This window comes from Python bivittatus, unplaced genomic scaffold (assembly GCF_059951505.1).
Source record: "Python bivittatus isolate LINGU-HERP-01145 unplaced genomic scaffold, Pbiv_v1 ctg000980_np1212, whole genome shotgun sequence".
NCBI classification, from domain to species: domain Eukaryota; kingdom Metazoa; phylum Chordata; class Lepidosauria; order Squamata; family Pythonidae; genus Python; species Python bivittatus.
In genome coordinates, this window is record NW_028277125.1 from 15,277,372 (window position 1) to 15,347,969 (window position 70,598).

At 39.9% G+C, this 70,598-nt stretch overlaps 5 protein-coding genes and 1 non-coding gene across 9 annotated transcripts; 3 read left to right on the forward strand and 3 right to left on the reverse strand.

Moving 5' to 3' along the window:
* Positions 1-6,822: 6,822 nt before the first annotated feature.
* LRRC31 (leucine rich repeat containing 31) lies at positions 6,823-23,058 on the forward strand. 2 transcript variants are annotated; one of them, XM_025175648.2, is made up of 9 exons: positions 6,823-7,237; positions 10,349-10,471; positions 11,837-12,004; positions 12,919-13,086; positions 14,717-14,884; positions 15,745-15,912; positions 16,498-16,665; positions 19,475-19,642; positions 22,400-23,058. In XM_025175648.2, exons 2-9 carry the CDS (start codon positions 10,357-10,359, stop codon positions 22,717-22,719), a joined length of 1,443 nt encoding a protein of 480 aa, XP_025031416.1. In that variant the 5' UTR covers positions 6,823-7,237; positions 10,349-10,356; the 3' UTR covers positions 22,720-23,058. The 2 variants fall into 2 exon arrangements, with proteins under 2 accessions (XP_025031416.1, XP_007442218.2); XM_007442156.4 differs by having other exon boundaries at positions 10,352-10,471.
* Positions 23,059-23,072: 14 nt separating this feature from the next.
* LRRIQ4 (leucine rich repeats and IQ motif containing 4) lies at positions 23,073-29,378 on the reverse strand. Its single transcript, XM_088132216.1, has 6 exons — positions 29,345-29,378; positions 27,443-28,509; positions 25,843-26,016; positions 24,581-24,719; positions 24,285-24,481; positions 23,073-23,221 (listed from the first exon to the last, which is right to left on the reverse strand). Exons 1-6 carry the CDS (start codon positions 29,376-29,378, stop codon positions 23,075-23,077), a joined length of 1,758 nt encoding a protein of 585 aa, XP_087988342.1. The 3' UTR covers positions 23,073-23,074.
* Positions 29,379-29,678: 300 nt separating this feature from the next.
* On the forward strand, positions 29,679-45,172 carry LRRC34 (leucine rich repeat containing 34). The gene is made up of 11 exons (XM_025175647.2): positions 29,679-29,717; positions 34,203-34,324; positions 35,393-35,514; positions 35,830-35,894; positions 36,619-36,702; positions 37,680-37,808; positions 37,991-38,086; positions 38,366-38,520; positions 40,701-40,856; positions 42,275-42,401; positions 44,906-45,172. Exons 1-11 carry the CDS (start codon positions 29,679-29,681, stop codon positions 45,107-45,109), a joined length of 1,299 nt encoding a protein of 432 aa, XP_025031415.2. The 3' UTR covers positions 45,110-45,172.
* Positions 45,173-46,565: 1,393 nt separating this feature from the next.
* MYNN (myoneurin) lies at positions 46,566-60,622 on the reverse strand. Of its 3 annotated transcripts, none has more exons than XM_007442152.3 (8): positions 60,566-60,622; positions 59,003-59,302; positions 57,078-57,880; positions 54,308-54,467; positions 54,003-54,181; positions 52,876-52,959; positions 52,629-52,715; positions 46,566-50,692 (listed from the first exon to the last, which is right to left on the reverse strand). In XM_007442152.3, the coding sequence occupies exons 2-8, from the start codon at positions 59,266-59,268 to the stop codon at positions 50,430-50,432; spliced, it is 1,842 nt and encodes a 613-aa protein (XP_007442214.1). In that variant the 5' UTR covers positions 59,269-59,302; positions 60,566-60,622; the 3' UTR covers positions 46,566-50,429. The 3 variants fall into 3 exon arrangements, with proteins under 3 accessions (XP_007442214.1, XP_007442215.1, XP_025031413.1); XM_007442153.4 differs by lacking the exon at positions 60,566-60,622 and adding an exon at positions 60,363-60,538; XM_025175645.2 differs by lacking the exon at positions 60,566-60,622 and adding an exon at positions 60,421-60,532.
* A 688-nt stretch (positions 60,623-61,310) lies between these two features.
* On the reverse strand, positions 61,311-61,383 carry TRNAV-AAC (transfer RNA valine (anticodon AAC)). The gene has a single exon. It is a non-coding gene; the product is annotated as a tRNA-Val (tRNA).
* A 2,420-nt stretch (positions 61,384-63,803) lies between these two features.
* Positions 63,804-67,251, forward strand: ACTRT3 (actin related protein T3). Its single transcript, XM_007429550.1, has 2 exons — positions 63,804-64,006; positions 66,333-67,251. The coding sequence occupies exons 1-2, from the start codon at positions 63,804-63,806 to the stop codon at positions 67,249-67,251; spliced, it is 1,122 nt and encodes a 373-aa protein (XP_007429612.1).
* The last annotated feature ends 3,347 nt before the right edge of the window (positions 67,252-70,598 follow it).

Here is a 70,598-nt window from a genome sequence, read left to right on the forward strand (position 1 = left end):
TTTTATTATTATTTAAAAAATCGTTTAAAAAATCATCTGAGACAGGGAGCCTATCGGGCACCAAGAGGCGGGTCTAGAGTGAATTTCTACTCATGAACATTATGTAGCCCATGAAATTCTGGTTGAACAGGATAAAATCAACTGGGTGGAACAATCATGCTTTGCCTGGTTCATACATTCTGTCACATGCCTTAGGATTAAATAGGCTTCCCCACATGAATGCAGAATGTAGATAGCACTGGTGGGTTCATCCAGAAGAGCAATGGGCATCACCCTTGGCACTAGACAGGTTATAGCCTGCATGGCAGTTCTAAATATACTTTACTCAGACCTGTCTCCCAGCATGCTTTTGCTTTCTCTTCCCTGCTTCCTCGTGTGCTATTCTTTACCTCTTGTCTTTCTCCCCTTTCTGGGGAACAGTAGGAAGGAAGAAATGACTATAGGCTTGAAGAGACATGTCCACATGTAACAGGTCTTGGATGTTGTGGAAGGCTGGACCTTTAGCTGGTAGTTGGGCTATAGCAGTGCTGCAAGCCAAAGTAGGGGAGCTGCAGTCACGTTCCCTCCTTTTCATTCCGTTGCAGGAAGAACTCTACCAGACACATAATAAGACTTCACTGAAAGAAATATGTCAGGTTTTTTCCCCTCCAGCAAAGGCAGAGGCTGAATGGATTTGTTGAGCAGAGCAAAGCAAAAGAAGTTGTACAAAGAGTGCTGAAATAATGGCTGTATTGCAGTTTAGTTTTGAGTTAGCATAGCTTATAGCTTATCATTATGTGTAAACCCAGACATTTGACATTTATTCTTTAAACCTAATAAGTTGTAGTAATGTGTTGGGTAGATTTATGTCTTGCCTTTACCTCCAGGAGATCAAGGGGCTACATTCCTTCCTCCTATTTTTTTCTTAAAACTACAACCCAGCATAGTTGTTTGGCTGAGAGAGCGAGGGTGGATTTGAACCTGGATGTCTCCAGTCCTAGCTCAACACCTTAACTTCAACATACTAAGCCATACTTATGATGTATGGTCCTTGTTCATAGGTTTTCCATAGAGCTTACTTATATCCACTTATCCCAGATTTGTATCCTTAGTGAAGAGCAGAACTCAAAGTGTGCCCACAAAATCTTCTTTTTCATTCTTTTGTTTTCCATTGATAATGTGAGTTCAACAAAATATAGAGATATTGGATTAGGTCAACATTTCCTTTAACCTGAACTCAATTAAATCACAGAATGATTGTCATCATTTCTAAATCTATTGATTTCTAAAGGCTTATTCTGTATGATTATGTCTGACCAAAGTGTTCTGCTTTGAGGAGAAGATACTTTCTCCATAGAACACTACGTATGGCTGATTCAACTGCTGAACCAGCCTCGATTTTATTCATCAAGATGACCTAACTCACAGTTGGTTAATTGGCTTGTTTATACATCAACCTGAATCATAAGCAAACAACACTATGGTAACGGTGATGTGTGGGAATCAAGTCTACATCCTTGATGCATACATATCAGATAATACACAAAGTTATTTGGCTTTCAGTTGTAATTTATGACAGTGAAGAATCATAGAAGCATAAAACAGAGACCAGAACTGAACCATTATATACCATTTGGGATGGACCAGAATATTAATAAATTGGAAGTAAAATTCTCAGAATAATTTTTGTGATTAAATGCAGCAATACAGGATTTCAATGTTTGCAAATCTTTTTTGTCAAATCAACTTGTGGCATTAATCCTCTAATGGCATTATTCCCTTAGAATATTTTCCTTTAGGATTATAGAGTCATGATGAGGCAAAGTACAAATATCCACTTTAATCTTTGAATTGTAGATGTGTGGGAAGGAGCTAAAGAGATTGTCCCCAAAAAAGGTTGGTCTGTCTTCTATTAACTTAATCCCTTCCCTCTCTGGCGTATTATGGAGACTAAGAATATATTTAGTATGGCTGATATGCACACAGTTGTGCTCTTTTCTGGATCAGCAAATTCTTCTCATAGTATTGTAGTCACCTTCTGTTTGGACCACTGCAATTTGCTGAACATGGGACTATCCTTGCAGACCAATCAGAAACTATAGCTGGTCCAGACTGTAGAGGTATAAATTGTTACATATATGTGACACCTCTACTTTATGAGTTCCACTGGTTATCAGTTGGTTTCTAGGCACAATTAAAAGTGCCAGTTTTCACCTATAAAGCCCTTCATGGCTTGGGGCCTGATATTTATGGGACCACCCATCCCCAATTGTTTTTGTCTGCCCTATAAGATCAGGCATGATTGTCATGCTCCAGGTCTCATCAGGAAAATAATGCCATCTTACAGGACCCCAAAAAGATGCTTTCTCTGTTGCAACCTACTTCTGCCCTTTGGAACAGCATTCTCTCCTTGCCTCCCAGGTCCATTTGGACCTGAAATTATTGGCATTTAGGAAGGTTTTGAAAACTTGGCTCTTCCACCAGACCCAGGCCAGGTCATTTTATGAACTTTATGAATGTCTGATATTTTAATGCTTGCATTCCCTAAAGTGTTCTCTCAGGGATTCTGATGGATGGCAAGTGATTGAACCTACAGTATATTGGGCATTTGCAAACCAAATAAAGCATTTAACAGTGTTTATCCAACCTGTCAGTATACAACTATGCAATTCTAAAGATATGCTTTTCTTGCATTTAGCGCTCACACCCTTGATATATTTGCAGAATGCTGTATTTACCCAACATCACCTGTCTTTCTGGCAGACTGTAATATGCTAACTCCTATACTCACATATTGCAGAATTAGCCATGTTTGAGGCAACAACAACAACAAAAAGACCCTTCAGGAAATGTAAAATACTAACACTTATTGTGGCATAAACTTTTCCTTACTACCTTAACAAGTAGATTTTTCTGGAATTAAACTCTCCAGTAATTTGTTGTGTTGCTCTTTGACACCTGTTCTGTTTTATGGCTGAATAATATTATACTGTGTACCTAAATCATTCATCTAATATTCAGTCTCTGTTCAGTAATACTTTCTACAGGATTATTTTCTTCTTGCTTCCAAAATCAAAGTTGCAGTTTGGGATTGAGCGTAGTCCAATAAATTGGCTACAGCCAGGTGGCATCCAAACTGAATAAAATGAATAAATAAAATAATCAATCAATCAGTACATTTAGCCAGGGTTATCTTTACTTTTCCCTTCATGGATCACTGCCTTGTCGTGGCGAAGGGGCTTGCGTAACTCAGTGAAGCCATGAGCTATACCGTGCAGGGCCACCCAAGACAGACAGGTCATGACAGAGAGTTCTGACAAAATGTGGTCCACTGGAGAAGGAAATGGCAACCCACTCCAGTATCCTTGCCAAGAAAACCCCATGGACAATGTTAAAAAGCTAAAAGATATGACGCCGGAAGATGAGCCCCTCAGGTCGGAAGGTGTCCAATATGCTACTGTGGAAGAGCGGAGGGCATTTCCAAGTAGCTCCAGAAAGAGTGAAGCGGCTGGGCCAAAGCCGAAAGGACGTTCAGCTGTGGATGTATCTGGAAGCGAAAAGAAGGTCCGATGCTGTAAAGAACAATATTGTATAGGTACCTGGAATGTAAGATCTATGAACCAAGGCAAGCTGGATGTGGTCAAACATGAGATGACAAGATTGAACATCGACATCTTGGGAATCAGCGAACTGAAATGGACGGGAATGGGTGAATTTAATTCGGGTGACCATTATATCTACTACTGTGGGCAAGAAACCCTTAGAAGAAATGGAGTTGCACTCATAGTCAATAAGAGAGTGAGAAAGGCAGTAATGGGGTACAACCTCAAAAACGACAGATTGATCTCAGTGCGTATCCAAGGCAAACCATTCAATATCACAGTCATCCAAGTCTATGCCCCAACCACTGATGCTGAAGAAGCTGAAGTTGACCGCTTCTATGAAGACCTACAACACCTTCTAGAACTAGCACCAAAAAGATATCCTTTTCATCATAGGGGATTGGAATGCTAAAGTAGGAAGTCAAGGAGTAATCGGAATAACAGGCAAGTTTGGCCTTGGAGTACAAAATGACGCAGGGCAAAGGCTAATAGAGTTCTGTCAAGAGAACAAGCTAGTCATAGCAAACACTCTTTTCCAACAACACAAGAGACGACTTTACACATGGACATCACCAGATGGTCAATACCGAAACCAGATTGATTATATACTTTGCAGCCAAAGATGGAGAAGCTCTATACAGACAGCAAAAACAAGACCAGGAGCTGACTGTGGCTCAGATCATGAGCTTCTTACTGCAAAATTTAGGCTTAAATTGAAGAATGTAGGGAAAACCACTAGACCACTCAGGTATGACTTAGATCATATTCCTTGTGAGTACACAGTGAAGGTGATGAATAGATTTAGAGGATTAGATTTGGTAGACAGAGTGCCTGAAGAACTATGGACGGAGGTCCGTAATATTGTACAGGAGGCAGCAACTAAAACCATCCCAAAGAAAAAGAAATGCAAGAAAGCAAAATGGCTGTCTGATGAGGCTTTACAAATAGCTGTGGAAAGAAGGAATGCGAAAAGCAAGGGTGAAAGGGAAAGATATAAGCAACTGAATGCAGATTTCCAGAGAATAGCAAGGAGAGATAAGAAGGCTTTCTTAAATGAACAATGCAAAGAAATCGAGGAAAATAATAGAATGGGGAAGACTAGAGATCTCTATAAGAAAATTGGAGATATGAAAGGAACATTTAGTGCAAAGATGGGCATGATAAAGGACAAAAAAGGCAGGGACCTAACAGAAGCAGAAGAGATTAAGAAGAGGTGGCAAGAATACACAGAAGAACTATACAAGAAAGATGTTAATGTCCCCGATGTCCATGCTGGTGTGATCACTGACCTTGAGCCAGACATCCTAGAGAGTGAAGTCAAGTGGGCCTTAGGAAGCATTGCTAACAACAAAGCTAGTGGAGATGACAGTATTCCAGCTGAGTTATTTAAAATACTAAAAGACGATGGTGTTAAAGTGCTGCACTCAATATGCCAGCAAGTTTGGAAAACGCAACAGTGGCCATGGGATTGGAAAAGGTCAGTTTATGTTCCAATTCCAAAGAAGGGCAATGCCAAAGAATGCTCAAACTATCGCACAATTGCACTCATTTCACATGCTAGCAAGGTTATGCTCCAAATCCTACAAGCTAGGCTTCAGCAATACATGAACCGAGAACTACCAGATGTACAAGCTGGGTTTCGAAGAGGCAGAGGAACTAGAGATCAAATCGCCAACATTCACTGGATCATGGAGAAAGCACGAGAGTTCCAGAAAATATCTACTTCTGCTTCATTGACTATGCAAAAGCCTTTGATTGTGTGGATCACAACAAACTGTGGCAAATTCTTAAAGAGATGGGAGTACCAGACCACCTTACCTGTCTCCTGAGAAATCTGTATGCGGGCCAAGAAGCAACAGTTAGAACTGGTCATGGAACAACCGATTGGTTCAAAATAGGGAAAGGTGTACGACAAGGCTGTATACTGTCACCCTGCTTATTTAACCTATATGCAGAGTACATCATGAGAAATGCCAGGCTGGAAGAATCACAAGCCGTAATTAAGATTGCAGGGAGAATCATCAACAACCTCAGATATGCAGACGATACCACCCTAATGGCAGAAAGTGAAGGAGAACTAAAGAGCCTCTTGATGAGGGTGAAAGAGGAGAGTGCGAAAGCTGGCTTGAAACTCAACATTAAAAAAACTAAGATCATGGCATCTGGCCCCATCAATTCCTGGCAAACAGAAGGGGTAGAAATGGAAGCAGTAACAGACTTCATTTATTTGGGCTCCAAGATCACCGCAGACGGAGACTGCAGCCATGAAATTAAAAGACGCTTGCTCCTTGGAAGGAAAGCTATGGCAAGCCTAGATAGCATATTAAAAAGCAGAGACATCACCTTGTCAACAAAGATCCGCAGAGTTAAAGCTATGGTTTTTCCAGTAGTAATGTATGGCTGTGAGAGCTGGACCATAAAGAAGGCTGAGCGCCGAAGAATTGATGCCTTTGAACTGTGGTGCTGGAGAAGACTCTTGAGAGTCCCCTGGACTGCTAGGAGGTCAAACCAGTCAATCTTAAAGGAAATCAACCCTGATTGCTCATTGGAAGGATCGATAATGAAGCTTAAGCTCAGATATTTTGGTCACATAATGCGAAGAGAGATCTCTTTGGAGAAGACCCTGATGCTGGGAAAGATTGAAGGCAAAAGAAGAAGAGGACGGCAGAGGATGAGATGGTTAGATAGCATCACTGAAGCAATAAGCATGAAACTGAGGAAACTCAGGGAGGCAGTGAAGGACAGGAAGGCCTGGCGCAATATGGTTCATGGGGTCATGAAGAGTCGGACACGACTTAACGACTGAACAACAACAACAACAAATCTTTACTTTTGGGCAAGCCACTAATTTCTTAACATTGTTTTTGAATCTATAAAATGGGATTTGCTCAATAGAATAGTTGTAAACGCAGGCACAGTGAAAAGTGCTAGATCAATAGCAGGAATTATTTCTGAGTTCACTTCCTTTCACTTATGATGTTAATAAATTTCTTTAGCTATTTGGTTCCACAATTTTCTCAGAGAGTATCAGTTTATCCTTAAAACTAGAGGGAGTGAAAGATTAGAGAACACACTGAACTTGTTCTTGAAGTATTGTAACTTGAGCTATAAATTGACTCAACCCTTGGAAAACAAACGTAATATCAGCAAACTGTCACATGTAGGAGGCTGTGGTATCAAAGTCTGCAAAATCACTTCCTTTTAATTTTGGAACTGTGGAAAAGGAAGGAAGGAAGGAAGGAAGGAAGGAAGGAAGGAAGGAAGGAAGGAAGGAAGGAAGGAAGGAAGGAAGGAAGGAAGGAAGGAAGGAAGAGACAGCAGAGTATTTAAATGAACTATTCAAGGAAAACTCTTTGCTAAACCTTTGGCAAAAATTGGGTGAACAAAACAAAATCAATCAAGAAAAAGTTTCCTTGGAGTAGCATCTTTCTGAGTTTTTGAACTCTGCCACAGATCTTTAGAATAGCAGTAGTTTGGCATCATTCTCCCAAATTTCCCCATTTTTAATGGAAAGTTACGTTAGCAGCAGAAATTGTCCAAGAAGAACTGAAGCAGACTGAAGCAGTTAGAATGATCAAGAGCGCATATTGAAAATCCCATTGCCAAGGCTGATTTGTTTCACAAGCCAGAAAACAATTTTACAGTGGATGACGAAGGTAAGTTGCTTTACTTAAAATGTATTATGTAAAGTTGTTCAATCTTTTAAAAAACCTTTAAAATATTGCTTGTTTTTATGTATATTTATGCACATGAACCCTGTTTCTGATGAGAGATGAGAAGATTGCAAGTTCCAGTGATTGCACAATGTTCACTCTGTCTGAGAGATCACAGAAAGCTGATAGCGTTTCTGGGCTAGAGCTATCATATCTAGAGTTAGAGTTAGAAAAACTATATGGTAGCTTTGTTTTGGCCAATAAAGTATACACACAGAAACATATACACACACACTGGCTGAGCATAACATGTTTTCATTAATGTTCTCATTAAAGATGTCTACTGGAACTCTTCCTGCCATCCAGCTGACTACACAGAACAAAATGTATTTGCTCCTTTTCAAATTCTGTTCAAGCATAGACTAAACTGTGATGATTTATTTATTTGTTTATTTATTTATTTATTCAATTTATATAGCTGCCCATCTCAGACCAGTGACTCATGATGCCAAATGATGATGTGTGCAATGACATCATCATATAAATCATACAAATATACCATAAGGTGAAACATTTGCAAGATGACATCACTGTGTATACTTCCCCTGTCCCACGGACACTCATGTTTGCATGGTGGCAAGTAAGAGATGAGCCATCTTGACCCATCACTTACATCTTTATTCCAGTTCCCACTAAAGGCATTGCCAGTATGTGACTGGCGCTCAACTGCATTTCTTATGCCTTAAGAGGTATGTTTTAGGGTTAGGGTAGAGAGGTCACAAAAATAAATCAAGAGTCAAGAATTCCAGTGGGTTCCTGTGGGGATATTTTGCTCAAGCCCAAAGCTCATGACAGTACTCAAGAGTTTTAGCTGTGGTGGTAACTTAAGGACTCATGTTTTAAACAGACATGATATAGCCTGTGTGTCACCACTCAATTCTTCAAAAGCTGGCTCTATTTTTGGAACCAACCAAAATAGTCACAGAAAATGATGAAGATGGCATTTTTCAGACATCCCCATTTAATTTGCCAAACCAGTAATAAAAGCAGAAAAGAAAATGGAGCTAAACTGAGTACTTCCGGTGCAGAGATTCAAAGTATGCCTCCAAACTATTCCTATAGTAGATACTTTGATACTGTTAAAGTCCGGGCAATTCTGCTCTTCTACCACCATGAAATTCAAAGGTAGCATAGAAGGAATTTTCATGGGGTTTCCAATCCAGGCCCAAATTTACATTACTTCAGCAAAGGGATTGTATCATCCACCAGAAGTATACGCTTCCAGAAATAGTGTTTTGAAGGTAAAGAGAAATATAATTTGAAAGGATGCTCACAGTAAATTCTTTACCCATCAGTCTATTCCAGCATTTGAATGCATGTTCCTCACACACCAGATGAATTGTCTCATATATGCATGTTTGTACAATCAACTTTAGCCTCATTAAAAAACAACAACAACAACACATTACTGACACAAACTTTTATGAGTGTAGGTAACGATATAGACACTGGCCAATGATGTCCTTCACTCCCAGCTTTTACTGGAACCCTACAATAGAAGCATATGAGAGTTTGTCCTGTAAGAACAGAAGATATATTTTATGAAATGAGATGTACTGTATATCTCTATAACTTTCATCTAAAAAAATGTTTGTGTTAATTCTGAAAATAATTCTCTAGTGATTGCTATTGGGCTAAGCTTTTTGGTTCCTCTACTCTGAAGATTAGTTGACTGAAAGGACATTTACACCAATAAAAATAAACATATCTAATTGTTCCAGCTCAAATGAACTCGGTTATAACTCAGATATATTGCTATGCTTGGATGTAAGAACTACACATTCAAATTGCCATGCCACTATGAGGTTCACACATATAGCCTTTAGTCATACTATCACTCAACTGAACTGTGCAGTTGAAATTAAGTCCTACTGAATATGTTAGAAAATCTTTCTTAGTGCACCAAAAAAGCATTTAGTTCAGTATTAGTAGATTGAGAAGAACAACTTAAAATGGATGGCAATTTTATCAAAAACCATTTAGATCTCAAATGATATATTTGCAAATTGCATTTTAGAAAAGAGCATGATATTCAAAGAAATCAAACTAATGACCGATGGCCATGATGTACTAATGAGTATAGCTATCTGGTCCGTGTTATGCTGATGTGGTGCCATCTCTTCCTTATCTAGGAGAGCTATGGACCATTCACAAGAAATAGCCAGAGGTCAAACGAAGATGAGAACAAAGCAGATCACAACAGATTCCCTCTTTATCAGTCAACTATTAACCAACACCCAAATAAGCAAGAGATAGCATCGCATCAGCAAACAAGGACCAGATAATAACACCCAATAGCTTAGTCAACAGTAAGACAAGCAACTGTATATTCCACTGTATATTCCAATATTCCAAGATCATAGCACAGAGTCCTGGATAATGAAACATCTGCAAATAAAAAACAAGCTCAGAGAACTCCCACAACCCAACATTTAAGCTTCTGTTTCAAGGAGAAAAATGTGGGTTTTGTAATTATTCACATATGGCATGCACAAGTAACCTGACCAAATAGGTCTTTGAAAACACATCTTTCCAAAGGCACAAAAAAGAGCCGCAACAGGTTAAGGCAGAATTGTGTCAACATTTACACTCAACAAATGTATCTGAGTATTTGTATGTTAACTAAGGTAACTAATGTTATCCCTTTATGTCAGTCTTGATTCCTGGTGACCGCCTGGATGAGTTCCTGCAGTTTCCTTGGCAACATTTTCAGAAGTGGTTTCTCATTGCCTGCTTCTTCCTAGGGTCACAGAGAGAGAGTGACTGGCTCAGAGTCATCCACCTGGCTTCATCCACCTGAAAGGCAGGACTAGAGCTCATGGTCTCCCAGCTCCTGGCCCGATGCCTTTAATATTCATACTTGGCGAAGTCAGGTCATCTTCACCAACTACATTCAACAAGAATATCTTTGTATTTCCAAAACTAAGTCAATTTGAGGCCTCACAAAGAGGGTCAGTTGGTTCATACTGCCTGGCTTGGCTTTGTTGGTAGGTGCTCAAATGGTTCATTCCCAGTTTTTTTATTGACCAGATAACTTGCTATCTTCTTCTCAAGCAGATACAATGTCCTGTCATAGGAGAGTTCAGCAGTTCTGGAAAAAAATGGGCAGATGGTCCTCTGACAAGAATTTGGACTTAAACAATTGTGCATTGAATGCTGTGGACATAATGGAGCTGAGTGAGTATACTTTCTGTGATATTAAAGTTCAGTGTCCTTCTTCCCTTATACACACACATCAATGATAGTTTTCTAATTTTTCTTATCTGCAGCCCTTCAAGAATCAACTATGTAAATAAATATTTGCATTTGTAAAACTTGGGACACCCACCCATACTTCATCTCATTCTGCTGTTCTTATTGTGGAATCTTCCTTTTCTTTAACCTTCCAGCCAATTCCCCTTCTTATTTCAAGCCCTTTCCTAAAAACCATTTTTTAAAAATATAATTTAGAGCAGTGTTTCTCAACCTCAGCAACTTTAAGATCTGCGGACTTCAACTCCCAGAATTCCCCAGCCAGCAGGCTGTATCTCCTGCATTGTATGGACTTTTGTTCTGTATTTTTCATTCCCTCCCTTCCACCAACCGGGAATCCATTTAATGAATTTCATTCACATAAATTTATTCCACAAAATATCTGTTCGTGTTCAAGGTGTCTCAAGACAATATTTGTTTTGCTGCAACAGATTTGTTATGGAATTACTATTAATTCAACCGCTGCATTTCTACAGAACAATAAACAGTAATTTACCATTATGGGAATGAATTTGTGTGAGCCTATTCACTCTTCTCCCTCTCTGCTTCTTTTTTAATGTTGTTCAGAGGAGTAAATCAGAAGCAAGATGATCTATTTATTATGTATTATGACTGTCGAATAATAAGTAATTTGTGACTATTATTTACTTTTAAATAATTTATTAGAATAAATCTTTAATCTACCATTTACAAAGCAGGCTTGTTTGAGCAAGCTATAGTTAAGGCTATTAACCATTTGTAACACTAAATAGCTGTTAAATAGAAATGCACTGTAAAGCTTTCCATCTCCTTGTGGCTATATGAGAGGAGAAACAGGCAAGAAAGCATATATGGCCAAGGCTTCAACAGACTTGTTTTCTTAGTGCTACATCATGGCTTAACATTGTGTGAAAGTATAGCCAAGGGCTGTTCACACAACTTGCATCACCCTGGTTAATTGTGACACAGCTCTCTCAACCCAATTTTATGGATCTGCATTACAAGCTTAATCATAAATTAACTACATGATCTGAGTTTGCAGAATACACAAAGATGTGGTTGGTTGAGTTTAGTGTGAACACAGCCATTATTTCACAGCCATGCTTTTATCTTTGTGACTCCATTTCTACTGCCATCTGCCAAGTATATACAGTACAAGAGACATAGATTGCACTGATGCAGCTTAGTGTTAGCCTTGAAATAATACAACTCAGATGTAGGAGTTGAGTTTAATAGAAAACAATAACATGCATTCATGTTCTAGCTTCGCCGTGTCACCAATCTTTCGCTGTTGCTTGGCTTTTCTTTTAGCTACTGTGATATCACTGCTGCCAGACTTGGAGGAGATTGATCTTTCCTGGAATGATTCCATAGGAGGAGCCCTAGAACCTCTGGCCCTTCAGTTTAAACATCTGCAAGAGCTGAAAGTCCTCCAGCTGAACAGCTGCAGACTCACAACCAAGGATGTTGCATGTTTAGGTACTATCTGGTAGTAGTAGAACTTCATCAAAAAGTCATCCCAATTGACTATGTTATTAAAGAGACTGATGGATTCTACCAAAGACATATCTCTAAGCCAAAATTGGGAAATTTAGTCCTGCTGATTCCTTGAATTGTCTCTAGCATATACCTGGCCCCTTCCTGGTGCTAAAGCAGGAGAAGAACCTGAATCTGAAGACTAAATTCAGCTCCTCCTGTATCTCCATGAGCCAAACACTAATGGGATGGTCAGGCCCTGGAGGGAAGGGCAAGGCTTGCCTTCTAGGCAGAAGCTCCATCATCTGTTTTCTCCAGATAGGATCCGGTTTTCTGGCATGGTAGAAAGTGACCATTAAAAGCTGCAACAGTGATTACCGATGGCAGAGAAATTTACTTTGTTCATATTTGATTGCAAATTTATCTAATTTTGCATTTTTGAGCCAATACACAAAAAAAGAAACTCAATTATTCTTCAAAATTAAGATTGTCTCAATATTGAAATGCATTTTCCCATTATGTCATCAATATAGTATTCTACATTTTACAGTGAAACCTATGTAAAAAAAAAAAATTGAAGACAAAAATGCATATATTCTTGAACATAATGCACAGAAATGCATATATTCAGGAAAATAGGATTCAAAATTGCATTTTATTAGGTGAAACAGTTTGCAATGTGCATATTTGAAGAAATATGCAAAAAATACATATTAGTATAAATTAGTTCAAATAAATTCTCAAGCTACTACGGAAATAAAGAACGACAAAACGATTGAGGGAAATTGAAATCTACAAATTTACTCATCCCTAGCAGTGACTGAAATCTTGAATAGTTTTGCACATGTGGGATACTTTTCACATATTCAAATCAATATCTGAAATGGTACAATTAGTTCCAACTGCTTTTTTTGCAGGAGAAGCCCTTGAAGGAATTCCTCACCTTGAAATACTGGATTTATCATGGAATACTGGCATTGGTGGAACCCTTTCTCTTCTAACCTCCAAAATCCTCAAAGGCTCTAAGCTCCAAACATTAAAAGTAACAGATTGTGGTCTTACTCCTGAAGATGGAAAATCAGTAGGTAAGATACCACGGCAAAATGAAGTTAACATCTTTGACGTGTTTACTGTATTGTTTAGCTTAGTTATCAGACTAAATGTCTGACTGAATGGACTCATGACTTTTCAGCCGTTCTAGGTAGTCCAGACAGGAAGCCACAACCATGAGTACTAATAGTACCTTTATTGTAGGGTTACAGTAACAAAATCCTGCAAGTCTGGAAGCACTTTCCCTCTCCCCTGCCTTTACTTTCCAGAGAACTAGGGAGGGTTCCTTCTGAGACGCTTTCTTCACCTCCATTCCTCCTTTGGACTCAGATTTCTCTTATCAGACCATTGTCTAGGCTGTGGCTCTTCCTCCTGTCTCCCAGGGTTGTTTCCACAGCCTATTACAGTTTCCGTGTATGGAGAATATCATCCCTGCTTCTCTGGCATGCAGCCAGAGTTAGGCAAGGATGGGAAGACAAGGACTAGACCAGTCTTAGGCCCATTTTATCCTGGAGTCAGAAGAGTTGGGAGATGCCAAGGCTGGTCATGTCTATTGGAACATTATTGTGGATAACTTCCAGGTTAGTTTGCAAACAGGACACATCCAGCACATTCCACTATATCTCTATATCCAAATCAGAACCTGCACACACAGCACTTAGTTCATCTAGCAAAAATATAGTTTAATATTTATTTATTAAACTTCAGCAAACTTTAAAAAAACCAGTTAACAGGCAAAAGTAAAACAAAAGCAGGCAAGATCAGGGAGAGAAACATGAACAACAGACAATGATTTACTATATCTGTGTCTGTATTTATACAGCACAGAACTTTTCAAAGCCTCTGGAAATAACATGTCCTAAAAGGAGTGGCCATTGGTTATTCCAACCTTAACCCCTTTTTGTACATAACAGCAGTAGAATAGAGGTGGAAAGTAGGATACCAGGGTATCCTTTATTTTACACCATGAAAGAAACAATATGGTGGATGGGGATGATATATCCAATGACATGAAAGTGTCTGTTCCCTAGACTACCTATCAAAGATGTTAGGTCGGCACATTTGAAGATCTAGCCACTCAATTGGTGTTATCTCAAGGACTTCCAGCTGTTGGGTTATGTAATTTAATTTCTATATTTTAATTTGATCTGTATTATTCATAAGCCACTCAGAATTGTTGGGATTGAAGCAGCATATAAGCCAAGCAGAGCAAATTGTTTCTGATTCTTTTCCTATGGGATTTAGATGACATCACTAAGTCTGTTCAAAGGCTTAAACCATTTTATTTCCTTCATTTGTTGGTATAAATGGGTGGGAAATTGTGTTACTGATATTTGGTGATTTGTTGCTGAATTTTGAGGATGTATTCCTGGGCAGATCTGGAGATTGGAGGTTGGACACTGTACAACCTAAAGATTGTCTAGGTGTTGGTTGCAAATGATCTAGAGAGCAAACTTTTTCCAATCTTGTATTTCCAGCTGTTCTAGACACTTGGAACCCTATACAAGGATCTTCAGAAACTTGATTTTAAAATGTCTGTATTATATTCTTTTATGTTTTGGGTGATTTCCTAAGCATTGAACTATTATTTTTTAAATTCTTTGCAACTCTCTGCCATTCTGCCCTCCACTGTTTTTAACTACTCTGGATCTGTCTTGTTTTCAGCTCAGCTTCTAAGTAGGATCTACTGCCTCAAAATTCTGGACTTGTCAATCAACAGAAAGTTGGGATATAGCCTCAAAAATATTGCTCAGGAATTACAGTTTGTCTCAGGCTTGCAAGTATTAAATCTGAACACATGTGGATTAGAACAAGATGGCTTCCAGTCCTTAGGTAAATACAGGTGTTGATTGGGAGCTGAGATTTTTTTTCATGAGAAAATTTGTATCCAATCTTGTTTTGGGTGGGGGATTGAAAACTACAGGTTGGGGGAGGTGATGAAGATAGGTATGGTCAAAGCACAAAAAGCCCAGGCTCGAAATAAAAATAATGTTTTGTCTTAAACCCACATATTCTCACTCCATTTGAAGAATATAACATTGCTCCATTAACATTATTATTAAAGCTAAATTGTTCATAAATTGAATTTAATTTTGCATTTTAGACATTTTCAAATTTCACTTTTAATATTTTTTTAAATGATGCAGTCTATCTAAGATACTGAACTTAAGCATCACCTTGCTAAATTCAGCATTTTTAAACCAGGTCGCTTGAAATAATTTAAACTTTGTTAACACCCAGAATAAGGAATCTGAAATAAATGCAAATGATAAACATAGAAAATTAACGTAGACATTTTTGTTTAAGAATATTTTTAAATGTACTTAACCTCCACTAGTCGGTTAGAACTTTTATAGAAAAAATATTGAAATTAAAATCTGATAACTTAAGGAATTCATCAATTCAATCTTAATTCTGAGCTAATCAAAATATTCTAGATTTTGTTTCAGCCAGCATTTCTGACAAAAGAAAATAATGTGAGAAGATACTGAACAGGACTAACAATGATTTGTCAGTTAAATAGCTTTGTAAATTTACCATTATTATATTGTGTTAATCTTTTTGTAATATTGTGTACATCCTTGAATCCCACCCATATGGATGCAATATGGTTTATCTATTGCACAAATAAATACCTTGTTGGCATATAATGGTTAGAAATTATATAATTAGTAGAAATTTACCTATTTCAGATACTGCTTTCCAATATCTATCGGAATTGAGAACGTTAGATGTATCATGCAATAAACTGATTGGAGGAGTTTTCCAGTGTTTGGCTGGTCATTTGGCCAGTTTAAGTAACCTTGAAATCCTGAATCTTCACCAGTGCTGTATTACAGAAGAGGACATGGTGGTTTTATGTAAGAAATACATGGAAATGCCTTACAATGAATTGTAAAATAATTTAGCTGGGAGAAGCAGTGCTTGTTTGCCCATCCAGAAACTGAATCATTAATTCCCCCAAGCTTTTTACAAGTCAACTCAAGCAATTTATATCTCAGTTTACAAGAAGCAGAGAGCAGTGCCATTATTGAAAATTACAGCAGAGAAATAGATTTGTCTGCTCAGCTAAGTGAGATAAATATCCCAGCCTAGTAGATTAAATCATCTTTAATCTGTTGTCAAAAATATTTTAACACAATAAGATCATTACTTCATTACAAGACACTCTTCTTCAAGTGAGTGCCTTCTTGAAGTATTGGCTTTGGTGGCCAAACTGCATTATCTCCTAAAATTGAGAAGATTGATATGATTCCATTTTTTACCACTTTTTATGCTTTTTCTATTATTCCATTTTCAAATAATGTATAAATGTTGTATTTAGGCAGTTGAGGGAAGCAAAGAATGGAAGGCCAAGACCCATAGGAAGTTGCTTTTTTATTAATGGATTCAAAATCAATCCGTTTTGATTTTATTGTCTCTGTGTTATCTATTTTTTTTTTCAGCCCAGATAATACCTCTTTTGTCAAATCTTCAGGAGCTTAATTTATCCTCAAATACAAGTGTAGGGATATCTACCTATCACCTTCTTAGCAGACTCCGATTTTTACCAAAACTGACATCTGTGCTCCTCAACAATTGTGCCTTGCAACATGATTCATTCGTGTTTCTAGGTAAGAATGTGCTAAAATTCTGTCTTTGACTATTCCTGTTTCTTCTTTTTTTTTATAGTAATTTTATTAAGAATTATAATTACAACAATATAAACTAAAACAAACTGAAAAAAATAAAATTATAAAAAAAGCAGAAGGTGCAGAAAAGAAAGAAAAAATAGAAATAGAAAAGAAAGAATTAAAATATAGTAAAGAAAAAGAAAAGAAGTATATAAAGAAGTGACTTCCCACCTTCACCACAAGTATAAACAATTTTAGTAACTTATCACCTTCTGTTACAATAAAACAAATGATCTCTTCTTCCATGTCCCATTTCTTATCTATAAACAAATCCATAAAACCTCATCATTTCAGTCTTGATGTCAGCACAAGTTCATTAAGGGTTACCAGATATTACAACATATCTATTTTAACCTTGATCAAATAAACCAACTTTATATTCCTTCCTTTTACTTCTAACAATCTTGATTTTTAGTCCATTCAAATAATGTCCTAGAACTTGATTTGTTTTAATTTTTTCTTTATCCCTTCTCACAAAATCCTTCAAAATTTTAACAGGCTGTTTTGTAAATCCAGTATAGGAAAATTATCCAGGTCACTCTCTTGGTTTGTTGTATACCCTTTTTAATTATTATGATATCAGCCCGTTTTTTTTGTATGTAGCATCTTTTTCCATGTCACTCTTGTAGCCTGTCATTTTTAAATCTACTTTCAACTCAGTCTCAGTCTTGTCAGGTAGAACTCGTTCCTCTTCCATAACATCTTTTAGACACAGTCTATCTATAGAGGCAAATACTTTTAAAATTTACTTCTGGGTCCATTGTTCAAAAATATCCTTCAGTATGTCCAAAGTTAAAATATTTTGCTTCATTCTGTAATTGGAAGTTGAGTTTGAGTGCTCTTCTCCTTTAATTATAATCTAGATCTCTCTAGTGTCCAATTATTATTATTATTATTATTACTACTACTACTACTACTACAATTTAAAACAAAAGCATTTTCCCACAGGAAGGATACTTTATAATTAATTCCAAAATCTTATTACAAATTTATCTGGACCCTTAGTTTACTTGTAACTTTCTTAAATCAAAGTTTTAGTCACTCTTTTGCTTTTTCTTCCCCCCCCCCCATTTTTTAAAAGTTCTTAAACTTGTAGCTAAAACTTCTTTTGCTAAGGATTGAAAGAAACTCACCCAGTGCTGTAAAATGTGCTGATCCAAAGTTTCCTAATAGCTGAAAAGCAGTTAACAAGCAATTTCTGAAAATGATTAGAAAGGAAAGTATGTGAACCCAATGTTCTTTCAAAGGTGCCAGCCATGATTTGAGCAAGATGGCTATTCCCTCATCTCCCAGAGCTCTAAACTTGCTGGAAACCGCTATCTTGTAGTCTCCTCATGAGGAACAACTGTCTGGAGCACTTGTGGGCAATCTCAAGTCCTCTCCTTGTCCTGAGAGTAATTATCAAAGAGCTGGTCTACTCACTGGCTCTTCATTCCACCATGATCATTGGCTCCACTTTTCATGGAGCTCTCTTCAGTCTGCCATTTCTTCAGAAAAGTCATATTTCTCTTTTCTTCTATCTGCCCACTTGTCCAGTCTGAACTGGTACCCTAGTGAGGATCATCTGAATTGCCCAATGATTGTTCCATGATTGCCTACAATTTGTTTTGTTAAAATGTACTCAGGGCTTAATTTCTTTCTTTCTTTCTTTCTTTCTTTCTTTCTTTCTTTCTTTCTTTCTTTCTTTCTTTCTTTCTTTCTTTCTTTCTTTTTTTACTGTACATTGCAGTAGCTTTTTAAAAAAACCACCTGTTTAGCTCTATAAAACAATATGATCTTTTTATGTAATTACAGAACATTTCTAAATAAAAGTATGCTGCCTTGTGAAAAGATGCTCTAGACTTTTCCCTCCCTTTTGGTTCCATATAATATTCTCTTAACAAAGTAGGCTGCATTCATGGTTTTCTTATTTGAAAGCCTCCCAGATCTACATTCTGCCAAAAATAAATCCATATGACCTTAACCACAATGATTCTTTTTTATTTGAGCAGATTTGAAATAAAAGTAAAGTAAGGAAATAAAAATAGATTTATGCACAATTGTAAGGTGGATCTATGATGTAATTAACTCATGTGCACAAAACTTTCTGGCTTATCCGAGGTGTTTCTTAAAGCAACTATCATGTGTAGGCCACTGGAAATGGCATCCTTGTGAACTGTGATGCACAAACTGGGACATTTTTCTCTCTAGCAAAGCATTCTTCTTGTATGCTTGCTGTGACCCAAAGAAAAATCTCATGGATCATGAACTTATTTATTTATTTATTGGATTTCTCCCCCCACCCATCTCCCCCGCAATAGGGTACTCTGGGTGACTTACAGAAAACATTAAAACTATAAATATATCTAAAACACATAATACATCCAAAATTTAAAATTTACTTGGAGGAAGCAGCTCTGCAATCTCTGTCTCTTTGCTGCAAGATTGTCTATTTCTTTTTTAACCATTCGATTATTGTGCTACGGTCAGGCTAAAATATCTTGCTCACTCCTATTGATGAAAGCCATCCTGGCAAGAATCCTGCAGATTCCTTTCCCTAACAGTCTCATGCTACTGAGAATTAAGTCTTCTCCACTTTCCTTAACCCAATACAGGGGTTTGTTTCCTGGTAGCAATGAAGGTTAACAGAATGTTCAGGAGGAACAAAATGTTGGGAAATCACTTTGATATATTTAGAAGAGATCTAATTTGTATGCATAGGGCTACCTTTCTTTCAGGATGTACAAAGGGTTGTTGCTAATCTTTTCAGCTGAGGCTGCCTCTCATCTTCCTGAACTGAAGATACTAGACCTTTCTTCAAATAAATGTGTTGGTGGGAACTTAAAGCTGATTCTGAAAGCATTACACCTTGATTCCAAGATCCAAGAGTTAAGACTGAGCAGCTGCAGCTTGGTGGATGAAGATCTGGTTGATTTGGGTAGGTACAGAATTGTATCCCCACCCCTTCATACCTGTTCTTCTAAAATTTCATTTCACTGTTGATTTGCTCATTGGGTATAATGTATCTCCTAGATACAGTACATTGGAAAATTGGCCAGGAGTACACTGTCAAATGGCTCCATTTTTACTGTGGACTAACCCATAGCAACAATCTTTCCCAACCTAGTGTCTTCTAAGCTGGTTACCAGAATTCCCAGTAGCCTGGCTAAAGAGTCAAATTAAAATAAATGGATAAAATTAGAATAAGCAACATCAAAATCTCTCTGTGGTTTTCCAGATTTATTTTAGGAAGGTGAGGATTACTGAAAAGACTAGCAAAAGTTTTTCAGTTAAAAGAGAAGTTATGGTGCACGGATTTGGCATCAGAGATTGATGTTCTGAGCCAATTGTCAATAGCTTTAGTCATCAGGGGGACCTAATACCAACTAAAAATGCCACCCACTGACAGCAAGAAAGTGGGTCATTCTTCTTGGTGGGAAAAAAACCCCTTCAAAAATATTGTCAGCAATTGCAGTCTTCATAGGCAAGTTGAATGTGTTCATTTGACTTTCATTTGATTGGGGGCAATGGAAAACTTCATAGACCTAGCCTCGTTAAGTTTAGCTTCTATGTCCAAAAGCTTTGAAGTACAGAGGAGTTCTATGACAATGCTTAGGGGTTCTTCAGCAGTGACACCAAGGATTGGAAAAAGTTCCCTGACAACAGAAAGTTAGAAGATATTGATCTTTATTTATTTGTTTCATTCTTATAAACAGGGAGCTCATACATGGTTCTCCCTACTCAATTTTATTCTCACAATAATGCTGTGAAATAGATTAGCTTAATAAATAGTCATGTGCAAAATCATCTCAGGAGGTTTATGGTTGAATAGGGATTTAACCTAGATCTCTCCAGTCCAACACCCTAACCCTAACCACTACGCTAATGCAGTAAGACTCTGCCTGCTCTTGTTTACTTTCTCAAAAGAACAATGATTTAACAAAATGCATATGCTCTCAATTAAAAGAGCACAGCAATGACAAGTCCAAAGGAATTAAACCAGGAATTCTCAAATGTTTTAGACTGGTAGGCACATGTGGAAGGTTGAAAGCAGATCACTGATAAACTCACAAAATGAGGCAGCATGTTCCACAGTAAGCATGTCCAGTTATAAAATGCTGACTGACCAGAAACTAAGTTGGAAATGCTGCTCCCCACCTCCACCTCTTACTGTAATGGGATGTAAGAATAACCTTGAGGAACAGGAGGAAGAGCCACAGCCAAGAAAACGGTCATATAAGAGAAATCTGAGTGCAAAGCAGGAATGTAATTTGAGAAAATGTCTCAGACTTGACCCTCCCTAGTTCTCTTTAGGATAAAGACCGGGCAGGGGGAGGCACATTCAGATTTGCAAGATTCTGTTACAGTAACCCTACAATAAAAGTGGTATTAGCATTCATAACTTTGGTTTCCTAGTCCGGTCTACCTTGAAGGGCTGACATCAATCTTTCAAGTCTGAATGCGATTCCCCCCTCCCTGCCTTCATCCTAAAAAGAACTAGGAAGGGTGAAGTCTTCTCTGCTTTGGACTCAAATTTCTTTTATCTGACTGTTGTCTTGGTTGCAGCTCTTCCTCCTGTTCCTCAAGGTTATTCTCGTAGCTCATTACAGACACTGAGCCTAAACTATGCACAGTTTACTATTGCTATGGCTATCATAATGTAGATTCAGGAGTATTACATAATTGGGCCAGCTTAGGAGAACTGTTTCTTTAATTGTTGCACAAATAATTAAAGCAAAAAAGTCATATTTTTCCTGCTCTTCCTGGAAAAGCTGGATGATCCAGGCAGAGCAGGACCAAAAGCCTGGACTGCATCTGGCAGGAATCAGATTTTGCGTGCATATACAAGAGCAGAATTGTGCTCTGGGCTTTATTAGATAACCAGCTTATCTAGGCAGAGTAGGAAAATTGTGAATTTATAGCTTAATTCTAATTGTATTGAAGATATTGGGACTCAAGCACCTAAGAATATCACTTTTATTCATTCCTTTTTAATAAACTTGATGTTATGACTGTGGTCTATGGATGAAATTTTCTCCCAAAGTGTTATAGGTACATATACTTAGTTAGATCTACCAGCTCTGAGCACAACATTATATTACATCAACCTAGTTCTGAGTAGAGATGTAGCCAGTGAGTTTAGGCTGCAGGTGATAGCTCTGATTATAAAGCTTTTAGAATTGTTTCAGAATGTTCTGTATCAGGAGTCGTAAAAAAAAAAAAAGGGTGAGGGGAGAGTTAAATAGGAAAAATATTATCTATTAAGTATTTATGTTCACCATCCATACTCAAGAGGGATTCAATCTACTTCTTCCCACGTCTTCAGTTCTTTGAGTAAAGCAATCAGGACCAAATTTTCTAACCTTTTATTATCAAGAAATGCCATTTAGATCAAAGGGAATTTTTATATGGAAGGTATTTTCTGAGACTTCTGCATTTATAAGCCTTTGATATTTTTCATTTTGAAGGACTAACATGATGAACTGTTTTAGAACCCTGCCATTGCCTAATTTAGATAAAACTCATGTCAATTAGAAACAAGTTGAGCCTCCAATCTCTCTGCTTTCCATTATGAAATTCCTTTCTCCAAAGCACAATCCCCATTCCTTCTTGATGCAAAACATTCACGGCCTGAGAGCACACCTTGTACATTTTTAAACCCATTACCTACATCTCTTCTGGTTGCTTCTTTCAGCTTTGATCATCCAGGCTGGGCACCTGGCTCAGCTAAAGCACCTGGACTTCAGCTACAATAACAGTATCTCAGACCAAGGATGGGAGACCTTCTGTGGAAGCACACCTGCTCTTGGGCAACTTTCTGAATTAGATATTAGCCGTCGGCCTTCGTCACGCTGCAGCTGTGGGGAATGGCTTGGGAAGCTGTTGAGTGCCCTGTCACAGCTGCTTCTGTTCACAGACCTGGAACTAAATGGTTGGCTTTTTTCTGTAGCTCAGCAAAAGCTACTTGAAGATTTCAGAGGGAATAAGAAACGAAATGTCCGTTTCAACCTTTGATATGGAACCTAAAATTTTGGACTAGCCTACTAATGGTTAGCTGGTGGCTTGATACCTGGTTTCTCCAAATTTGCCTAACATGCTACAGCAAAAGGTTGGCGAGGGGAAGGGGAGAACTACATCTAATATCTAGTCCCCCCTTATTGATCGGTGGATATCCAATTCAACCTCTCTTTTGGCCTTTCATCCCGACAGCATAAAATGTTCTGTGAGCAGTAAAAAATATTTACTTTAGAGATAAGATAAAAAGGGATTTAAAAAAAAAAAATACTCAATTGTTTGTGTTTATTCCTCTTGTTCTTTTCCTTTCAGGCTTTCCAAAGGCCCTGTGCAGTCTCAAGAAATGGAATAACTATTACTTTTTGCCCTTGCCCTTGGCTTTTTCTTTCTCCTTGCCCTTCTTCTCTTTTTTATCTTTCTTGACCTTCTTTATCATTTTCAGGATCTCTGCAAAGGCTCCAAGCCCTCTGCGCACCATTAGGCCACGCCACCAAGCTTGGACCTGTGGGAGTGGGGGGGGGGGGAAACCAAATGTAGTTAACAGCTGTTGTTTTCCCCTTGCAGATGCTGTAGGAGCAATATATTCTGAGCTCCTTCTTCCTACTAAAAGTTCATTGTTTGAGACATAAAATTATTACAGAAAATGCAACTCTTCCATTTTTTCCACATCACTCCTGTTCAGTATCCCTCCCCTGTATTTATAGTCATGTTTCCTTTATTAAACATTTTATGACACAAAAGTTCTTTTAAACATGTACAGTATGCCTTTCTTTCACCAGTGAACTACCACCCCTATTCCCACACTAAGTCAGATTATACCTTTTACGTTAATCATACTTTTGAGGGATGTTGTGTTGGTTTAATCATACTTTTCAACAGGCATATATGCTTCCTGGATTCTTGCTTTAAAGCTATTGAAGGTATCATTTATTACCAAACACCTTAAAAGTGTCATTTCTTACAAATAGCAAGAAATGACAGCCATAAAGTTTTTCCAGTAGAAAATTGCCAACCCCAAGCCCTAGAGTGTATCAGAGGGTTCCATGGCTGCTTTTTTTGTACAGATAAAGACAGCGCATGATGTCAGCCTTGCAAGATAGCCCAGACAAGAAGCCCCTCCAGAAGTACTAGCTCTGTCTTTATTGTTAGGTTACATGAACAGAATCTTGCAAGTCTGAAAGGCCATCTCTCCCTCCTTGCCTTTACGGTCCAAGAAACTACAGAGGGTCCCTTCTGAGACGTTTGCCATGCCCCCATTCCTTCTGTGGGCTAAGCTGCCTCTTATCTGACCGTTGCCTACTCTGCAGCTCTTCCTCCTATCTCCCAAGGTCATCTCCACATGCCATTACGTATAATTATTTAAACATAATCATGCTTTTAAATTATTATGAATGTAAGATGTAGTTTGATCATAAGAACTAAGGATCATAGCATTTTTTCCAGGAAAGATACCATTGATCCAAATCAGGCCATGTTGCTCCAACAGTTTAAGATAACTGTTTCATCAGATGTTTAACCTGTTCTCCTGTATGTTTCTGACTGTCCTCCTTTTCCCAACTTCATACCTTTATGGTCTTATCTTTTTTTTCTCTTGCCTGTCGTAAATATTCCCATATGGCCGGCAACCCTTGACTAAACACTTCCACAGGTGGGGCCATCATAGGGTTCCCTTCCAGTGACATAACTTGTAGTTTTTCTAGGCTGTCCAAGTTCTCTGGGATTTGAAATAATTGGTTGTTATGGACTAATAACTTTTTCAAACCTAAAGACAAAATCAGAAAAAAATGAAATGGCTTGGTGAGCTAAGTTGGCTAAGAAGGCAAAGAATTCTTTGTATATGTCTTTTTCTTTTTCTTTTTACCTTGTAGTTGGCATGTGGAGTCAGGCAGTTCTATAAGAAAGTTGTTATGAGTATCAAGTATTTCCAGGTTATTCAATAAACCTATGCTTGATGGAAGATACTCCAAGAAGTTGTTCTCAATGTACAGTTCTTTTAAATTCTGGGGGGAAAATACACATGTCCATTTGGCCAGATGTGGCTATTGCATTATCCAGAAACTCAAGTAATCTTCAGAAAAATTTAATGTGAAGCCACATATAATTTTAAAAGAAAATTTTTAAAAAGGTGAGATTGAATCTTCAGGCACTTCCTGAAGATGTTTGTCTCCCGAATCCTTGCAATCTCCATTCTCTTGCCCCAAAGTATCCTTAGTCTACCTGCCAAGCAGCCTCTCAAGTTAGCCAGCTCCCCTTCCCTCTCCCTAGAAAGCCAACGGTAGAGCAGAAAAGTAGCACCACCAGCTGGCACTCTGATTCCTACCAGGTTGTTGCCTTGCTGTTTTGGTTCTGCAGTGAGGAGATAAAGCACAAGGATCAACTTGTGCGGGAGTACAAACCAACCCTCAGCTCAGTCAGGGAGGATGGGGAAACAGCACCAAGGTATCATGGCACCTTCTAAAAGAAGGTGGGAAATTCCAGGAGTTGGGATGACCCCAGAATCCCATCAATCACTATTTTTATCCCACATCTCCAGGGTAAATGCTATAGAAGCATTTTGGCAGCATTTTCTCAATGTCAGCATTTTGTGAGGACCTGCAGAACCTCCTGTATCCCCTGTACAGTATGATGCCAGTCTCAGTTCTGCACAGCACTTGCAGCTGAAGGGTCCTGTAACTTTACCAGGGTAGGCTTTGTAAAAAAGAAAAAGAAAAAAAGAATGTGGTTCACTTTGAATAGTGAAAATCTGCTGACCGCCTAGCTTCAACGACATCACCAGTATATTTTCTCTTTTTGCGCAAGATGAATAAAAGGTAAGTATGCATATGTATCTTTTCTTTTCTTTTTCTTATTAAAGCAGTGAACAATAACCTAAGGAATGGGGAAGAACTGGGATGAAACTACACACTCTTGATCTTAGCCAAAAGGCCAAGAAGCAATAAAGTCTAAATCCATGTTTCTCAATGTCAGCAACTTTAAGATGTGTGGACTTCAACTCCCAGAATTCCCCAGCCAGCATGTTGAAGTCCACACTTCTTAAAGTTGCTGACATTGAGAAACACTCTCTAAATGAACAATTTTCTAGATGTCTTCACTTCAATTTGTATGGTTTGTACTTTTTCTTACCTGCAATTTGCTAATGTTCTCTGGTAAATCTGTTAATTTGGTCCCTTTATCTTGTCCCATGTACAGATTCTCTAGTGATACAATTTGGAATATTTGCTCAGGGAACGAGACGAACCTGTTGCTGGTTAGACCAAGGCTTTTTAGCTGGCAAAGCTTATATACATCTGGATGTATCTTGTTGTTTTGAAAACACAGATTTGAGAAAATACATGTTATTCAGTTTGTAAATTTTAAATGGGTACTAAAAGTTCTCTACATGAAGCAGTGCCATTGATCATTAAGTACCCTTTCATATAACAGTATCTTTTAAAAGAAGGAAACTGCCAAGACATCTGCAGGGGGGGTCAGAAAGGTCAAGGTGGCAGCTGTGACCACATGATCATGGTCCCCCTCTTGACTTTTTTGAAACTTCTGCTGGCAGATGCTCCTGGAGACTGCTATAAAGTGTAACACAGGGTGGAATTCTTCAAGATCCTAAAACTTTATTCTGTTCCCCCTCTTTAAATCCCCCCCACCAAGTACTTAATGCCTGGTGAGTCTTTTGGCACCTTAACAACAAAATATCACAACTCCAGCTGAAATATAATAATAACAAATGTCCTTTTAGAAGACCCAAGGATATTTTCCTCTGCCTGGAAATGTGAATCAAGTCACCAACCGGAAGCCCTGAAGATATATTGGGATCTCAACTCCCACAATTTTCAACTGGCTGGCAATTATGAGATTTGTTGCCATAATACATCTGGAAGGCATCCGGATGGAGTGAAAGATCTAGAGCAGGGACTCTAAAAACACGCTTCATGGAAGTCCACCAGGGTGGTCTGCCACAGGCTCAGGGTATCTGCAGGGTATGGTCCAAAAAGCCAAGTTGGGCAGCCACAATGGTGCAGTGAACACTCCACCCATTTTTTGTGTGTTGCATGTTGCAACACACATAAAAACAGGTGAAGCGATCTTGACTTTTTTGACCACAACCTGCACATGTGGTTCCCCACATTTATTGGTTCAAGTCTGCTTATTTCCTCAGGCCACGTGGGGAGAGACAGCCGAGCTGGCAAGCAGGCCGTGGCCACTAACTGTTGCCACCTTAGCTCCCATCTTGAGTGGTAAATAAAGAGTTAATTTTGGATTACACTTTTTAATACAAAATGTTGTTACAAAAGTCCTTTTAAAACTGAGGGGATGGGAAAGCACACACAATCATTCTTATTTTATTTGCCAAAAAGCATAAGCCCCCATGTTCTTAAAGATGAAAGTTTGTGTGTGTGTGTGTCTGTGTGTGTGTGTGTGTGTGTATGTAATTGTTGGTTTAGCTGAGTAGTCCCTGTATTTTCCAAATGTTTATTTTGTGTTTAACAATTTAAAATTTGAGAAATGACCCTAGCCAGTAAGATTCTACACTTCTATCTGTATGCGTCTTTTATACTTTTAGGCACACCACCAAAAATATACCAATGGTTTTAAAAGATATGAATCTGGTAACATTCTGTAACTATTGGTCCTTTTTAAAAGTATTTAGGGATGTCTTAACTGAATTTTGATTTACCCTGTCAGCTGGTCTGACTGGGAGAAGTGGGATAGCAATATGATGGATAAATACCTCACTTATCTGATTGTCATCCAGGGACAATACCTCCAGATTTTCCATTGCACAAATCTGCCTGGGAAGTTCCTCCAGAAGATTTTCACTTAGATCTAAAATCATTATATTGGTTAGTCTTCCAAAAGAAGGGTGTATCATTTGCAGGGCACAGTTCTTCAGATAAACCACAATAAGGCATTTCCAGCGCCGTATCTGGCGTGGAAAACTAGTCAGGGCATTCCCTGATAACCCAAATTCCTTCATTTCTGTCAATTCCTTTAAACTTCGAGGAAGTTTGTGCAATTGATTCTTTGACAAATCAAGCACAGAGAGTTTCCAACACTTGCTTAGTGAATCAGGCACAGCTGTCAGCTTGTTGCAGGCAAGAAAAAACTGAGATAAATTTTGCAAGGAGGAAATTTCATCCGGAATGACACTCAGATTATTTTTCTCGAGATCTATAATTTCTAGATTATGCAGTTGACAAAGTTCCAAGGGAAAATGTTCGAATCTGTTCTCCTTTAAATAGATCTCTTCAAGTTTGGTTAAATTAACTATTTCCTTGGGAAGGCATTTTAGATTATTATTAGAGAGTCCCAGCAGCTTCAAGTAATGAAGGTGTTTGCAGATTTCCAGGGGAAATTCATCCAGATTTAAATCATAGAACCTGAGATGAGAAAGGGACCTTATTTTACTGATGACTGTAAGTGAATTGTAAGGAAGTGGATTACAGCTCAGATCCAGGCTTTGAAGACATTTCAGTTCTCCAAGTTCCTCACATAACTCTTTTATCCTATTCTTATTCAGATAAAGAATCCGTATATTTTTAAGATTATTGATCATTCTTGGGATGCTACAAATTTCATTTCTTTCCAGATGCAGCTCCTCTAGTTCTTCCAGATCAAACACTTGCCACGGGATGGTTTTCAATTTCCTGTTGGCCAAATCAACGAAAAAAATTCGGTCTGTGATCTGCACTGGGACCAGAATCTCCTCTATTGATTCATTGTTTCCTATTACTTCATGTAGTATTTTTTCAACTTCATCCAAATCCTCTTCCTTTGTTGCTACCAAGGCGTCATATTCTGGAATGGTGGGAAAAATTTCAGAGCGAAGAGCAGATACTTTGGCAATATAATTGCTCTTGGAGACACCAATCGGTACATAACTACTTTACTCCACAGGAGAAGGAAAAGGAGAAGGAAAAATTAGTTTGCAGCCATTTCTTAAAATACTCAAAATATTGTGATCCTCCATTCTATAGGAAAGATGTGATCTAAAACTAATGAATGCAGGAACCAATTAAAGAGTTTTTATAAAAAGTTATTTGAACCAAATTTTTTATATTCTATTGATCATATAAAGAATGAGACGTACAACAATTTTTGACATGTATTGCTTAAACAGGAAGACATTTTTTGCTGTTCCAGGCAACCACAAATTTGTGTTCAGCTATTCATAGCAGAAGAAACTACTGCCTCCTATGTAGAAAGGACAATAGCCTAAAGATAGCTTTTTTCAAAGATTTGGAGCAGGTTGTGTTTAAAATCTTCTGCAATGGATGTTTGCTTTGCTTTCAGTTGTAATTTGACAACAGAAGCAAGAATTTTGAATATTGTTATATGGTACCATTCCTCTGAACAGTGTAAAGTTAAAATGGTAATGCTTTCTGGGTTTTCTTGGAGGAAAGGACATAGGAAACTTACAATCTTTTCTTATAATTAATGGGTTTTTGTTTTTGTACAAATATTAAGGTGGAACAGCATTCCTCAATAGTTCCATCATCTTAGCCAACACTGACATATCACAAAAGAATAGAAATAAATTTGAAATCCTTATTTAGGTTCCTTGTATTGTTTCCAATTTTCAGACAAAGAATTAGAAACAATAGCTCAGAGGGTTATTTGGTAATGCCATTACCATAGACAATTGTACTGAATTGAGCAAATAGCATGGTGAGATGACATAAAAGAGGAAAAGCCATCCCCCCCCCCCCCCGGAAATAGGATCTGTAATTTTTTTTTAACCCTGGAAGTTTCCACTTGGTTCCTGACACAACTGTCAAATTCTAAGACGCATGCCTTTTTCAAATAAGGACTGAAGATGATTCGCTGATGTACCACTGATGTCATAAAACTAATCTGGAACGGTTGAGATTCATACTAAAGACTGGACAGGCAGAAACTGATATTAACAAGACAGAAAAGGAGAAGAAAAGATGTTTGCCTCAACCTCGGATCATCTAAGTTTCACCATGGACAGTTCCCTCTCAGAGTCAACCTCAGCTTCCAAGGTATCAATATAGAGAAATGAAATAAAGGTTTGGATAAACTCAATTATTTATGCTTTTTTGATCTGATATACAGAAATCAAACTTTTAGAGCAAAGCCATTCCTAAGGTAGCTTATAACAATACAATTGTTCTGAGAAACTGACATATAGCATTAGAAAACTCATAGGCATTCAATTCTCCTCATAGGAGACAAACTTTTGAAATCTGGTTTTCTTTAATTAATTTACTCCAGTTCAGTTCACTTTAGATTTCTGCAACCATGGGACCTTGAGGTATGCTGAGAGTGCAATTCAGAAGGAGGATCCCCACCAGTGACTCAGATGGATGGACAGGCTTTATGTCAGAGCTAGATGGTGATCCAGATTCAAAGGGGAAAAGGTGGTGTGAAGCATATGTGGAAGAATGCTGCAGTCATTGGCAATTCTTTCAAGAAGAGGTGTCTTTTCCTATGCAAGGCCAGGAAAGGACTCATGAGATTTAAGGAGGGCAAATATCCCTCATATCTAAAGTATCAAAGGTCCCTGGCAGATCTGACCATTCGGTACTGAGAGAGGACATCCTGAGGACCAGAGACACAGAATTGAATTATACAGTTGGTGCATATTACAAGATTGGGGTTGTGCCTCTCCTATCACCTCCTATCCAAACACTAACAAGGTTTTTAAAAAAATAACAGAAAACTTTTCCCTTTTCAGTAAGCTGACAGCCTAAAACAAGAGTTACATTTGGACTCACATCTGCATGGAAAGCCAACACAAATGGCAGTAAAGGAGTGGTTGGAGATTATTAAGGGTATAGATTATAAAGGTATTATTAAAGGTATAAGGAAATTCCAGAGTTCTTACTGTGTTGTTAGAGATTTCCTGGAGGTTGTTATTCTAGAGTGAGTCAGTTCCAAAGATCTATTTTTATTCAGAGAGATATGTCCCTCTGAAGTACTGCTAGCCATGTTCATATGTTCTCCTTATTTCTCTGTTGAAGTGCAGCCAGTAAAAAGCAGATGCCTACTTGGCTTCCTCCTTTCACTAAGTCTCCCCTGCATCACTTCTGGGTATCCTCTAATTATTACAAAACAAAAAGAAAACATTACATACACTAATGTGATCTTAGCAGCTGTCACTGCAGTTTATCCCAGAAATGGGAAATAAATACATATAGATGTAACAAGGAAAGTGGATCAAGATGAGTGCTTGCTGATTTTCCAACAGGTTATCTGTAAAAACTTCAAAATTACCCTGGCAACAGAGGTTCTCTCAGCTTGCAAGACAAAATACTGCAAGAATATATTTGCCAGAATCCAAAGACACAGTTAAATGCATTGTAGCAAAACTATGAAGCCATTACAAAAGAATCCAATGACTGCTATGTATCAAATGTGAGCTCTATTTACACTAATGATCAGTGTTCAGTTCTTGCACTTCTTTCCCCACCCACCCTTAATAAAGGGCTAAAAATGATCCTCTTTTCAACAGAAGTTACTATTTCCATCTGTTCCTTGCTTTGGTAAAGGGCTGATCAAGTAACAGCTTACTTTTGGCTTACTTTTGAGAACGAGAATGTTCACAGAAATTCTCTACACTGCAGATGGAGAGACTTCTTGACAAACAGACAGATAAATATTCCTTCACAACTATCAGAAGGAGAGCACAAAAAAAGGGATCCCCTGACACCCCATTTCCATCCCTTGAAGCAAAGGAAGGAAGGAAGGAAGGAAGGAAGGAAGGAAGGAAGGAAGGAAGGAAGGAAGGAAGGAAGGAAGGAAGGAAGGAAGGAAGGAAGGAATCTGTCTCCAGACTCTACCAGTGTCCAGTGTGACTCCACAATGATGCTATGGTGGATTACCAAACTATGGGGAATGGAAAGAGCCAAGGAGTTGGAATGCAGAGATTGGTGGGACTTGCTGCCAATGAGAAAATAGCTCATCTCAAAGCCTGGTGGATCTCCAAAATTGTATCCTGCAAAATAGATGTTTTGTGATTTGCATTGAGCTGTAGCTGACCTAGAAATAAATAGGCTGAGCTCAATTATGATGAAAGCACTGAGCAGGGAGCAGGACCCTACCCTGTGCAGAAGTGCCTTCAGACTACATTAATGGAATTAGGATCTAGAGAAGGGAAATATCCTCCTTTCTGGAGATCTTAAAAAGGAGGTTAGGCAGCCCTCTATGGAGAACTCTCAACCTTTGGCTTTTCTCCATTGAACCATGGTTTAGGTGGCCAACCTCAGCTGATCTCAAAAAAGTAGAGCCAGACTTGCTTGGAGGCGACCAGGACATTGCAGAATTGTAGCCCAAATTGGGAAGTTGAAACCTGTCCCAGAAGGCAAATCTCATCTCATTGCCAAGAAAACTACATGGATGTCTATGAAGTCATTTGGAGTCAAAGGACACTTTATTTTTTCCTCCAGAACTGAGCGGGCCATTGTGGGGATTGATCTCATGAGACATCGAAATGGGGGGGGGGGGGGCAATGCATGCACGTTTCCATGTGGTGCTAGGATAGGGAGGTTGCTCAGTTTAGATGTATTTAACTAGGCGAGGGAAGATGTTCAGCGCTTTGTCACGCAGCTAAGGCTGAGCTTCAGTGGAAGCGAGTGGGCCATTAAAATACCAACCCCCGTCGCTAACCGTCGCCAAGAGTTAAAAGGCAGGACAAAACCATTGACTGATTGATTGCTATCTCGCCTTTTTCATACAGGGGCTCAAGGCAGCGTATATAATGCTCCTTCCCAGCAAAACACTGGCAAGGAAGGGCATCTTGGCACACCACTCAGAATTTGCAAAGGGTGGCCACCCGCAGCCTTGCCCGGTTCCCAAGCAAGGGCATCAAATCCCCTCGCTGCCCGCTCCCAGACCAGCTGCAATGGGTGGCGGGGGGTGGGGGGGCGCATGCTCACTTCGAAAGGCGTGCGCCGTTGCCGCAGCAACCGCGGTCCGGGCAGCGTCTGTCGCTCTCGAGCCGGCTCTTTGCAAAGATCGCTTCGCAGCCACGGAGGGAAGGAGGCAGCGTATCCAAAGGCAAGCGGTTGTCTGTGTTCCAGGATGCTAGAATTACATGGCAAGGGCCTCCCTCTCTTTTTCAGTGCTCTCCTTTCGTGTGAATTTCTTCTTTTGCACAGGGTTAGCCTTGTATACTTGGAAATAAGTCTCGCGGTTTTCGGTGACGCTTCTCCCTGTAAGTGTGCGAATCCGTGAAGGGATCTTGATATAGACAGTCTCAGCGGCCTGTAATGTTCATTTATCTGAGGAATAGGCTTAGAACTATCCTGGTAGGATAGCTTTCTTACAGATGGCTAGAACAGTCAAGACCATGCTGGGAATTTAGAAGAAAAAGTTGCGGGTTTGTGTGCCTATCTCTAAGGTGCCATCTTGCCCGTCAGAGAGTACAAAATTAACCGGTTTATCATACTTTAAATTAAAAGGCAGTCTATCCCACGCTGTTTTTACTCAGTTAAGATAGGCAGAATGATGCCCTGTGACGTCAGGGATCCATCCGTGTATTTTCCTCAGCAACAGAATGGAAGATGTTTACTGGAAAAACAGATTTTGTTTTGAACCCCGTTTCTAGTGGCGATGCTATGTAGACAAGGACTGGGAACTCTTACCTTTGAGCAGAACATAAAACATGTTTACTGACCTGAGTAAAAATTACGTATTTTAAAATTGGAGCATTCTGGGTATCCTGGGTATCTGAAGCAAGGGAAGGCAAATGACACCGTACATATCATGACATCATCATGCAAAGGATGGGAACGGTGTAATATCTCCCATTTTTATTATAACGTTGTGATGTGCATGACATCAGCGTGGCTTGGACCAGACAGCTATGTATACAAGTTCATATTTTAAATTCACTGTTACAGCAATCATATTGTGTTTGACTCTGGCATTTTGATGCTGAGGGCACCGATTTGTGAATAGGCCCCTTTTTCTGGTGACACAGGTTATATCTTTTTAAAGTAAATGTTATCAAATGAACATCTGTAACCATGAGAACACCCACATATATGGGTCTTTAGAAATTAGCAGAAAAGATACTTAAGCGAGCATCAACAGCCACGGTATCCCAAAGGTTCACGTGGTGCCTGTGCCAGTGTTTCCATTTCCTTCTCTTGAGGTGATAATTTAGGGCGGCGTTTCCTAAACTAGGTAACTAAGACATGTGGATGTCAATTTCCAGAATTCCCCAGCCAACATGCTGGTTGGGGAATTCTGGGAGTTGAAATCCACATGTCTTAAAGTTGCCAAGTTTGAGAAACACTGATTTAGGGCCTTCCTGGATTGTGGGCCCTGGACTGGTCTCCAGAGGCCAAGTGTATCTGCACCAGCCCCTCTGCCAGTTCCTTCCAATTCGTGGGAGGATTCCAGAAATACAGACCCAAAATGAGTTGAGAGGCTGCTTGTGAGCACCTACGCATGATGAGAATGCTCTTTTAATGAATGCTATAGAGTCAGTTACTTTTTTCTCTTCTTCCCATCCATGTTAGGGAAGCATGCCAGTACACCTGAACCTGGATCGACAATATTCTGAAGCCTGCAAAGAAGTAAAACAACCTGTGAACCCATTCATAAATCATGTTCTCCATGAAGTGAGCCAGCGTGATGAAGGGTAAGGCAACTTAGTAAAGCTAACTCAATAACTCATTAAATATTCCTTGCATACAAAATGCTTTGTGAAATCTACAATTTGCAGCAGGAAGATCTGGATTCTGCAAGCTGCAGAACACCTACAAAATATGTAGATTTGTCTCTATGTATTCATGTTGTACAGTGAGGAAGGTTAAGAAACTTTGCCCTCTCTCCCCCAACTCAGATTTCTCAGATTTTCCCAAGTACTGCTGGTGAGATTTTTGAGATCTTTATTAAGTACTGCTTCCAAAATTTATTTTCAAAGTCATAATAATAAGAAAATTGTGGGATTTTGAAAACTGAAGCAGACATGTAGAATTATTTGTCCAATAACAAAATGCTGTAGTTCAGTACAGAATTGCCTGTATGCTTCAAAGCACACAATTGCTTGAAATTATAGCGTTGGCCCTTTGAGGCTGTATGCGTTGCTCAGCTGAACAGCACATTTTTCATATGAAAAAAAGGGCCAGGGGCACCTTTAGTTTGAAATCTCTACAGCCCAGCTGGGGATAATGCTGAACAAGTTATCCTTCGGTGGTAGAACACATGGTTTTCCTGCAGAGAATATCCTGGTTCAGTCTCTGCCCTTTCTGTGTAAGGGTGGGTCCGGGGGGGCGGGATCTGCTTGAAACCCAAAGGGCATCTTGCCAAGCAGCTGATAATCCTGGGCTGGTTAAACTAATCCTGTGATTCAATAGGACAGCTTTTCTGCCTTCCAACCAAAGCAATAAAATTACTAAGATAATATGTATGAAATCCTGGGACATGCTCTATAAATGCTAAATAGTTGCTAATATTAAGGACAAGGGGAGATTGCATCATGACATCATTTACCTTGAAGCAAGTCAAGTGAGAATTGTAGATAGTTTCTAAATTCCATCTGCACACGCCTGGATGCATTTCGGATTATGAATATCTTTCGGCTTTTAATTAAAGAGAAAGAGGACCATCTGCCAATCCATGAATAATGTTTAAATCTCCATTTTAATTGGAGTGAAGAAAAATTGAACAACAGCAACAAAAAGAGCTTCTATTTATGTTATCCTAGGTTGACCAAAAGGATAACAATTAAAATAGCTGGGAACAACCGCTTGGTACCTGTGCAGAAGGTGACAGATTCCGATTTTCAAATCCTTGCTTCTGTCTTTATGAACAATGTATTTATTACAGGTATGTTTCCTTACTCTAGACTCTGAAACACAAAATCTGATGCTTTGAAGTGGCTCCTCTAGAACCAGGTGGTATAATTGAAGGGAGGTTTGGACTTCCCCATTATGTCATCCAGTCCACAAGTAGAGAGTAGGAATGGGACCTAGGTTAGATTAGGTATTGGAATGAAGCAAGACTATGTTTCATGAATGAATTTTGCACTTAGAGGAGGCAGATGGTGTAGGGAACATGATGGGTAGTGCTAATGTGCAGGTATTGTTTCAAAAGTGATTACAAATGTAGTCTGTTCATTTCTGCATCCCTTGGTTCTTTCAGGGCTGGACCTGAGATACAATCTCTTAACTGATGCTGGTGCAGTCCACATTGCTGCTTTCCTTCAGGTATCAATCAAGGAGACTAGATATCACTGTTCCTTGAAATTCTTGGACTTGAATTGCATTTGCCCCCCATGTTTTGAGATTACAACTCCCAGTCTTTCCTTGCTGGGTGGAAATCCTAGAATTTACAGGCCCAGCATAGCTGAAGAGAAGGCTGAGCTTGATTATGCTGTGCCCAAAGGAAGCTACAGGGGGCTATAGATGGGATAGGACCAGCCTAATAATACTACTTTTGTGTTCAAGGAGAATCCCAGGAAATGGCCTGCAGGCCTTAGCCGGCTTATGTGAGTCCTCAAGCTGTTTCTATCACTGAATGTTTCTATGCCATTTAGAGGTGTGGCATAGAGCTTGATTTAAATGGAGCAATCAGGGGAGCAGCCTACAGGGAGCTCTTTGCACTGCCCTTGCTTCCCACCGCATGAATTCTACATCTCTTTCTCTGTCCACCTCCTGTTTGGGGAAGAGTTACTCTTAGCCTCAGTCAATCTGGGGTGAACTGATGTTATGAGATTGCAGAAATCTTCCACAAATCTGCACCTGAGGTGGGAGATCGTGTGGATCCATGTATCCATTGGGCCCTAACCCTCAGTCACCTGTTACAAGTGTTGGTCCCCCAGCTGGACTGGAATGTGCATTCATCATAAGGAAGCCAATCATTGGGGGGGGGCGGTCAGAGGGACCCATGGAAGACAACATTAGCAACACACTGGATGTCCTTCTGTTCTAGGACAATCGGACCCTGCTCTACCTCAATCTGATGTTTAATGACATTGGTACCTTTGGAGCAGAATTGATAGCTAAAGCAATGCACGTAAGTGTGGATCAGCCTGGGAGAAAGAACAGAAAGCCATGTTAGCATCCCATTTGGAGCAAAACACACTGGAATGTAAAGTCTTTGTCTCAGTGGATTCAAATTAGGCAATCAGGGAGAAGGGCAGAGTGTATTCAGTCCTGCTACAGCCTCTGTGCATGACCAGCCCTTAGGCAAACTGAGATTGTCATCTCAGATGGCAGATGCTGGTCATGTGGTAGGAGTACTGTTCTTTCTCTGCTTAATTCTTTGCTAGAGGGTAAAAATCCAGCACTGAATCCAAATGAAAAATTATCGGTAAGGTCATAGGCAGGTACGAAGTTAATAAGATGCCTTTAGGACCATGATCTGCCAAGGGGTTTCTGTTTCAGTGTTTTGAGGAAGGCTGCTTCGCATGTGCAAACATGCTTTGTGAAATGCCCCTTTCAAAGACTTTGCACAACCCCACTGCTTATTTTGAAGCAGTGCTTTATGAAATGGGCTCTCCTGTGTGAAGAGAAGAGGACAGCAGATGAATGATAAAATATGGATGCTGTGGCATTATGGTTGCAGCAACCTTTTCCCCCCTTAATGACAATTAGGTGACTTCTAGGAAAAACCCTAAGTTTGCAAATAGATATAGAACAGTGTTTCTCAACCTTGGCAACTTTAAGATGTGTGGATGTCAACTCCCAGAAATCATGCTGGCTGGGGAATTCTGGGATTTGAAGTCCACACATCTTAAGGTTGCCAAGGTGGAGAAATAGCAATATAGAATGTCAGGGATTACACCAGTCTCCCCCCAGCCTGATGTCATCCAGGAGGGTGGGGCTAGAAGGTTTAGAATTCCCATGGGAATTGTGAACATTAATGTTATAGTATATCTGGAGACCAATGGGTTGGAGAAGAGCCATGCTGGCTAGGGATTCTGGAAGGTGCCAGATGGGGAAAGACTGAATTAAACTGTTGCAAATAAATAATTGACTTTTCTCTTCTAGAGAAATGAAACTCTGTGTTACTTAAGAATGACTGGCAACAAGATTGAGAATAAAGGAGGAATGTATTTTGCAGCAATGATTCAGGTGAACAACACAGTACAGAAGTTAGATTTTGGAGACTGTGACCTGGTAAGTAAAGCTAAAGCAGAAGTATTTGAGAGACTTGTCAAAAAGGAAAACATAATTCAACCATGTTTATAGTACACAGCCAAGAAAGATTTGGGATTATGATCTTGAACAGAATGTAAAACTAATTTAAGTGTTGACAGCAGACCTTAACTGGCTTTCTCTGGATTTGTTTTTATTTTCAGGGCACACAGTCCCTGATAGCATTAGCAACTGTTATGAATCAGAATGTATCAATCAAAGCCTTAAATCTCAACCGGCCAATTCTGTACAGTGAAACAGTGAGTATGCTGGGTAGTTTTATTAGCAGTGAGACATGGCCATGAAGACACCCCTGAATTTAAATTGATTCCCCCCAAGGGAAGAATAGATGGTAACAATTATAAATATGGACAAAAATCCTAGGCAATGTCAAGTTTCCTTCCCTTTTCAGTCTACTTTAGCCAAGTTAGGGTAACATACAGTATCTCCCCTCCTCACACTTGGAAGGCAGCAGGCTGGGGAAGACTGCTGTTACCTGCAATATGTTCAGAATGTAATTTAATAATATGGAACTTCAGGAAGAAACCACGGTCCACATAGCTGCCATGCTGAAAGTCAACAGCACCTTGGTTGAATTGCATTTATGTAAACATGAAATGAAGAATTTTGGAATTGAACGTCTGTGTGATGCCTTGTATGAAAATACCTCTCTCCGATATCTTGATCTCAGCTGGTAAGAAAGCCTTGAGCGATATGGATTGCTTTGTTTATTATCAGAATAAAAGTACTGGGGCCCATAATAACTTGTAGTGTAGAATGCTTCTCTGTAGGTTGCCATATATTCCATTCTGTTTTCTTATTTTCTATTTTTTCCTAATTCCTTTCTCCTAGTCAGTTAACACTGGGCTGTATATTGGCAACAGGGCTTCCTTTCTAAAACTATTTGGTAATTCTGAAAATGTCTGCCCCCTAGTTATTCCTCATCCTCCTGTCACAAACCTGCTGATATCTCACCTTTGCATGAAGGTGAAGATCAACAATTGGATTGCTTTTGCATTAAAACCAGGCTTCCCTAACTTAACAGGTTTCAGATATGTTGGGATTTCCATTCTCTGAATCTCCAATATACAGTAGCATCTGGGTGCATAAATTTGGAGAAGTATAATATTTGTGATATGATGGCAAATTCTGTTGAAATGGATGCAATTAAGACTTAGTTTGTAAAGTTCTGTTTTTAAACAGTGTTAATTTTGAACAATGCCAGAAAAAGGAAATCATGCAGATCATATTGGATAATACTTACAGTTATGTTGTGCATTTCAAACTGTACATCCAGATTTAGGTCCAGATTAAAGTTGCAATCTTGTATCCAGTTTCCTAGGAATAAAGCCTACTTATGACAGTGGGACTCACTTTTGAGTAGAAATATGAAATGAAATGTTTGGCAAGATCTAGGAGATCATCTATTCCAACCCCCTTCCTAATGCAAAACTCCACCACTCTAGCAGATGGCTGTCTAGTTTCTGTTTAAACACCTCCAAGTTTCATAGTTGAACAGATCTGACCTTTAAGAGATTCTTCCTAATATTCAACAGAACTCTACCTAGCAATGGAGGCGAATATGTGTAGCTGAGGGTTGAACTGTGGAGTCCTTGGGGTTCTCTGAGCTTGGTTCTTTTCTTGCAAACGTTTCATTACCTGGCTAGGTAACATCTTCAGTGCTAAAATGGGATGGGGTTTGCTCTCTATTTATCTGCTGTGGCCTGCTTTGCCAGTGCTGGTGGGGGTGGGGGTTCTGTTTTGCTATTCTGGTAGTTCATTGATTAGCATATGTTGACTGCTTGATTGTGTGCCTGGTGGTGACCTTTGCTTATCTGGGTGATGATTGCTGGAGGTGATTGCTGGTGATTGAATGCTGGTGAGGCGATCTTCTGTCTCTTTTGAACAGTATGTAGATGCTGTTTATCTCTGTGTCTGTTAATTGCTGCCTTGTCTGAATACCAGGCTTCCAAGAATTCTCTTGCATATTTGGATTTGGCTTGGTCTAAAATGCTGACAGTTTCCCAGTTAAAACTATGGTTGAGTCTGTCCATGTGTTGTGCAATTAAGAAATTTTCAATAAACTACCAGAAGAGCAAAACAGAACCCCCACCCCCACCAGCACTGGCAAAGCAGGCCACAGCAGATAAATAGAGAGCAAACCTCATCCCATTTTAGCACTGAAGATGTTACCTAGCCGGGTAATGAAACATTTGCAAGAAAAGAACCAAGCTCAGAGAACCCCAAGGACTCCACAGAACTCTACCTCTTTGTAATTTAAACTCATTGTTTCCTATCCTGGCTTCTGGAACAATGGTGAACAATTCTGCCTCACCTTCTTCATGACGGTCCATCAGATGCTTGAAAACAGTTATCATGTCTCCTCGTAGACTTCTGTTTTCCAGGCTAAACATACCCAGTACCTTCAATTACTTCTCATAAAACTTTTGTTCAGGCCTTGGTTGTTCTCTGGACACACTCCAGCATCACAATGTTTTTCCTAAATGATGGTGCCCAGAATTGTCACAATATTTGAGGTGTGGTCCCACCTACATAGAGCGGACCCAAAGAAATCAGTGGAACTTCTCATATAACTCAGCATGGTTATATATAAATATACATGCACTTGACAGTTTTCCCAGCCATTCTGGACAATTTACGGCATAGGAGAATTAGTTTTTTATGGCATAGGAGAATTAGTTGCCAGCATGTATTATTTGGGAAACAACCATGCTTATTTTTCTGTAACGTCCTCTTACTATTGACTGTGTGAGAGTACATTATGGTATTAACCTTTGTGGACTACAGTCCAATTCCTCCTCTGGAATCAATACATTCTTTTAAAAATGAATATTTATGTTTATCTCTTTTCAGTAACAAAATTAGCCGAGATGGTGTCAAGTTTTTAGGACAGCTATTAAAACAAAACAGAACACTCGAGATTCTGGATCTTAATTTTAACAGGATAGAAGATGATGGTGCTCTGTACCTGAGTGAAGCACTTGCTACGCATAATCGGACCCTTCAAGCGTTAGTATAGAAAAACTTTTATTCCTAGAATATTGAGCAGACATCTGGATGCGATAACACAGAAAATTGAAAACTGCAGGCATGCATGAAACAAAAATTGTTCTGAGGAACGATTTGAAAAAATTGTTCAGGCTGTTACTTGAAACACAACAGCCATACTTGGAATGGTCTGTTGAAATGTTTTAAATGGAACATCAAAAAAAAATGTTTAAGCATATTTAACTATTGCTTTCATTGTTTATTATGGATTTTTTTAAAAAAATGTTCTAAAGTCATGCCTATGACCAATTTTATGAAGGTTGGGTTTAGGTGAGTATTTTGCATGGCATAGTATCCACCTACTTTTTGATCCTAGGATGAGAAAGTAAGCAGGTTGTTTCAAGTTTCTGTTTTTCTCAGTGGCAGGATGCATGAACATAGAAAAAAATACTCTCTTTTGTCTTGAGCTTGAGACAGAACTCCAAGATGTTTGTTCTGCACCCAGAGTTGTACCATACTTGAATGTTTTAAAGTGGGAATATTTTGTACACCTTATAGAAAAGGAATTTAGCATATATGGTAGATCAGAATGTTACAGTGGTAAGTCCCGCAGTAGCCGAAGAAGAGATTTTCTGAGCTGGAAAGGTCATGTACAATTAAAGAGTTTGGCCCTAGTAATTTCTGTGATGCTACAAGGGATCCTGGCCTACAGATGATTGATTGCTTCAGAAACTCTCCTAAAGATGCTACCATTCCATGTATTTACTTGGCTAGTTTTGGAATCAGTCATATTCCATTGGTCTACTATTGGACTATGAAAAGGGAGTCCATAAGAGCATCACATGAGATGTTTGGGAACTTAACTTCAAACAAAACTGAACCCATCTGAGGCTGTGTGACCACTGCTGGTAGAACAGCTTAACCACATGTGTCCTGGTGCCAAAATCTTCCTGAGCTTACTTCACTTGCCTGTAGCCACTCCTCTGTGTGCTGCTACCTGGGTCTATGATGCAGCTTTTCATATGTCCATCTAGGCTGGCTAGGTTTGCACATCATGCTAAGCCATGATTTGTTTAGCCATGGTTTGCTGGTCTGGTTTGTTCATAACACTAAGCTACAAGAGCATAGGTAAGAAGCCCTAAGCAAAATGGAGAGTGACATTTTCCAGGTAGTTCCTAATCATCAATCTTTGGTAGCAAAGGAGAAATTAGCACCAGGAGGTGGGCCGGGGCACATACTGTAAATACTGTGTCATCCGGTCATGATGTAAAAGTGGGTAGAGAGCAAGATTGTGGCTCTCGGTAAAGGTAGCAGATGTGGTTAAAGAAGTGTAGGGTTGCAACTAGTATACAAATATTTTCCCATGCAGTTTGAAAAAGGCTAGTGGTGGCCAATTTTGCTCCAAGACCTTGCTTTCTGCTTTATATCCTTTCTCTTAGGCTAGCAGTGACGCGCAACAATATAACTGGAGTAGGATTGGTGGCACTTTCAGATGCCATGAAAACAAACCCTGTCCTTTCATACATCTACATCTGGGGAAACAAATTTGATGAAGCTACTTGCGTGGTAGGTCTTTCTGCTCAGAGATATCTTCAGATGTAGTGGACTAGTTGTTCCTTGTCGTCATCATCATCGTCATCGTCGTCGTCGTCGTAAAACAATTCCATCTGCCAGCACCTTGCAGAGAAAGGATGGTGTTGTCTGTAACCATTCATCTTAGAGGCAAATATCTTGTCCTCCTCTCTGGTGGCAGCTGACATTTGGGCAAAAGGCTGGGTGGGTTCACACACTGCACAAAGCCAGGATGTGCTTCTTTAGGTTTGGTGAAGATGCTGTCTGAACCCAGCCATTGAGGCTTTCTTGGTGTGCATTTTATTGCCAGAAGCTCCATGGGAAGGACCGTTCAGAACTTTTAAATGACATTTGCTGGCTTAGATAACTTCCCATTTTTTCGTATAATTAAATACACTCACTTATTACCATTTAAGTCAGTTTATTTAATAATATGAAAAAATGGGGAATTAAACATCTAAGCCAGCAAATGTCATCTAAATAACTGAATGGTGAAACATGAATCGGTTCTCTTAGTATAAATATGGTGGGCTTTATTTTCTTTTTCTCCTCTTGTTGCATATAATAAAAACAAATATTTTCTAATAACAAGGTTATAATAAACGATTGCTTAATGGGTGTATCTCACCACTCTATCCCTGTTTATATAATCCTGCCCAGTGTGGGTAGAACTACATCTTCTGTTTTGAAATAGCCACCGCATGATGTTTCTCCCCCTTCTGAACTTTAAATTGTGAAGCCTTTTATAAAAGTTAAAGGTTCCTTTGATTGTTGAATTCTATTCTGTCCTACAAATGGAGGGAAATACTTTGTCATTTCTTTCTTCTAGTATGATTGTCAACTTCCTATTCCAGTTTGCAACCCCTGGATTCTCCTGGTGGTCTTTCAGTCAAGTACTAACCAGATCCAACTATGCTTGTTGATTTATTTGTGATCAGCCAAGGTCACCTTATATGAAAGCTTGTTTTGACAATTTCTTGAACTCTCACACTGAAATGTAGCCCAGCACATAAGAATTAGACATATTTTCTCTGTTATACTGACATCCATCTTCCTTTCATGCCCGTCCTCTCTTCTCTTCCTCCTTTGTCTCTAGTCTGTCAAAATATGGATTGTATACTACCCACAACAGGGACTACTATCCTTTTCTTTGTAAACTTTTATTCCATTATTCCATCTATTTCCAGCCTGTGACATTATTAGTCAAATAGTTAATTTTTTTTTTTTTTTAAAGGAAAGGTGCAGCTAGAATGGGGTGGTGGTGGTGCATATCTAGCTTCAGTGCAGAGAAGAGCATCTTTTCATCATGCACCATTTTCCCACTGATTCTCTCCACCTTCTACAATGTCTGCTTGTCCTGGGGTGGAAAAGCACCTAGGATAGGTTGATGGGCTTGGTTTGAGATAACAAGGCAGGCAAATAGTGGACGTTCAGTTCCCCACCACCGTCAGCCCTTCAAGGGAGATCAGAGTAAGAAACAAAGTCATGCAGGCCAGTACTATTTTTAAGATTATAGTAACAGAATTTTGTACCTCTGAATGTGCTTCTCCCCTCCCTCCCTTTATCTTTGTGAGAATGAGCGAGGGTCAAGTCTGAGACATTTTCTCAGGTTACAGTTCTGCCCTGAACTCATGTTTCTTTTATCTGACCATTGCCTTGGTAGCAGTTCCTCCTATCTCTCAAAGTCATTCTTTCTTCTATGAGACTAGGCTGAAGCTGCCATAACCTAAAGATGAAGCAGGCACATAAGTAGAGAAGACAAAAGCCAGGAAACTTATCTATGAGATCCCTTCAGGGAGGTAGATAAGAAGGGAGCAAGTTGTTGGGGAAGGGACAGGGGACCTGAACGGGGGGGGGGTGGGGGGGGTGGGCCTGAGCGCATGGAGGCCCTCACCCCAATCCCATCAACTTGTAAATCAACCCAGCAAGGACTTTTGGGGATAAAAGGGGTCCCAAAGCCCGCCCACTCTGAGTCACCTTTGGATCCAGACTTGGCGGCTTCTGTCCCTCTAGCTAGTGCCTGGCAGCCTAGTTGGGAAGGACGTGGGTAAGTGTGGATGAGCGTGTGTATGTATGAGAAAGAGCAAATGTACCTTGCAACCAGTAAAGTTTTGCTGTTACTTTAAATTCACTGGGTCTCCATGTATTACAAAGAACCTCTTGTGCCTCAGTGTTCGGTTGGAAGTGATTTGTGTGTATCCCTAATTATTTCCTGGCTGTTGACCAGGGCTGTGTGTCTGTCTGCTCCAGCCGCACCTATCTGGAAAACCCAGGTAGAAAGCAACGGGGGCTGACAAGATCCGTGGGCCTCAACAGGCTGTGAGTGTGTGAGTGAGTGACCATAAGCTGAACCTGGGAGCACCATGTGTAACACTTCCCACTACAACTGCATGTATTGTGACCATACAAGCTGCATTGTTCATTTTATTTTCTTACTGAAAGTTCCTGTGCCACTGCTTATTACAAAAACGGTCAACTTCATAATCTGTGTTTTTCAGGCGTTTGCAGAATTACTTCAGAGTGGCCGCTTGAAGCCGACTGGAACGGACGTTGACCCATATGAAGTGGATGGGAAAACATACCTTGCTGAAGTCTCTCATGGCCTTAAGGGTCATTACTACTGGACACCAAGTTACGGAGAACCAGATAACAAAAATGCTAATGCATCTTTAGCAATAAATCCTGTTACACAAAATTTATGAATATCATTCTCTACCCCTTGGGAGTGTTTTCATATGTGTGCCTTGTGCTTAACACATCTGAGCGCTTTCTTAGGTGTTTGTACAATAATCACTACAGGAAACCATACTGGGAAGCTGCTTTACTCCAGTAGTTGGGTCCCAATCCAGCAATAGCTATTCATAACTTTAATTTCATTGAAAGCATTGAAAATGAAGTTTCTTTTTATTCCATAGCTTTGTGTATCTGTATTGTCATTATTACAAAGATGTTGTTTTATATGATTTGAAATCTACAAGTGAACATATGCTAACTACTCTGAAAGTACTTTGGGCCATATTTCCTTGGACGTAAACCCCACTGAGTCAGTCTGATAGCTCATGTGTAATATGAATCCAATGTAAAAATGTTTAGGACTGCTTATGTAAATTACATTAATTTAACATATTTTTAAGTTAAGGCATTTTACTAAGAGTGAGAGGAGAAGCAATGCAGGATGTAATTTTTCTTTATGTACTAGGGTGAGTTTTTTGGATCACAACTTCTAAAAAATAAAATTATTTGACAAAAGTACATCTCAGATATTCTGAATAAGAACATCAGTCATTTCAGTATGAGCTACGTATGAAAAAGTCTACATTAATTTGAAAAAGGTGGCCTGTTCCACTGAAATGACAAATATATTCAAAGACAGTTTTCTGAATGATCTCAGGTTGACTGAAATATGAAACAGGCGTAGAGCACACAGGTATTGCGTTCCTAATAATTCTTCAAAAATGATTATTTTTGGACACTTCTAAGCATACATAAGTTAGATTGGGTGTCATAATGTCACAATAGGAGTTTGAGAGGGAAGGCTTCATTGGGTTGAGCAACTCTGCAATTTTCCTTCTGTTCCTATAATTCCTGCTTTTTAAACAGTAGCTTGACTCTGTTCTTCACATGGACATAACTAACACTACTGCTGAATCTGCAACACTTTTGACAAACATGGGCCATTTAGCAGTGAAGGTAGAAAAGATGGCTGTGTCACCTAAACCAGTTACTTCCAAGTGCACATGGATACCCCTCAAGTAGGGTAGCCATTGTACCCATCAATCTCTTCAGGAATTACAGGTGAACTAAATTGCCCATGAGCAATTTACAACTCATCTTGTGCACAGTTATGCTACAATTTCTTAATTGTACACTTTCAGTAAGGCAATTTCCCTCAATAGCTTGGCTTCAAAGTATGAGAGCAGTATTTCAAAGCACACTAGGTATTTATTTGATTTACCACTCTTGGCAACATTATAGATGGAGTTAAAAGAAGACTGTTAACAGCCCAAACCACTCAATTATCCAATAATCCTTGCATGGTTTGTTTCACGGTTAGGTCACTGATCATTCTGGAATGAGGCCTTTTCAAATCTCTCTCCTTCCTCTTCTATGTTCTTTTGTATCCCAAGCAGTGATAGAAGGGCAGAGCACAGACGTGTTACAAAACAAGTTTATTCAAATCTAACATTAAAATATTGCAACCTATGCACATATACCCTCAGAGGGAAGTACAAAAACAGGAAGTCAGCTACACATACATATACCCATGAACAAAAAAGATTTGTAGATACATGAGAAAATATTGCAGAAATAATTTAAACCGGACAGGGTGAGTCACAAAGCTCTTCAGAATGCCCACAATCGTGCAACTGTTATGTGGCAAAACTAATAGCATCCAAGCAAGAGCTCAACATACAGATGAAGGAAAGGGCTAAGCATCCCCTTTCTTCATGAAGGCAGCATTCCACATCAGCATCAAAACCTCTGTTTAACGGCTGGTAAATCACAGCAAATAATTGGTCATCAACCAGAAGGTTATTTAAGTCAGAAATGCAACTGGGTATTCCTTTCAGCTCCCCCACAAGCTTGAAGGGGAAGCTTTATACACAGAATATAGCACACCCCTCTTTGTGACACAATCCCTACAGAATCCAGCAAATCCTTGCAGCTAGTGTTTTAATACCAGCAGAAACCATGATTTGTGAAAAATATACATTATAGCTCAACAGCCTGAGATTTCCAAGTATCACAGTAAAATCTTCAGACTGGGAAGAAGGGCTGTATATTTACTTATTGCTGCAACAGTTTTCAGCTCTCCCAGAGCCTGAGTAGTGTATAAGAAAACATGGTCTTTTAAAAAATTGTTTCATGTACAAAACACAAATAAATTGTAGAAAGGAAAAATATTTATAAATATTAAATAGTCAAATACAGTCCAATAAAAACCCAAAAGCAAGGTTTTTGGAATTCTGAAACAATGTTCAAGAATGACCCAAATCTCTTCATCTGAAATATCTATATTAAACTGTTTTTCCCAGAAGGTAGTTTGCAATGATATTATAAAGAAATATATCCAAAACTTATCTTCATATGCTTTTTTTTCCAGAGATTTTTTTTGTGCTAACAGAAGCTTAGTATCACCAGCACTAAGCAAAATTATACCACAAAAGCCTGCTTTGAATATATCAGGAAAATACCAGAAGAAAACATAACCAGCTCCTGGGGAAATGGCCAGTCCTCTCCATCCTCACAAATCTGAAAAGTAGTTGCCAAAATTCACAGAGATAGCCCTCCTTTCTCTCTTCCCTGAACTATGACCTAAAGGTAACCCCTAAATACAGGCGAACAATGCTAATGATGTGCTCAGGTGCTGGGGGGGGGGGGAGGAAATAGGTACAGAAGCCACTATTAAATATGGCTTTGGACTGAAGTTCTTTAGGGCAGCAGTTTGCCTGCTGTTAATATGGGCAAAGTCTTTCACTTTATTTTTGGAAGATTCAAGGGCAGATTATTATTTTATTCAACCGGATTCACCAAGCAAGCACATCAGGCTAGGAACACGGTCTCCGAGAATCAGAGTTATTGAGTCTCGAGCTCTTCTGGTTCTGAAAAATGTGTGGGGATGCCTTTTAAATTCTTCTTTTTTCTCTCCATCCTACTCATGCCAAACATCTACACAATGGTATGGCAATTTTTGTTTGCATACTAAAAACTCCCAGATTCAATAACTGGGATGTAGCTCTGTTACCAGACAGCACACCTTGAAAGATCACTTGCCTAGAGGAATTGCAGGGCAAAATGCACAGTACATTGGCTCCTTTTAAATTATGCAAAGTGAGGAATATATTTCATTCTGCCTGAATCTGGATTCCTAGTTACTGAATTATATTTAACTTTGCATACAATACCATGCAGCTATGTAAACCTATTTGAGCAGGCACTACTAATTTTACCCAAATCAGAATTTGAATTTGGTATAGTTCTCAGAGAGATGGTACAAGTTGCTTTAGTACTAAAATTGTTATATAATCAATAATTTTACTTTTCCTATGACACAAATAATCCGTGTTTGTTGCATCGGATCAATTCATAAAAGAATGGAATCCTACTCAAACATTTCTCCATCTCTTTCAATATTCCTGGCTTGTATTTTGTAAGTTCTATGAAGAAGAACAAGAAAAGTGAGTGAAACAGCACTGCTAATAGTAACAAGTTTTTCTTCCTTGTTTCTTAGGAGTTTGAATATAACTTCACATGCTTAAGTTCACACACAGTTTTATGTCAACTTATCAGCATTTTTTTTAACATGAATTTATCAGCAATTCCTTGAGGTCATCTTCCTAGTGAAACACGAAGACAGAATTCTAGGTAAGCTGAATCTTTGGCTAAAACTAGCAGGTTAATTCTTCTAAAATGCAGAGCTCTTAAAGCATTTATTTTTTGGCAAGGAGTGATTTTAAAAAATAGTAAGCCACTTTGGCACATCATCACAGAAATACTTGGTATTACTAAATGAAAAACATAACTGCCATGAGGACTTCAAGAGCTAATTTTTTTTTTTATCATTTTCTACTCTTTTGTGGAAACAGGAAACAACCACCTCTAGAGCTTGCACTGAATTTTTGCTAAGAATTTCAACTGGAACTGCTTTTCAAGAAAAAAAAAAACCTCAATATGCCCTCAGCGGCATAAAAATGGTCAGCGTGGATACTGTATAGGCTTTTGGGCAACTCCTGTTGCACAAGCATTTTATAATCCAGCAGAAAGGATAGAACAGAGGACAGCTCTATATTTAGAAACTGGTTTGGTATGCATGAACCATTCAGAATTTTAAACTAGATGAGCACATACATTTCCATAGCAGTGATCAAATAGTTGGACAGAGAAAAGATGGATTATCTATCTTTCTCCCAGGCCCTTGGTTTTTCTGTTAGCTGTGGAAGAAATAAAATCGTTTTTCTACAACTAACATGACAGTACAAACTAACAGTCTTCTCTGAAAGCTAGTAACTTTTGTGAGATTACTGATAAAACCAGAAGAGCTTTTCTTAAATCTATAAGAAAGCCATTCCAAAATTTTCAAGCCAGGGATATCTGAAATTGGAAACAGAAGTCCTGGGACTAGGTAACTGGACTAGTTGAACAGGTAGCATGTCAGAGAAAATTACTTTGGGTGATCCTAGCTTTGAATTTTATCCCTAATACCTGAAATCTGGCTTCTAGGACATCATAATTATATTATCCCATTATCAGTAATGCCAACATGCAGCACAATCACTGATACTATCTATCAGGCTATTTAGCTGTCACAGGCAACTTTGCAAATTTCATTTTAGCCAAGAAATTCATCACATGGCCTACATAGCAGTCATAATTGCAGCTTTCTACATCCAGTGACTTAATTGCTCACTAGGACATGTCTCTGCCTCCTGAAGACATGACATCTTCCTTGGATAGCATCCTCTGCCCCAAGATCCTCATCTTCCACGACAGAAAAGTTGACATCTTGAAAATGGGACAGCTCCCACATCTTGTCCAGCAGCATCCAGTTGTACCTGTAACACTCCACGGAACACACTGGACAGCCGCTGCACCTGCATTGGCTATTTTCAGAGTGGTTTTCAATTATTGTTGGGTCTGTTTACTTAAAAAACTAAGTCATTTACTGTTAAAAGAGACTTCTCTATCTCAGTTCAGTGTTTTCACTTTGAATACCTTGACTACAGATAATTAGTTTCTGCATGAACACTGAAGGAGCTTTCCAGCGTTAAATGATTCAGAATTATTAAGGCAGATGTTGAAGGAAAAAGATTATTTATCTCCTAGAAAATGCAATCTTGATTCTTGCAGGTGAAAATACACAATCTTTGTTCTAGAGTAATAAAATATTAGAGAAAAGCTGAATTTCACAGCAAAGATGCGCACCCAAAGTCCTCAGTGGAAAGTGAGATGAAATCTAGCTCACCCACAGCTCCTTTTTATCAGAGATGCTTTCGTTTCTAGAGTTTTCATCACACGCACGTGTCAGTACAATTGTTGGAGGAAAATAAACTGAGGTTCTGAATATCCAGTGATGGTGGATCTCAGAAGTGTGTCAGATGGTGGAGACTGACTATCTGTGACAGGCAGCAATACCTGGTGGTCCTCTGTTCCAATGGGTAGAGGTAATGCTATATCTGAAGGCTTCACATCAGCAGACTCCAGCAAAAGGCTTTTCTCACTTGGAATTGAATCTTGCTCACTGAAGGAAGGGTCAAGTGCAATGGAATCCAGTGGGTTCTCAGAATCTGGAACGTCAAACAAAACTTAAAAGAATTACTCTTGAAAATAAAGACCTATTAAATATGTGCCATGTAACATGGACCTGAGGAACGCAACAATTAGCTTCTAGATTTATACGAATATTTCAAAAAGTTGTTTCCCTTTCTTTCCCAATAAACCTCCATAATACTTAGCTAGCATAGCCACTGGCAGTAATGAGAATTAGACTGCAACATATGAGAGAGAGAGAGAGAGAGAGAGAGGGCTCCTCCTCCTGTTTTTCCCCACAGCCACATCCCTATGGGAGAGGTTGGGTTGAGAGAGTGACTGGCTCAAAATCACTCAGGCAGCTTTGGTGGTGCAGGACAGACTAGAACTTGGAGCTCGCTGGTGCCAGTCCAAGACCTTAAGCACTGCATCACACTGGCTCTCTTTTTAAAAAGGCATTACTTAGGAAAGGCTCTTCATCAAAAAGACGATCTACTAGAATAGTATAATTTTCCCTATGAATGAATTGAAACTTTCCACTCTTACAGGCTTTTATGTATTCAGGGCAATGCACTGTTAATTTGAAATAAAACTGGAGTTTGAAATTCACATTTCATTTTCAAGGGTTCCAGCAACACGTCATAATGACATCCTCAGTTTCAAGAAATAATTACAAAGGGGTGGCAGGAAGATAAAGAATTTTAAAGCAGTATATCTGAACAGTAATGATCTCTTCATGGAGAAATTGGGCCTTCAAATCTCTCAATCTAAAAGCCACAAATGTATGTAGTTGTGTTTGTCTTCTGCAACTTTACACAACACCCAGAAAAATACCCAAGGACCCATAACATAGCTGGGGGGGGAGGGAGGAGCAGGAGCATGTCTGACACAAGCATCATCACAAACCTTCCAAGTCCACCTTGGGATACCCACTGTCATTGTCTCTACCTCAGTTTTGAGGGTCTGGATGTGAGGAAAGCTATGTTGATGCTACTACCTGTCTTGAGGGGGAAATGCCCCCCCCCCCGCAAATCTGGATGGGCAAAACAGGAAAATCTTCTTCCTGAAAAAATGGCTCCAAGTTTTCTTTTTTAACCAGCGTTATCCTGCCCAAGTGCATCTCGAGTATGCGATGGTAATATGGAACCCAGCAGTGGAATAATGGATTTTTGTAAGAGCAATAAAGGAAAGACATGATGCCAGTTTCTACAAGTTACATGAGATTTGAGCCCTGCATTAAAAAAGCTAGCAATCATTAACCTGAATAAACAGTATAGAGGGACAGGGGAAAAAATAAATCTTTTCAACTATGAAAAAGCAGCACTGAAAAGAAATAACACCCCCTGATGCAACTCACCTATACTTTCCCTGCCCATTTATCTTACTGGTTCCAGTTCTCCCATAGTTTTTGGGCAAAGATAATGAGTCCTAAGCCAATCAAACAATATTTATATTTATCAAGATATTTTTAGAACAACTTTTCTTAATTCAATATTTTCATGAATATAAGAGAGCAAGTATAATACAGAGATGTAATATCAGATCAAAAATGTCTTACGAGCTAGGAAGTTCACTGACAGCTTGTGCCAGTTGCTATTATCTTAATGTAACCAATTTCAGAACAATTTTGTGAAGATAATGGAGTAAAGGGAGGACCTGACATACCACCCTGAGTTTGTCATAAGAAAAGCCAAATATAAATGCAATAAATTGCACTTTTTAAATTTATATTACAACTTTTCATCACTGGATTCCACTGGGGCTGCTCCTAGACTTCTCCCACCTTTAAGACATTTTATGTAGGGGTAGATTAGTGATAAAAATGCCAGGACTCTGCTACAAAGATCCATCATTTTAGTCTGTTAGCTTACAGGACTGATGTATAGATTTCTCTGCTTTGAACAGAGACTACATAAATGCCTTATGATCTAGGCTTATACAAGCACCAGATATTAGTTTAAAGTAAGCACTTACCTGAATGAACTTTCAATTTGTGTTTCTTTAGGTTCTTGATATCTGTATAGGAGTTTCCACACAGCTCACAGATAAATGGTCTTTCACCTTAAAACAACATTTCTAGTCAGACTCACTAAATTCCAGACAGAATAGGAAGGGGGATGAAATCACCCTTCAATTAACAAATGAGCAGTACTATAGCATTAAGCAACACTTCATGTGCATGTAATGGATTTTGCTAGGAGTCTCATGCCTGAAATTTTACCTGTATGAGACCGGAAGTGTTTGTTGAGTTCTCCTGAAGAAATGAAGCTTTTGCCACAAATGCCACATATATAAGGTTTTTCCCCTGCAGAGAAAACAACGATTAACTCATAATCTATTGACTGACAATGTACATAAAGAAATAAACTTGCCAATGCATGGATACGATAAGTTATCAGAAAATGGTGTCTTCCACGTACATTCTAAAGTAGGCAATATAGTCTATTTATGATACATAGAGCTGTCTTAACTAGACTTTTGGTCCCAAAACTTCACTTGTTCTGTTATTTAGCTGCATCTTAGCTTTGATTGTTCCATGATACGCCAACTGGAACTGCCTAGAACAAGGTTCCCCAAAGTGTGAATATTGACCCCCAAAGGTTGATGGAACTATCCAAGTGGTTGATAAATGGCTGAGGGTCAAAAAGGGGGTCAATAATTGGCTAGGGGTCAACAGGTGGTCAATAAATGATGGAAGGTCCATTTGGGTCAATCAATCTTTTGGGATCTCTACAGAGCCCCATGCCAGTCCCTACAGTTTCAGTAAAAAAGGTATGTTAAATCTTATATATTTCATATTTTAAGTATTACCTATTTTTATGAACTTATTATTATTATTATTATTATTATTTGTAGTATTATTAGTTAAAGTAGTATTTATTAAATTATTTTCATATAATAAATGCTTGGGGGTCGATGAACAATATGAAACTTCATGAAAGGGTCGATGAGCTGAAGAGTTTGAGGATCTCTGGCCTAGAATTTTATACATGGAAATAGTACACATTATCACTGAGTTCTGCTATACGCTTTAAACTCTTTCACTTAAAATCCTGACAGATATTTACAATTAAGGTATCATGGTCTAACCTTTTCAGATTTAAGCGAATTCAGGCTGGCATGGCTGAAAACAGTAAGATGAATGATCATGGTTCTTTCTGGTCAGAAGACAACACAGCTTATCTACTGGGGAAAAAAGTTAAATCTTTCTAGCCTGTTATACTTTTCTATTGAGTGCAAAAGCCACATGAATCCATGTTTTGCCTTTCAACATCATTCTTTCATCTTTCATTTTCATAGCTATACCAGCCCAGTAAGACCTCCCTAATTCATTTACTTCAGAATTACCTGTATGTTTTCTTGAATGAGTGATGAGTGAACTTGAGACTGCAAAAGTTTTCCCACAGGTATCACAGACATAAGGCTTTTCTCCTGTGTGTCGCCGCACATGATATGTCAATGTGCTTGCTTGTGCAAATCGCTGTCCACATCGATCACAGACATATGGCTTCTCTCCACTGTGTTTTCTAAGCAAAAAAAAAAAATATATATATATATATATATATATATATGTATATATACTATCAGTGAACCAGTGGCTTTTCAGCAAACAACCTCCTTAACCAAATTTCAGGTGATGCTCTTTCACTCACCTAGCATGAATTTTTAGATTACTTGAAGTTGCAAACTGCAGATTACAGGCATCGCACTTGTACGGTTTCTCCTCTCCATGATGCATACGGCTATGGAAAACAAGCTGGCATTTCTGAACAAAACCTTTGTCACAGAGTTCACATTTGTATGGCTTTTCACCTGCAAAGGAAACTAAGATGTTACTTTAGCAATGCCTTCTGAAGGATTTTTTTTTCATTCTGGACATAGAAAAAGGAACTGTGGACAAAGACAGGGAGATATGGCAGGATTTTATAGAGTGAGCAGGACTCCATCTGGTGACATTGTCCAGACCCTAGGAGATTTGTCCAGAAAGATAATCCATCTCTTTGGCTGATAAAGCTCCCCATTACAGCTTAATGGCAATTTGATAAAACCTATCTACTGTAGTAACAGATACAATGGTGAGATTTTTCCCCAATTATCTAAAATAAGGTAGCTGTAACTGCCCATATAATGCTGGGAAACTTTTTGTCACAAATTAACTCCTTGGCAAATGTTCAGGAGTTCTAGTACTGTCTTTCTGCTTAATTAAGGCTTGAACATTTTTAGACACTGTTTACCCATTGAGTAGGAAGGTGTGTGTGTGTGTTCCTTTCATGATTTCAGCAATTGTTTACCAAGCCATATTTGACATTCCACGTTGCACCCTTATACTGCAAAGACAATTCAGACCACCACAAACATTTATTTGTTAGTTCTAGAAGATTTCATGGGAAAAAACTCTTTAGAAATATATGACTTAATTGTCACATACCCCTCCCCAAAAAACCAATGAAAGGAATTGCGACAAGCTCATACTATTACTTATGATGATTTTAAATACCGTACATAGGAGCCACATACTACAGCTTCCATAGCAAACACATTTTAAAGCCTGCCAGAAAAGGAAAAAAAAAACCCTTGTTGTGGGTTTCTTTTGCAGCAATTGGTCTGAAGGATTTCACAAGAGTCTTTTTTTGATGAATTGGAAGCTTATTGGTTTACATTCAGTGTGATGCCAAAGAAAGATTACTTTCCTCACCTCTCCTTCCTCCTAGCTATCTTCAGCTTTTAGTTTTAGATCCTGGGCGTCTGCCCAGCTTAGCACCTGGCAAGTCTTTCCAGCCAAGCAACATGACCTTGGATGTCTTCCCAAAACACTGTCTGTAAAAAATGCCCCCTTCTTTCCCTCTCTTTCAGTTCAGAGAGAGAGCAAAGAAGGACATCGCTGTATTCCTTTCCTGTCTTTTTCCTTCTCTCCTAGGAATATATTTCCTGGCTTATCCCCCTTATTAGGGACTCCCTGGCTTAGCATTTAGCCTCCCCTCCCCTTGTCCAGCCCTTGCAGGTTACTATCATGACTGGAAGGCAACTGTTTGGGAGCAAACTTGGCAGGACCAATATAAGGGCTCTCTCTCTTTCCCCTTTTTACCATTCTTTTACTGCTAGCTGCTGTGGCTCTGGCTGATTTGATGGCTGGGCTGGTTTTGTGGCTGCTGCTTGGACCAGCTCAGGAGCTGGCACTTAGTCACTGTTCTTCCCCACTTGGCAGGACTTTCCAGCTGCCAATACCAAGCAGAACAGGAGTCTCTCTCCTTGACTGCACAGGACTGGTCACTCACACTAGTCAACCTCCCTGGAAGTCTGACCCCTGCTTCAGTGGGTTCCATCTTTCTGGTTTCACCACAACCCCTGTAAATCTCAGCTGCTGCTTCAAAGCTGAGCTGCCAGGCCTCCCTCTGGAGCCTCTGGTTGCTTCTTCCTTCTGCAGCCCTGCAACATAAAAATGTATGTACTCCTTTCTTCATCTGAGTCTTCAGTTTTCTTCCAAAGCTGAGACCTCTTCCTCAGTGTTCTTCAGCATTCTTCCATTTGCTCTCCTCCACACTAAGTCTTCAGCCACCTCTATGCCAACACTTGCCACATTATGCTATCAATGCACCCCCACTTTGCCATTCCAACTCCCCTGGAACTGGCCTTTTTAAAGCCTTTCTGTCTCACACATGCCCTGCCCAGGTAAATGTTTATGTACAAGGCAAGTAAAGGGTGACTCTGCAGGGGAGCAAAGGTGCTTTCACTCAACTGTCTTGTCAAATAAACTATGACATTCTCTAATGTTTTTATAATTATGGCAAAAACAAGCCTACAGCTTATATCAAAGCAGGTCTAGACCTTCAATCAGAACTTGTGCACCATCAACGAGAAACCATTTCATTCAGTAGGATCTGGCAGAAACTCTAACCGCTTTTTTGTAATGCCACCAGCAGCATGGGCATTTTTCGCTTTACTTTTCCTTTATTCACTTGAAAGCACTTTTATGTTGTCACTATCTGAATAGCTCCAGTGAGAAACAAGGGCTACAAACCCCAAGCAAAGGATAAAATATGGCTACAGCCCACAAATCAGTACACCTGTACCAGAACAAAAGTGATACACCTTCTCCAAATAAGAATCTTATCTTCAGATAAGTCTGAAAATGCCCAGAACTAAGCTTTCTGCTCACAAAGTATATTTTATAAAACTAATTATCTCTCCTTGCAGTTTATAGAAACAAGAAATACTGATTTATGTAGTTTGATTTGGTAGGAAATACTTGCCTCACTTGCTGACCTGAAAAAAAATAATCTGAAGATGAGGAACCTTCCTGAATTCCACTTATATTACTATAACTGACCACAAGTTGGCAGAAGGGAATTTATCTGAAAGATGGGTGGCCTTTCCTGCTCACTGTGACAAGAAGCAATTCCCAAACCCAAGCAGAGAGCCTACCTGTGTGAGTTCTTACATGCGTTTTCAGCTGGTTGCACTGTGTAAATGCCTTGCCACAGAGCTGGCACACATACGGTTTGACTCCTTTGTGAATCCGCATGTGCCGTCTCAGACTACTAGATTCAGAAAACACCTTCCCACATGTATTACACACTGGCTTGGCCTTGGAGTATTTCTGATCCAGGTCTTCTCCCGAGCTCTCCAACTGATATGAGTTCTTATCACTGGTAATGTTAGATAAGCAGTGCTCTTTCAAAGCACAATTTTGATGTGCTTTGCCCTGTTTTGGCTTCATAGCCATAGTCTGCACAAGGATCTCTTGAGCAGTAAAAGTTTCACTTTCCACCACAGGGGTAAGCTGCAGTTCAGAATTATCGCCACCTTGGGCAGCCTGTTCTGTTATCTCCGTGGCCAATTTATTTGCATCTAAAAACATCTCCATGGCAGAGTTTTCTGCAACATCACTTGGATATTGTACTGGCTTGCTTGGTGGGTGTTTGGGGGAACTGAAGGCCTTCTTTCGTTTTTTGGTTTGAACTGACTTTTTTTCCAAGGCTGCCGTTAAGACTGGAGATTGAACTATATCCACTGAAGGGGCATCTGATTTCTCCTGGTTATTGTAGTCACGTAGAGTTAGCAGGCAAGTCTGTTGGTTCAATGCAATATTCCCAGTGATACTAGAAGTTTCTGTAGAAGAAGGATTAGCAATAAAAGCAAAGTCTTCCATCTTTATTTTACATTTAGTGACTACTTCCTCCACTTTAAGGTAGTCGGCAGCCTGGTGTATTTCTTTAACATTCCAACTGCAAGAAAAATGTACCACATGAAGAAAACTGATGGCCTTAAAAATGCGTAAATATTAAATTGAGCAAATGGATACAATTTTTAAACAAGATTTTAAAAAACAAGCCTTGTGATCATATACTTCCTTTTCCTCTTCTGAAATGGCCATTACTGAATTATTAAATCACAAAAATTAGCAACATCCATAATGTTACATCATTGCTATATAATCCCATCTTATCAGTAAACTCATCTGAACTATACAGTCTAACTTACTGTTATTCAGATGATGGGCCAAATCTGATACTGGGCCTTAGCCGACATATAGTGTGTCCCAACAGAAGTACTACCAGACAAAAATATGGTAAATATTAAGACATGGGATCCAAATGCTTAGCTGGACTACAGGGTGAGTTCTAAGCCTGAAAATATTGAAGACAATTTAGCCTACATTACAAGAATGTGGTAAACAGAAAATAATCACCTACAATTGTAATACATCTCCAAGTAATACTAGCTGAATTATTCTTTAGATTATTCTGTCACCTCTGTGAGAGGCAGGGTGGTGTAGTGGTTAGAGTATTTGGACTAGGAGTGGGGAGATCCAGGCTCTAGGCTGCCCTCAGTCATGGAAGGTCATTTAGGTGACTTAGGGCAGCTTCACATGGTTGTCTTTGTGGGAACAAATAGGAGGAGCAAGCATTATATACAGCTTCTTGAGCTCCTGTACAAAGGCAGGCTATAAATCTAATATATAAATGAATAATGAGAGGTCTCATATCTAATTCCTAGTAACAAGCTGTTGTCATACAATCCGTTAAGTTCTGCTAGTTATAACACTTGAACTCAAAAGACATTTTTTCCCATTTCCTTGCTTTATAGTGATTTTTTAAGTATACCACTCATACAACAGAGGGTCAAAAACTCTGCACCATGAAATGAGGAGCCTGCAAATTGGATTAAATTAATCACCATGTCACACTGCACATTATCTTGCACATTCTAGTTTCCTCTTCTGTTCCTGCCTGCTTTATGTTTGTGACATCTTAATTTACACAGTAATTTACACCCTAAGCAAGGGCATTCCCTTTAGTTCTCAGTCTAGTATTTCTTTTAAATACTAAACAAATATCCAGCCATACCTATCAAGGTTTAAATCTCCTGTGTATATGAATTCCAAAAGTTTCTGAAATCCATCAGCCTTCACTTGATTCTGATCCAGAAATATGTTACTCTCTGAGGTATCCCTGTAAAAAGCCCAAAAGTACTCGCTAAAGGATGCCAGAACATTTCGATGTGCTTTGAATTGGAATTCACCAATAATGACGGTGCAGTCACAAAGGAAGCCCACTTCACGCTGCCTGTTCAGACTTTCCAGTAGGTGCTCACAGTGATGGGAACACTGCATTTTGCGTAACGATGCACAGTTTATTCCTTTTGGCCTGAGAAGAAAAACAAACACATAAGCATCAGGGTGCCTAGTTCCAGCAGAATAAAGGAAATAACCGCACTCAAAGATTTGCCTCTCCTATTTTTCCATAATTATTTAGACAACAGAATTTAATGGCTGTGAAGAAAAGCACAGCGTTCAGACAAAAACTCTATTTTAACCGTCAAATACAACCCACAGTTACTATATCTCCCAGAAGCATATGCTGGGGAAAGATGTTCTAGAAAGTATGAATATTCCCTTTCCAAAACTAGTGAATTTAAATCACAACAAAAAGGAAGTAGGTTAAACATTATGAAGAACATAAGGAGAGACGTTGAAAACTGGACTCTCCTTTGGTTGCCAACCAGAGGCTGAATCAGATTGGTGCCCTGTCAGATTCCCTGCATCATCAGAGCAGGTCTTCCTACAACCCCATGCATGCAGATTTGGCAGAATACATTCAAGAAGCCAAACTTAAGGATGTATCCCAGTTGTGGAGCCCAACTGAGGGTCTTCCCAGGAGTTTATGCAAAGCTGATCCTACGGTGCTACCAACTGCCTTTGTGTTTATAGAACAGAGCCACGTAGAGATCCAGACTCAAAGGGCAACATGTGGCTTGGAGGGCCAGCAGGCACAGGATGCACCGAGGGAGTCTGTGTTGGTGTGGAGGGTCGGACCAGAACTGGAGAGACCCAGATTGACGCCCCCTCCCCCTCCCCCTCCCCCTCCCCGCCCTCCGTTACAGAAACTCACTGGGCGACTTGGGGCCAGTCGCTCTCCCTCAGCCCAACCTTCCCCATAGGGCAGTAAGGGGAGACCCCTTCCTGAGGGAAGACCTCCCTGTGCAAACTGCCTGGAGCTCCTGGTGGAGCGGCGGGGTGCCTCTCCCAGTCACAAACACATACACGGGGGGTGACGGGAGTTTCAGGGCAACACTGCGGAGGGCATCTGCTTGGGGAAAGCCACTCTGCAAGAGCAGAGCGCACACTGGCACCAGCATCTTTTAAGCCTTCCCCTTTGGTTGAGGATCTGGCTGAGGGAGAGCAGCTGCTCTGGTCCCAAATCTGACCTCCGCGACTGCCGGCTCGCTCCTGTCACACAAGCCCGCCGGCTGGTCTGGCGCCCACCCCCTTGCTCTCCTCAGTCCTTCGGAATCCTCTCCGGCGAGCCCGGGTTTCTCTTCTCCTTCCTTCTTCCCCCGCCATCCGGCCCAAATGGTTCCGTCCTACCCGCTTCCTTCCCCCTCCCTTCAGGATTACTGAGCAAACACACCTGATAGGGGTGGTAACGCGAGAACAGAAGCCTCCTCGACTCAGGGCGCCATTTTGTGATGACGCGGCCCACGCCGCTTCCTTGGTTGGTAGCGGCTGAAGGCTCACTTCCGTTCCCAGAACAATTCCGGCCACGAAAGAGTGGCGATGGCTGCGGTTGAAATCGGGGCGGAGCTTAATTGCGTACTCGTGGGAAGGGACGTTTCTACCTGCGTAAACTACATTTCCCATGACACCTAGCGCCGTAAATTATTACGTCTTTAGTCGGTGTGGATGACTAGAAACAAAGACGATCGGAAGTGTATTTGTCATCCGACAAAGTGGAAATTAAGTATAATATATTCGGGTTCCTTGGAATGTCTATTGTACACCCTAGAAAGTGGGACGCTCATTAGCCGCAGCTACATAAAACCATTACTATTACTTTTGCGCCGCCAAGTCGGAAACGAAAGTAACAAAAATTATTTCAAAGCTGCATAGTTACAATATTAAAACGTTGAGGTGCACGAAATATATATTTTTTAAAAGTCATGCTTTTTAAAAAAGTTACCCTTCCCTATCGTTGTGAGTGTAGTAAATATTAAATTTATTGCAACGTGTTAATTTATTTGCGGGAAACAGCCAGGCTTTAGGCAACGTCTGTTCGTGATAAATAAAGTACAATTAAAAGAACTTTGAATACCTAAATCAATTTAAACAGAAACCGGGTTTGTCATTTAGACCAGGTAGCTTCGAGATTGAAAACATGTTTCCGCCCGGTTTCGAACCGGGGACCTTTCGCGTGTTAGGCGAACGTGATAACCACTACACTACGGAAACTGCTATATGCAGACCCCTGAAATGCTTTTCCTTATGCCTGTGTATCGTCAAGCAGAATCCGAACACAGTAGAATAAAACACCGATTGAGACCAAATGTTTATTCCTAACGTATCCTAACTAAAACATAGATACTGCACTCCCAAATGAAGAATTCCTCTATAAATTCTTGCTGCTACAGATTTATGGAATAATTAAATAAGTTGATAAGTACAAAAATGGTCATTGGACTATCTTAATTTTCATTTCTTAAAAACCCAGTTACTTATGACTTGATAAAAAGAAGGGGTTAACTGATTTTCTATCACTCATTGAGACAATTGTTGAGAATTAAATCAGTATAAAAATAAAGTTGGCAGGGTTTTAGAGAATATAATTTCAGAAAAGGATGTTCAGGTCTACTTTATAAGCACACCTAGGTGGGAGTGAATACCAAGATGAAGACAGCGGGATTTCAGGGGTGAGGAAGTAACAAGCATTAGATTGGATGGATATTTAAATATAGGTTTCTTCCATGCTATCCTTTCTTTTGAGGAAGGAATAAAACTTCTGTCCCATCCTTATTTCCACTGAATTTCCAGCTGAGATCTTTTGTGTGTTAAGATAATATCTACACTATGGAAACTTGCACAGATTTTCCCTCTCCTTTTTTTATGTGCAGCTAGTTGAATTTCTCCTTATTTCCTAATAAATAGAACACTTTAATTATTTGTAATTATCACAAAGTGCCCGTTCCATCAGAGGAAAAAGCACCATTCACACAATCCCAACTTTGTGGCAGAAGTTCCTCTCCCTCTTCAAACTTGTGGGAATGGAAACTTTGGACCTCATTTGGCAGAAAGCATATACCATGTTGGCGCAACAGTTTCCCCCCCCCCCTAACACTATTCTAGGAGACAATCCATGATTTTTAATGGCATATGGGTGAGATCCAGGTTCAGAGGAGGACCTCGATGTTTCTTTTCTTAGCACACTTGGCTACAAATCCCAAAAGCAGCAATTTTGTGAGGGCAGTTTCCCAACTGAGCTTAAGATCCAGGTCCTTCACCAAAAGCCTAGGTCAGTGTTGTCCAAACTTGGCCACTTTAAGATGATTGGACTTCAACTCCCAGAATTCCCCAGCCAGCCATTCTGGGAGTTGAAGTCCACTCATCTTAAAGTGGCCAAGTTTGGACAACACTGGCCTAGGAGAACTGGAACCAGTCACAGGAAGGCCAGGTATGTCCAAAAAAGTCAAAATGGTGGTTGTGACCATATGATTAAAGCTTTTATATGCAATGCATATTAAAAGCAGGCAGAACTTCCATTCTGCCATTGTGGCCATCTTAGCTTTTCTGACCACAGCCTGCTGACACTCCCACTGAAGGCAGTAGTATCCATGCATTTTATTTCTTTTCAATGCAGGTTGGCTCATTTAAGTAATTTTTGCTTTTCTGTCCCATTATCTTTGTTGGTTGGTAGATCCATTTACACATGAATGTTGGCTAATTTCTGTACGTCGATATAAACTTCCTAGATTTGTCCTTCCCCAAGTACTTGTCTTGTTTCAATTATTAAGGTAAAAATCCTTTATTCTTTATTACTCCAATATTAGGTTTGCACCAGTCCCACATACTCCACAATCTCTTGGACTTGGTAACCTTGTTTCAAAGGGGAAACTGGAGCTATTTATCAAAAACCTTAGTCCCAAGGAAGAGGGATATCCTGTTCTGTCCCAATCACATTTTGGGCAAAGAGAGGGCATCTCTCCATTAAAAAATTACCTGCCATGGTGGTTCACATTCAAGTCTCCCTAGTGAGAAGCTGGAGGTCCCAAAATGGGAAGTGTCAGCTTGTGTTATGTGTCTGTTATGTGTAACAGTTTCCCATTTAAATTACTTGTCCCCTGTCAGGCCTAGCCCAAGGAACTCCAAGAGACAATGCAAAATCAGGTCAGCTATGTTTATTAGCTACAACCTCTAGCAAGAATCTTCCCAGACTGAAACCCAAGGTCCCAAGTCAGCCAGCCACAACAGTGTGAATTCCTCAGGGAGGTGCCAGTCTCATCCTCTTGTAGTTCCCACGCTCCTGCGGCGAGCTAAGAAAATGCTTATCTCCCTGAGCCTGGCCTTCATAATTCCATTCCATCACATCCCCCAAGAGAAAAGACCAACCACAATTGGACAGTTCTTAAAGCATGAAATAGACCTCATTGCAGAATGCAGAGAAAACAGAATTATTGTATTCCTTCATCATATCTTGTACAAACATATATTCAAGGCCTTACAAAGCTTTGCTCAGAAGGTATCATAGCAACATGGAGGTCACAATAGCCCGAGCAATACCTGTCTGGGGAGATTGTTAGCCTTACTCTTCCCCCAATATAAGACAGGCCCACTGAAGGTCTCATGCTCTGTGCAGGAACAGGAACCATCAACAAGGGATGGGTGAGCTACCACCAGCTATAGTATTAGACAATGGCTCAGGCCTGCTCAAGGCTGGTGTTGCTGGAGATAAAGAACCACGCGTCATCTTTACCAACTTAATAGGCCGTGCCAAGGCCAAGTCTGTAATGCTCGGTGCTGGCCAGAAGGACTACTACATTGGAGATGAAGCACAAGCCAAGAGAGGGATCCTCTCCCTCAGGTGCTTAGCAGACCCTGGGGAATGTAAATCATAGGGGACACGTGTTAGCTGGTCTAAAAATCATGTTAAGACTGTTTGCTTAGGGGTGGGGGTGACTTTCAGAAAAGGGAATCCTAGGAATTAAAGGTTGAAATGGTGATGCAAGAGAAAATGAATTTATGTGGACGTAATTTCAGGCCAGGTCAAAAGTCTATAGTACCACAATGGAAAAGGGCTATTCTGGACAACAGAGGCTCAGTTCAATGGACTAAAGCATTCTGTGATGATTGACAGTGAGTTCTGTCTTTGATCCATGTGATTGGATGCTAACTCAATAACTGGTGGGCAATTGGCAGTCTTTCAGATTGGCCATGCTGGTTGGAGTTACTGCTGGTTGGAGTTCAACATCTGGAAAGGCATAAGTTATCTATCCCTGCACTGTGTAAAAAGAGGGAAATAAGGGTACCTATGCTTGTTTTTGGAGGACAATGGAGGGCATCAGAGATTCTTCTTTATCCACAAGATTTAAACCCTGATTTTCCAATATACTAAATCATACTATCGTCATATACTAAACAGGGTCACAGCTATTCAATACATGGATGGGAAATCATTAGGAAATACCAGAATTCTAGACTAAGGGAAAAAATCTTGAAAGAAGGCAATGGCAAGCCACTTATTTATTGGTGTTCTGTCTCAAGAACACTAGATGAGGGAGACTTCACTTTTTTAAGAGGAGAGGATCAGTTTCCTCCAGATTGTAACCACTTCTCAAAATGGGAGGAAGGGTTTACTTAGTGGCTCACATCATATTGAATTATTTAGTTTGCCAAATCAAACTATTTCTTCTTTTTCTCCCATCTTTGCTGGGAGACTAGGAGGCTGAGAGGTATCCAAGCTATGACAGCTATTTTTTCCTTATTTAATTTAATGATGGTCATGCTTCTTTGTCATGCTAAACATACAAAACTTAAAAATAAAGATCAGCTCTGGCATGCTCTTAAACTGTCAAGTCTGCCCACTTATGTAAAAAGTTGAAGAGATCTGTTAGGGGGTTGCTGTGTGCATAATTAAGCATAACCATGGTTTAACTCTGCTAATTAGGAAACATAATCCTCAAAAAATATGGTATGAATAATTCCCAAGTCAATTCATTTCTTTAAATGGCCTAGTTTGCAGAAGATTCAGAACTGAAGACAAAATGTCCATAGTCAAGGGGGGGAAAACCCCCAAATAGATGCTTTTGCCTGCAAAATTTAGGTGCAATTGATTCTGGAAATTTTATTATTCATATCCATATCCAAACACACACACACATATACAGAGAGAAAGAAAGAGATTGCAGCAGGAACTGGACTAGAGGAAGAGTTCAAAAACTTTTTTGGTAATAGGATAATCATAATCATCTAGGAATGGACAACAAATGGTCCTCCAAATGTTGCTGAGCTGAATCTCTCACCTTTCTTTATCATTGGCCATGCTGGGTATCAAAATTCAATAATATCTTGATGTGCGCATATTGCCCATTTCTGATCTAGAGCACGATTTCACACAGAACTTTTCACCCTTGTTGTAATGTATAAAAGAAAATTAATTGAAAATAGTCTGTTTTCAGTTTCTATGTTTAAAATGATAGTGCAAGTCTCTTTCTACTGGGAGGAACTTCACCCCACAAAACATATTAATAAAATTCCATGCATATATATTCCATAGCGATTTAAATGTTTTGGTCAACCCTCAGTCTGCTCCATCTTGCAAAATCTTATGAGCAGTATGTGGTTCGAATGTTGAATAATGACAAGAAACCCCAGGTTGAACTCTCCAGTTTACTGAGGAACACTTTGGGTGACTCTGTCCAATCATTATCTCTCAGCCCAACTTATCTCACGAAGTTGTGAGAATTCAGTTGGAAAAGAAACTACTATATACACATCATCCCGAACTTATATAGAAGGAAATGAGGGATATACATCTAACAAATGCATAAGCAAATAGAATGTAGAATAATGTTAAACAGCTATCAAGTCTCCCACAGAAAAAGCATTCTAAGTTTATAAGCTAGGACCCATGAAAACAAAAGATATTTGAAACTGAGGAGATTTGACATGGAAATATGTCCTTCATGAATTTTTAGAACTTTGACTTCCCCCAATTCATGATGTTTTTAAATATGCTTGTGCATCTTGTATGTAGATAGCACAAGCTATGCGGATGTCAATCAAACAATCCAAAAAGTTCCCTAGATGCTGTCGTTAAAAATAAAAGTTGAATTAGTTTGCCCCTTTTAAAGGCTTTACATGTGGCAAGATAATATCTTCAGCTTCTTTTATTCATTTATATCCAACAGATATCCAGTAGAACATGGCATTGTCACTTCCTGGCCAGACATGGAGAAAATATGGAAGCATGCTTATGAGAATGAACTGAGATTAAACTCCAGCACAAGACCCGCACTGATAACCGAGGCACCACTCAACCCATTATCCAATCGTGAACAAATGACAAGGCTGCTCTTTGAAAAATTTGAAGTACCAGCTCTCTACGTGGCCATTCAAGCTGTGTTGGCCCTCTATGCTGCAGGTCTCACGACAGGTTGTGTGATGGATTCTGGGGATGGCGTCACCCATACTGTCCCAATCTTTGAGGGCTACTGCTTGCCCCATGCTGTTCTCCGACTTGACCTGGCAGGCCGGGATCTTACAGAATATTTAATGAGAATCCTGAGAGAAAGCGGCATTGCCTTAGTGAGCACAGCTGAAAGGGAAATCGTGAGAATCATCAAGGAGGCCTTGTGTTATGTGTGCCTGAACCCTGAAGAAGAAATGGCTAAAAAACCTACTGCAATAGAGAAAACATGGAAATTGCCTGATGGACAGATTATTAAAATCCACAATCAATTGTTCCGCTGCCCAGAGACCCTCTTTCGCCCATCTAACATTGGCATGGAAGCGCCGGGAATTGATAAACTCCTGTTCAATACCATCATGAAATGTGACATTGACTTAAGGACCACTTTGTATGCCAACGTCCTTCTTTCTGGTGGTTCCAGTCTCTTTCCTGGGATTGCAGAACGCTTGACTAAGGAGTTGATTCGCATGGCTCCCAAAGACACCGAAGTCCTGGTTCAAGCACCTCCTGACAGGAAGATCTCTGTGTGGATGGGAGGTTCCATTCTTGCTTCTCTCTCAGCTTTTCAGGAGATGTGGATCTCCAAGGAAGAATATGCTGAAGTTGGGCCCAATATAGTACACAGGAAGTGCTTCTAGACTCCTGTTGTATTGAAACATTTTTATTTAAAAAGCTGTGGGAAGAACCTCATGAAACACTTGGTGGGGTTTACTGCCTCACTTTTCTGAAAGATGAATAAAGGTAACAATTCCATGTGTGCTTCCTTAGGTTATATTTCTGTAAATATTCTATAATACAAGGATTGCTTCAAATGTATTTTCCCTGTATCTACAGGCTGGGTTCATGCAACACACTAAACTCTGATTAATAAATATGCTGTGCCCATACAAATAAACCATATTATGGCTTAACATGATGGCCTTGTTTATGACACATGTTTGCACAACACACTAAACCATAAATTAACTAACCCCTTTAAGCTTAGTCTAGCATACTGCGTGAACCCTGGTAAAACATGCTTGTTTGTAGTTCAGTACCTGTATTCCTCAATTCAACACAAGGCTTCCATTTCAATAATAATAATAATATTAATAATAATAATAATAATGCCACATAACACCCCAGACTTAATGACTGTTGATAAGAAACACAAAAAAGTCTGGATAGTAGACATTGCAATACCTGGAGGCAGCAGAATAGAAGAGAAAGAACTGGAGACAATCACAAAATACAAAGATCTGCAAATAGAAGTAGAATGACTGTGGCAAAAGAAAGCAAAGGTAGTACCAATAGTAATAGGCGCCTTGAGTGCAATCCCAAAACATCTGGAGCACCACTTGAACATCACAGGTATTGACAAAATCACCATCAGTCAATTGCAAAAGGCAGCTTTACTTGGAACAGCTTACAGCCTGCGACGATACCTTTAACACCATCAAACAACAATATCTTGCTGTCCCAGGTCCTTGGGAAAGACTCAATAGGTAGATAAAAATGCCTAGTCTAAACATCTGGCTGACTGTGTGACCAACAATAATACTATATTAAATTTATATGCGATTCTGAGCAGTTTACAATGGTTAAAACATTTAAAAAACAAAGAATACAGAAAACATAAAAACAGCACAAGACAAACGGACAACGATGGCAGAGGGGAACAGAAAGGAAGAAAGAGGTATCAACCGTCCTCTCTAAAGACCTGGGCAAAGAGCCAGGTCTTAAAGGCCCTTCGAAATCCCAGCAGGGAGGGAGCTGTTCAAATTTTGGGGGGGACCTCATTCCAGAGGGCAGGCACTGCTATAGAGAAGGTGCGCTTCCAGGGTCCTGATAGCTGGCACTGTTTAATTGATAGAACCCGGAGCATGCCAACCCTGCCAGATAGAACTGGTTGGGCAGATACTATGGGAGACAGGTGGTCCCTCAAGTAACCAGGCCCTATGCCATGTAGGGCTTTATAGGTATGACCAGCACCTTGAGTCACACCTGGAACCAAACCAGCAACCAGTGCAGCTCATGAAGCTGAGCCACCCCGGACTCAATATCACTGGGTGGCAAATTGAAATCCCCAAGAACCAACAGCGTTGGGGACTCTATTGCCAGCCCAGCAACAGAATCCAGCAGGGAGGGCAGGGAAGCCACTGGGCAGCAGGGAGGGCAGTATACCAGCAGCAATCCCAACCATTCCCTTGAACCCAACTTCAGCCAGAGTGCCTTATATCCAGTTATCTGCGGAGCGGAGCCCCTGAAAGCCTATAATGACTCCCGGATGACAGCAGCCACCCTTCCCCCCTCCCGGGCTCTCAGCTGGTGCAAAACCTGAAACCCAGGTGGGCACATTTCTGAGAGGGGAACCCTCCCCCGGGCCCAACCAGGTCTCAGTAAAACATGCCAGGTTGGCGCCCTCCTCCAAGATAAGATCGTGGATGAGGGCAGCCTTGTTATACGCTGACCTGGCATTCCAAAGCAGCAAAGTCCAGGGCCACCAAGGATCTGGTTGCCTGGCACAAAGGGTGAAAGCTGAGAGCTGGACAGTGAGACTGCTTTCAAACAGTGGACCTGGTGTCCGTGACCGTGGTCCGCCCTCAGACTCCTACCATGTCTCCCTCTGCCCATCAAAGTTGAGATGGTCCAGCCTGTCCCCTCAGCACCCCCCAGTCCACTCCCACCCCTCACATCCTCCTCCCAGGCCCATATTGACACATAATCAATCTCACCCAACCACCACACACAAAATTAAACCCCAAATCCTGGCAGCCCAGCCCACCCAACCCACAGGGAACTCAACCACCCCTGGCTGTATCTGCCCATGCACTCAGCAGCCTCAGTCTGAACAAGCCTCTGCAGGGCAAGAAAAAAGAAAACACCCCAGTCCCATTTACCTCCCCCACCCCAGTAGTGGGGCAAATCACCCGCTAAGTTAAAAATGGGGTTAGCACCCATGGACCTCCACCCCACCCATCAATGTCCAGGGGACCCAGGTCAGGCACACCTCCATATGTTGAATGTCTGGGGATGTTTGTGAAAACCCTGCTGCTTTGAGCTTCCATGTGGTGCACCCTGGGCCTCTATGGCCTTCACAAGCCCCAAGGCCACCACCATGATCTTCCAGGGTTCCGAAGTCACTACCATGATCTCTGTGGCCTCTGTAGCCTCTGTGGCCTCCACCATCTAGAACCCCTGCACCTCCGTAGTCTTTGCGGCCTCTGCAGCTCTGCTGGCCAGAATCCCTGCATGTATCCCTTGCCAACTTTTTCCACTTGGCTGATTTTCTGAACCCTAGGAAGACTGTTGGTGGATTTTCTCCTGTCACTGGAGGTCTCCACTTCTTCCCCTTGTTTTTTCCTGTTCCATCCCAGCAAAATGCTATCTTTTAGCAGCAGAGGGATAGGCATATGCTTGGGATCTTCATGGGTGCAGAATATGGAACTGATGGGTCTTCTCAGGAGTCAGAGGATTCTTTAGCAGTTCAGCAGTCACTTGCCACAGGGAATTTCCAGCTGCAACCTGTTAGCTCATCAACCACTTAGTTCTCCTTTCTTGATTCTCCTTCCTCCCTGATCTCCTTCCAAGGGCAACCAAATGAAAAATTCCTCTGCACCCCTGATATTTCTCAGCATCTGAAGACTTTGAGAAATGTTTATAGGCTATCTGGAAAGCCAAAGGGGAAATGACTTCTCAGCTGAGCCTGGGTGGCCTCCTGCACATCCATCTCTTCCTCCTCTTCAAATTATACGTATTACCACAGACTTTCCAAGAACCAAACATAGTTTCCCATTTGTATTAAGGCTGTATTAAAATACTACCATAAAAGCAATACAAAACAGAAAATCCTGGACAGGAAGAGGTCCTGATTTTCTTAAGCCCTTGTTCCTTTCTGGAAGATTTTTCAAACTGTCCAGGAATTGTAACTTTCTTGGAAGCTGATGAGGTTCCTCAGTTAGATGATCAGGTACACGCTTCCCTGAAAAACAGCCTGCTTGCTATT

Excerpts from the sequence above, each read along its gene's own strand:
- LRRC31 (XM_025175648.2), top strand. The coding sequence starts at position 10,357 with ATGTCCTGTCATAGGAGAGTTCAGCAGTTCTGGAAAAAAATGGGCAGA. Across the intron at positions 12,005-12,918 it reads CAAGGATGTTGCATGTTTAG|GAGAAGCCCTTGAAGGAATT; the intron begins GTACTATCTGGT and ends CTTTTTTTGCAG. Across the intron at positions 16,666-19,474 it reads TGATTCATTCGTGTTTCTAG|CTGAGGCTGCCTCTCATCTT; the intron begins GTAAGAATGTGC and ends TAATCTTTTCAG.
- MYNN (XM_007442152.3), bottom strand. The coding sequence starts at position 59,268 with ATGCAGTGTTCCCATCACTGTGAGCACCTACTGGAAAGTCTGAACAGG. Across the intron at positions 57,881-59,002 it reads GGAGATTTAAACCTTGATAG|TTGGAATGTTAAAGAAATAC; the intron begins GTATGGCTGGAT and ends TTTTTCTTGCAG. Across the intron at positions 54,468-57,077 it reads GCATGTAAGAACTCACACAG|GTGAAAAGCCATACAAATGT; the intron begins GTAGGCTCTCTG and ends TTTCCTTTGCAG.
- LRRC34 (XM_025175647.2), top strand. The coding sequence starts at position 29,679 with ATGGACAGTTCCCTCTCAGAGTCAACCTCAGCTTCCAAG. Across the intron at positions 34,325-35,392 it reads GTGAGCCAGCGTGATGAAGG|GTTGACCAAAAGGATAACAA; the intron begins GTAAGGCAACTT and ends ATGTTATCCTAG. Across the intron at positions 38,521-40,700 it reads CGATATCTTGATCTCAGCTG|TAACAAAATTAGCCGAGATG; the intron begins GTAAGAAAGCCT and ends ATCTCTTTTCAG.
- LRRIQ4 (XM_088132216.1), bottom strand. The coding sequence starts at position 29,378 with ATGCTATTTGCTCAATTCAGTACAATTGTCTATG. Across the intron at positions 24,720-25,842 it reads AGAACATTAGCAAATTGCAG|AATTTAAAAGAACTGTACAT; the intron begins GTAAGAAAAAGT and ends TTTTCCCCCCAG. Across the intron at positions 23,222-24,284 it reads AAAAAGATAAGACCATAAAG|GTCCAAGCTTGGTGGCGTGG; the intron begins GTATGAAGTTGG and ends CCACTCCCACAG.
- ACTRT3 (XM_007429550.1), top strand. The coding sequence starts at position 63,804 with ATGGGTGAGCTACCACCAGCTATAGTATTAGACAATGGCTCAGGCCTG. Across the intron at positions 64,007-66,332 it reads AGAGGGATCCTCTCCCTCAG|ATATCCAGTAGAACATGGCA; the intron begins GTGCTTAGCAGA and ends TATATCCAACAG.